Source organism: Hordeum vulgare, chromosome 3H (genome assembly GCF_904849725.1).
Source record: "Hordeum vulgare subsp. vulgare chromosome 3H, MorexV3_pseudomolecules_assembly, whole genome shotgun sequence".
Lineage (NCBI taxonomy): Eukaryota > Viridiplantae > Streptophyta > Magnoliopsida > Poales > Poaceae > Hordeum > Hordeum vulgare.
This window is the reverse complement of record NC_058520.1, coordinates 255,495,925-255,568,013: the sequence shown is the minus strand read 5'-3', so window position 1 is coordinate 255,568,013 and position 72,089 is coordinate 255,495,925.

Sequence of the window (72,089 nt, the reverse complement as noted above, 5' to 3'; positions counted from 1 at the left end):
ACCTACGAGTCCGTAGTTAGTAGCTAGATGGCTTCTTCTCTCTCTTGGATCTTCAATACAAAGTTCTCCATGATCTTCATGGAGAGCTATCCGATGTAATCTTCTTTGGCGGTGTGTTTGTCGAGATCCGATGAATTGTGGATTTGTAATCAGATTATCTATGATATATATTTGAGTCTTTGCTGATTTCTTATATGCATCATTTGATATCCTTGTAAGTCTCTCCGAGTCTTGGGTTTTGTTTGGCCAACTAGATCTATGATTCTTGCAATGGGAGAAGTGCTTGGTTTTGGGTTCTGCCATGTGGTGACCTTTCCCAATGACAGTAGGGGCAGCAAGGCACACATCAAGTTGTTGCCATCAAGGGTAAAAAGATGGGGGTTTTATCATTGGTTTGAGATTATCCCTCTACATCATGTCATCTTGCTTAAGGCGTTACTCCGTTCTTATGGACTTAATACACTAGATGCATGCTGGATAGCGGTCGACGCGTGGAGTAATAGTAGTAGATGCAGACAGTATCGGTCTACTTGTTTTGGACGTGATGCCTATAGAAATAATCATTGCATAGATATCGTCACGACTTTGCGCGGTTCTATCAATTGCTCTACAGTAATTTGTTCACCCACCGTCTACTTGCTTTCATGAGAGAAGCCACTAGTAAACACTACGGCCCCCGGGTCTATTCACATCCATCATTTACATCTTCGCTTTTACTTTGCTTTGTTACTTTGTTGCTTTGAGTTCTCACTTGGCAAACAATCTATAAGGGATTGACAACCCCTTCATAGCGTTGGGAGCAAGCTTTTGTGTTTGTGCAGGATCTTGTGATACTCCTCCACTGGATTGATACCTTGGTTCTCAAACTGAGGGAAATACTTACCACCGCTGTGCTACATCACCCTTTCCGCTTCGAGGGAACACCAACGCAAGTCTCCAAGGCCACGGGGGAAATCCTTTGCATACTTTCCTAGGAAGTCCCTTAAGGCGTAGCCGCAGCTGAAGGATTCCTGGTGTCGTCAACACGACAATTTCTGGCGCCGTTGCGAGGGAAGCACAACTGACATCAAAAGTATTTCTGGCGCCGTTGCCGGGGAGGAGGATCGTTGTCGGGGGGAGAAATCAATATCTATCCAAGTAGGTCTCACAAACTCTTCTCTTGCATGTACTTTTGTTGCTAGTTGTCTCTCGTTTTCCTCTCCCCCACTTCACATTTGCCGTTTTCATTCGCCTTTCGCCTTCGCCGTTTTCTTTTGCCTTTGCCAGTTTTCTTGCTTGCTTGTGTGCTTGTTTGTTTGTTGAAGTCATCATGGCTGAAAACACCAAAGTTTGCGACTTCTCGAGCACTGATAATAATGATTTTATTAGTACTCCGATAGCTCCCGCCACTAGTGCGTAATCGTATGAAATCAACACAGCTTTGTTGAATCTTGTTATGAAAGAGCAATTCTCTGGCCTTCCTAGAGAAGATGCTGCATCCCATCTCAATACCTTCATTGAGCTTTGCAATATCCAAAATAAAAGAGATGTGGATAATGACGTGATTAAGTTGAAACTTTTTCCTTTCTCGTTGCTAGATCGCGCAAAAACTTGGTTTTCTTCTTTGCCTAAAAATAGTATCGATTCTTGGGATAAGTGCAAAGATGCTTACATATCCAAGTATTTTCCGCCGGCTAAGATCATCTCCTTACGTAATGATATCATGAATTTCAAGCAACTTGATGATGAACACGTTGCACAATCTTGGGAGAGGATGAAGCTTATGATTAGAAATTGTCTCGCTCATGGCTTGAGTTTCTGGATCATTATACAAATCTTTTACGCTGGTTTGAATTTCGCTTCTCGCAATATCTTGGACTCCGCCTCAGGTAGAACGTTCATGGAAATCACGTTACGAGACGCTACAAAACTCCTAGACAATATCATGACCAACTACTCTCAGTGGCACACTAAAAGGTCGCATGTTAGCAAAAAGGTGCATGCTATAGAAGAGATTAACTCTCTTAGTGCTAATATGGACGAGTTGACGAATTTGGTTGCCAGTAGAAACGCTACCGTAGATCCTAATGACATGCCACTATCTTCTTTGATTGAGAGTAGCAACGCTAGTTTGGACGTGAATTTTGTTGGTAGGAACAATTTTGGCAACAATAATGCTTTTAGAGGAAACTATGTTCCTAGGCCTTTTCCTAGTAACTCCTCTAACAATTATGGCAATTCCTACGGCAACACTTATGGAAATCACAACAAATTACCCTCTGATTTAGAGAGTAATATCAAAGAGTTCATCAACTCTCAAAAGATTTTCAATGCGTCCATAGAGGAAAAACTACTCAAAATCGACGATTTGGCTAAGAGCGTTGATAGGATGTCTTGTGATATTGATGCTTTGAAAGTTAGATGTGCTCCTCCCAAGGTCAACTTGGATGAAACTTTGAAAGCTATGCGTATCTCCATGAATGAGAGCAAAGAAAGAACCACCCAAATTCACGCTAGACATGAATGGTTTAAAAGGGTGCGTTCTAGTGATGCAAATCACGAAGATCTTAAAGTGCTTGGTGTGTCTCCTCTTGAATCTTTGTTTTCGCGTGTCAATCCTACTTATGGAGGGGTTGGATATGAATCCACTTTGGTTGAAAAACGCCCCAATGATTCGGAGTCCACCTATCTTGATGATAAAGGTGTGGAGAGTGGAGTAGAAGAAGTCAACATTTTGGGTATTAATGAAACTCCCACTTTGGATTTCAAGGAATTCATTTATGATAATTGCTCCTTGTTTGAATGCATTTCTTTGATGCAATCCATTGCAAACTCTCCATATTCTTATAGCCAACGCAAAGCCTTTACCGTGCATATCGTAGATGCTATGATGAAATCTCTTGATGAGAAGCTCGAACTAGAAGTCTCTATACCTAGAAAACTTCATGATGAGTGGGAACCTACTATCAAAATCAAGATCAAAAACTATGAGTGCAATGCTTTGTGTGATTTGGGAGCTAGTGTTTCCGCGATTCCAAAGTCTTTATGTGATATTCATTGTACTTGACATAGATTGCAATCCTTCATGTCCCATTATTCTTGGTAGACCTTTCCTAAGGACTATTGGTGCTATCATCGATATGAAAGAAGGGAATATTGGATTTCAATTTACTTTAAAGAAGGGCATCGAGCACTTTCCTAGAAAGAAAATAAGATTGCCTTATGAATCTATGATGAGGGCTACCTATGGTTTGAGCACCAAAGATGACTATACGTGATTCCATCACTTTCGCCTAGCTAAGGGCGTTAAACAAAAGCGTTTGTTGGGAGGCAACCCAACGAATCTATCATTGTTATTTCTGTTTTGTGTTTTCCACACTTTCATAATTCTGTTATGATTTTGTTTTTTGTGTTTCTTTTTGCGTTTGTTCCAAGCAAAACCGTGATGATTAGTCTTGGGGATGATCGTTTGGTCATGTTGGAAAAGACAGATACTTTCTGCTGACGAAAAGAATTTTCATTTTTTAAGAGCTTTTGAGTTTATTATTTTTTCTGCTGATTTATACGCAAATTCTTCAGACTGTCGTAATGTTTCAGAATTTGTGAAGTACCACACGTATACGAAATATACAGATTGCTAGAGACTGGTCTGCTGTTAACAGATTCTTTTTTGGTTGTGTTGGTTGCTTATTTTGATGAAACTATGGATAGTGTCGGGGGGTATTAGCCATGGAAGACTGAAAGTACAGTAACCCAACATCAGCAGAAGTAGAATTTAAGTTTGCTACAGTACCTAAGGAAGTGGTGGCTTGCTTTCTTGTACTAATGTTATCACGAGTTTCTGTTTAAGTTTCATGTTGTGAAGTTTTCAAGTTTTGGGTGAAGTTCTTATGGACAAAGAGATAAAGAGTGGCAAGAGCTCAAGCTTGGGGATTCCCAAAGCACCCCATGGGATTCAAGGATGCTGTAAAATCCAAAGCTTGGGGATGCCCCAGGAAGGCGTCCCCTCTCTCGTCTTCAATCCATCGGTAACGTTACTTGGGGCTATATTTTTATTCACCACATGTTATGTGTTTTTGCTTGGAGCGTCTTGTATCGTAGGAGTCTTTTATTTTTCTTGTGTCACAATCATCATTGCTGCACACCTAGAGAGAGAGACATGCACACACCGTGATTTTGTCGAGCTTCACTTATATCTTTTGGTAGACAATTCAGCTCACATGTGCTTCACTTATATCTTTTGAGCTAGATACTTTTGCTCTGTGTGCTTCACTTATATCTTTTAGAGCACAGTGGTGCGTGGCTTGGTAGTTGATCTATGCTTTGAAAGTATTCTCAAAAGGGGTAGTTATCCATAGGGATACGAAGACTTCCACCTTCATGTGCATTGAATAGTTAGAGAAGTTTGATTCATCTCAATTAGTTTTGAGTTGTGGTTATGGTAATATTAAAGTCATGCTAGTAAGGTGTTGTGGGTCTAGAAATACTTCTCTTGAAGTTAGTGATTCCCGTAGCATGGACGTATGGTGAACCTCTATGTGATGAAATCTGAGCATGATTAGTCTATTGATTGTCATCCTTTGCGTGGCGGTCGGGATCGCGCGATCACTTATACCTACCAACCCTTCCCCTAGGAGTATGCGTTGAATGCTTTGCTTCGATTGCTAATAAAACTTTTGCAAGAAGTATATGAGTTCTTCATGACTAATGTTGAGTCCATGGTTTAGATGCACTTTCAACTTCCATCATCACTATCTTCTTAGTGTCGTGCAACTTTCGCCGGTGCACAAAACCCACGATTAGCCTCCCTCAAAACAGCCACCATACCTACCTACTATGGCTTTTTCAAAGTCATTCCGAGATATATTGTCATGCAACTACCACCATGACATGTGCCTCCACGTCTAATTGCCATTGCATGATCGTAAGATAGCTAGCATGATGTTTCCATTGATGTCTATTCCATGCTAGATCATTGCCACGGTACACTACCGAAGGCATTCCATATAGAGTCATCGTTACTCTAAGTTTTGAGTTGAAAGTGTGATGATCATCATTAATGGAGCATTGTCCCATGTGAGGAAATAAAAGAGGCCAAATAATCCCACCAAAATAAATAAATAAATAAAAAGAGGCCAAAGAGCCCACCAAAATAAAAAAAAATGAGAGAAAAAGAGAGAAGGGACAATGCTACCACCTTTTTCCACACTTGTGCATATTAAGCACCATGATCTTCATGATTGAGAGTCTCTTGTTTTGTCACCACCATATAGATAGTGGGAAATTTTCATTATATAACTTGGCTTGTATATTCCTATGATAGGCTTCCTCAAAATTGCCTTAGGTCTTCGTGAGCAAGCAAGTTGGATGCACACCCACTAGTTTTCTTTAAGAGCTTTCACATACTCATAGCTCTAGTGCATCATTTGTATGGCAATCCCTACTCATTCACATTGATATCTATTGATGAGCATCTCCACAGCTCATTGATATGCCTAGTTAATGTGACTATCTTCTCCTTTTTGTCTTGCAACCTCCACTACATTCCACACCATCTATAGTGCTATAACCATGGCTTACGCTCATGTATTGCGTGAGAGTTGAAAAGGTTTGAGAAAGTAAAGGTGTGAAACAATTACTTGGCCAATACCAGGGTTGTGCATGATTTAAATTCGTTGTGCAATGATGATAGAGCATAGCCAGGCTATATGCTTTTGTAGGGATAACTTTCTTTTGGCCTTGTTATTTTGAAAGTTCATGATTACTTTGCTAGTTTGCTTGAATTATTATTGTTTCCACGTCAATAGCAAACTATTGTTTTGAATCTAATGGATCTGAACATTCACGTCACATAAGAGGAATTACAAAGGAAACCTATGCTAGGTAGCATGAAAGCATCAAAAATTCATTCTTATCACTTCCCTACTCGAGGACGAGCAGGAGTTAAGCTTGGGGATGCTTGATACGTCTCAAACGTATCTATAATTTTTGATGGTTTCACGCTGTTATCTTGTCTTCTTTGTTTTTTTATGTACCTTTTATATCTTTTTTGGGATTAACTTATTAACTCAGTGCCAAGTGTCAGTTCCTGTTTTTTCCGTGTTTTTGACTCTTTTCAGATCTGATTTTGGAACGGAGTCCAAACGGAAGAAAAACCCCGAAATGATTTTTTCCCGAACGGAAGAAGATCAGGGGGTCTTTGGGCCAAGCCAGGTGGGCTCCACGGAGCCCACAAGCCCCCACTCCGCCACTAGGGGGAGGCGGCGGTGGGCAGGCTTGTGGCCTCCCTGGCCGCCCCCTGACCTAGATCATTGGCATATAAATTCCCAAATATTCCGCAAAAAATCAGGGGAGCCTCGAAAATACTTTTCCGCCACCGCAAGCTTCCGTTTCTGCAAGATCTCATCGGGAGACCCTTCCCGGCAACCTGTCGGAGGGGACTTTGGAGTTGGAGGGCATCTTCATCATCATCATCGCCCCTCCAATGACTCGTGAATAGTTCACTTCAGACCTACGGGTCCGTAATTAGTAGCTAGATGGCTTCTTCTCTCCCTTGGATCTTCAATACAAAGTTCTCCATGATCTTCATGGAGATCTATCCGATGTAATCTTCTTTGGCGGTATGTTTGTCGAGATCCGATGAATTGTGGATTTGTGGTCAGATTATCTATGATATATATTTGAGTGTTTGCTGATTTCTTATATGCATGATTTGATATCCTTGTAAGTCTCTCCGAGTCTTGGGTTTTGTTTGGCCAACTAGATCTATGATTCTTGCAATGGAAGAAGTGCTTGGTTTTGGGTTCTTCCATGTGGTGACCTTTCCCAGTGACAGTAGGGGAAGCAAGGCACACATCAAGTAGTTGCCATCAAGGGTAAAAATATGGGGTTTTTATCATTGGTTTGAGATTATCCCTCTACATCATGTCATCTTGCTTAAGGCATTACTCTGTTCTTATGGACTTAATACACTAGATGCATGCTGGATAGCGGTCGACGTGTGGAGTAATAGTAGTAGATGCAGACAGTATCAGTCTACTTGTTTTCGACGTGATGCCTATTTAAATAATCATTGCATATATATCGTCACGACTTTGTGCGGTTCTATCAATTACTCGACAGTAATTTGTTCACCCACCGTCTACTTGCTTTCATGAGAGAAGCCACTAGTAAACACTACGGCCCCGGGGTCTATTCACATCCATCGTTTACATCTCCGCTTTTACTTTGCTTTGTTACTTTGTTGCTTTGAGTTCTCACTTGGCAAACAATCTATAAGGGATTGACAACCCTTCATAGCGTTGGGAGCAAGCTTTTGTGTTTGTGCAGGATCTTGTCATACTCCTCCACTGGATTGATACCTTGGTTCTCAAACTGAGGGAAATACTTACCACTGTTGTGCTACATCACCCTTTCCGCTTCGAGGGAACACCAACGCAAGGCTCCAAGGCCACGGGGGAAATCCTTTGTATACTTGCCTAGGAAGTCCCTTAAGGCGTAGCCACAGCTGAAGGATTCTTGGTGTCGTCAACACGACAATTTCTGGCGCCGTTGCAAGGGAAGCACAGCTGACATCAACCGCCCTCCGGGTGCTCCTTCCTTCTTGACCTTGTGGGTCTTCATCTTTTCCAGGCGAAGTAGGTCCTTGACTTGGTGCAGTCCTCGGCGAATCTTCGTCGACTCCTTGATCAGAAGGTGAGTCAAAGTGTCGGAGGAGAGGTTGAAGTAGGTCTGAAACCTTAGTGGCGTCCCGTCCTCCTAAGATGGGTTCAGTGTCTAACTCCCGTCAATCCTGTCCTTGATAAAAGGTAGGTGACGAGTAGCTGGCTCGTTAGCCATCTCGGGAAGGATGTCGCGAAGACGCACGAGCGCCTCTCGTGCGGCTGTCTCCACTGCCAACATCAGATCCTCGATCTGTGGTCCTTCAAAGAACCAACTAGTCAGGGAGTCATTAGCCTTCACTATCACGTCCACGTGATATTCCTTGGTGTCGGTGTTGACCCAGTGCTCGTGGTAGAGGAAGATGGGCGTGCAGCATACTTGACACTTCTTGAGGCTATCTCCCAAAAGTAGGGGAAAGGCCGTCTCCAGAAGTATCTCAGGTATGGCGGCCATCTACAAGGTTGTAGGAGAGAGGGTTAGAAAGTTTTAGTGGGTGTAGAAAATCTCAAGTGTAAAGGCTAGGTGCCTAATCGTCTCGGCTATTGTCCATGCTACCTAAGGCTTCCTACAGTCAGGATGGCTCTGATACCAGCTCTATGGGGACCCCGACTTAGGAGTCGAGATCAGCGAATGAACGTGTTCAGTGATCCCAGAGATTAATGCTCACTGAGCACACAGATGCTGAATATTAAGAGTCTTACATCCAAGTACTGAATTATTACATCACATGACCAAATGGCCAAGTTCACAAGGTAGGGCCTATAAGGCAAAATCACACTGATACATCTAGTAGCAGAAATCTTAGGGCTAAGCGGGTGCCCGTGCCATCAGCCTACACCAACATGCATTCTGACTGGGAAGCGTCCTAGTTCGCAGGGCCGACTCCGAAGACGTACTCTTCTCCAAACTCCGGTGCTTCCATGTCTGGTCAATAATATAACCAGTGGCAAGACAATGACTACTTTGAATGTACTCTCAAACAGCCCATGATATGAACAATGCAGTTGGTAGAATAACAATTAATATGCATCTTTGGTGGATAACAACTTGACTATAAATAAACATGATCATGGATGTGCAACATAAGCTAGATGGTTATTAGAAGAACGGGTTACAGATATCAACATATCTGTCAAGGGATGAACACTCCGGGTTCACCCGGTATGCCAAGTCACCAAACTTGGTCATATCAACTCTTTCATATTAACACCATTTAACACACACACACACACATACTTGGTTTATGAAGAAACGACTGGACGTAGTTTAAGCAGAACCACCCAACTGTCCTTGATCGTGGACACAGCTATTTGAATTGTTTTACACTCTGCAGAGGTTGTACGCTGGACCCACGAGATCCGAAAAACTTCCGTGTCATCCACGACTCGCGGTATATAAAATACCCGAGGTAAGTACCCGATCAATGCCTTTCCCCTTACGATACTAGACAAAGAGGTCCACTCAATTGGTACCCAGCCCACATGATGTACGTCTTACGAGCACCAACTCTGGACAGTATCATCCGTGAGGGGACCAACGGTGTGCCTGGAACACGTAAAAGTGGCATAGTCGCCCTACCTGGCATGACCCCATCACGAGAGTGACCACACATCACTCCCGCCACTAGTAATGTGGCTCTATGCTAGCACCGACGAGAGTAATCAACAAAGCCCCGTCCCATAAAGGGGTAATGTGGTCGCACATGTAAGGTTGGGACGATCAACACATCATAAATCTATTCCCATTTCCTAAACCACTCACACCAAAATACCCGGTGCACAACTTGTCCAAAAGTGGCCACCTAACTCATCATCACACTTGGGCATTAGTGGCACCCGACGGGGTTTTCATAAACCTTTGATTTATACCATCATCATGCTCATGCTTCTACTATGCTTAGATCTACTTGTCAACATGAAATTAGCGTGATCTTCAGAGGTGGTAGGATCATACTCAAGATACAAGTGCTCCAGAGAAGCCATCGGTAACATCACTTCAATGATTTACCGATACTAATGATCACATGCAACGGAAATATTTGCTACACTAGCATGCAATATAACATATGCTCAAACATGGTCAAAGGGCTGCTTGCCTTGGTCAGCTAAGTATTCGGGGTCTTCAAGTCCAACTCCTTCGCCACACGGGTTTTCTATCACCGTAATAAATAAAAAGTAATAAGTAGCTCACTCCAAACAGATCACAAAGTCACCTTTAAAAATGATGTGTATTTGTGATAAATCCCTATTGTTATTTTGAAAATAATTATCTCTGGTTTAAGTGAAAGAATATTTTTAAAATCAATTTAACAGAAGCGAAACTATTCCAAATCAGCCTTTTTAATTATTATAAAACAGATAAGTTGATCTAAAAATTTGCCTAACAGTTCCATTAAATACTCCTCATTTTTAGAAAAATAACAGTGGAAGAATCATTAATTTTCACTAGTTAAATATTTTTATAAAAAACTTTTAAGACGGTGTTTTTAAAAATAAAAGAAAAAGGGCAACAACCCTGGCCTGACTCGGTCTGGGGCTGGGCCGGCCGAGTGGCGAGCCATCCAGCCAGCCCAGGCGCGCGCGCCATTAGGCTTGAACCTGACGCGCGGGCCCCTACGATCAGCGGCTGAAGGGGGAGGGAGAGGGACATGGGCTACCGACAGGTGGGGCACACCTGTCGGGGTCGTCTCCTACCTCTGGACAGAGAGGAGGAGGAGCACGCCCGCGTGGCTACCGACGTCCTTAGGCCCTAACAACGGCAGGAATGGGTCCGGCTCGTCGTCGCCTACCTGCTGGTGGTCGAGTAGACGACGGGGGGCTCTGGTTCACCGACGACGAGGTGGCCGCGGCGAAGAGGCTTCGATCAATAGTGGAAGTGGTGGCTACGGGCATGGATTTTCTCAGGGAAGAGGGGGGAAATGATCCTGGGCTCACGGGGAGTGCGTAGGTGGGCAGAGGGACGCGAGAACCTACGTGTAGCCGGAGATCGAGCAGAGCTCCGAGGCGGAGGGGCCTCGGTCGATCTCGAGCACCGGGGCTCTGCTTGCTCAATGGGGTGCCTAGGGAGGTGATTGGGGTCTAGGTGGAGTGGAGTGAGAGGTTCTGGAGCGAGTGGTGGCCTTAAATAGGCCCGCGACGGTGCATCGGGCGGGAAGCTCCGGTGGTTTCACCGTGGAGTGCATGGGGGCACAGAGAGAGGCTGGGCTCGAAACCGTGGTCTCAGGACGTGGTTTCGGACCTCCGTGCTTGCTGCGGGAGAGAGAGGAGCGAGGAGTGGCGTGCGTGCATGGACACGTTCGTCTGGCCGCTAATGGTGCGCGTGAGCACGCGTTGCAGCGGCTCTTAGCGCGGAAAAGGAGGGGCCCTGGGGGTTGCGTGATGCAGAGGGGTTGTCGGGGGAGAGCAGAGACATCGCAGGGAGGCTGGAACTAGCCGAGAGAGTCTCCCCCACCTCGGTTACTCTCTGTAGCACTCCCAGAGTGCTGCTTTGGCATGCCACAGCATGCTGGCGTGCTCTAGTGTGCCTTGGATGCCTCTGGCGTGTCCTGAGCCCTTGCTTGGAGATGCCTAGTCGTTTGAATCCCCTGGGAGCTTCGGCTGATCAAAGGAGGGGTGGAAACTAGCTGCTGTCAACCTTGGGCTAAACCTTAGATTGGGGTTTTTGGATTATCTACTTAGAACCAGAGAATATCCACTCGACTGGAGTTAGGCATTGATGCTAGCCATCTAATGTAGGAGTTTGAGAGAAAGGGAGAGGGTATAGCTGGGGTTAAGAGAGGTTTTGCCCAACTGTCAGAAGGTGATCGACAGTAGTTTGGGATGGTTGCACCCCCACCACTGGCTTTGCAACTTAACAGGACTAGGTTTGGTGCAAAAACATGAGGCTACACCAAATTTGGGCTCCATTGGACAAATTTCGCTATGAAAACTTGAAATCACTCCTAAAGGGTCGGATATGTTCCTTCCAAAGGGAGTGTTGTCAGATCAAGTCCCACAAATCTCATTTTTCGCATGGAGTCCTCATTTGAGGTATTAGGCACTCCTGCAAAGTTTCAGCTCCATTGGATAAACTTTGCTATGTAGAGTTGCTCTAACTTCATACTAGATAGAAGGGATTTTGGAATTTTTTGGTGACCTTAACCACCTTTGATCAAGGTGAAACTTTATATGGGCTCCAAATATGGCTTAGGGAGATCACTCAAATTTTCTAGGAATGTATTGAGAATATTTCCTTTGGAAATATTTCAAAAGGTCAAAACAGACAGAATAGGTTTCCAGGGTTTTACTCAAATATATATAATATAAATAGGGGTTGAAAATCTTATGTGTGGAAAATATATGTCCTGTGAGTATCTCCAAATTTTCTCAGATTTTTCTAAGGCACAAAAGTATTTTTCCATATAGGAATATCATTTGTGGCCTCAGAAATGGACATGCAAATAAAATAGTAAAATAATCCATAAATTGATTATTTTATGGTCTTGGTGAACCAAAATAGTTTTAGAACCAAATCACCAACTTTGGGTGAAAGCACTCCTTGCTAGCAAGAACTTGCAGTGCAACCCAAAGCACAGTTTTGAGATAATCAGAATAAGAGAAAGGGTTTTGATAATAGTTAAGTTATGAAAAATATGGTTTTTGATATCACACAACCAAGCATACAATGACAACCATGGCACTCACATCATTGATTTTGGAAAAGTTTTAATAAACTCAGATTTTTGAATTACACAAGAAGTGCAGTGAAAATAGGGTGTGACAAAAAGGCTCCGAGATTGGATCTCTCGGGAACAGAGGCTCCCGACGGCGTAAAAGTATTTTTTGTTGTCGTTTTGGTATTGGGGGAATATTTTGGAAGTTATAGGACGAAGATTAGGGTTAGGAGGCCTGCGGGGGGCCCACAAGCCAGGGGCGCGGCCCCCCTTGGGCGCGCCCTGCAGGCTTGTCGTCTCCCGGAAGGTCTCGTGCCCCCTACTCCAAGTCTGGTAGGTTTCTTCTGGTCCAAGAAAAATCATTCTGGAGAAAGTGAAGAAAGTGACACTTCCTTCTGCATGAGAAGTGAAGAAAACCAAGGCTGCTGAAAAGGAAGCAGCAAAGAAGAGAAGGGGATCAACAAGCTCAGAGTCCTCACAAGCCAAATGCTTAAGGACTTTGGAATGTTCCTCAACTGCACATATTGACGCCGCTCCTATCAGCATGGTACCCTTTTACAAGTTGGTGCCATTTGGTGTCAAACATGCCATCCGAGACGGGGTGAAGAAATGGAGTACACTCGATTTGCTGCTTCCACACAACAGGTTAATGAAGAAATTGAAGCGGAACCAAATCCTTCAATTCCTCAAGACCCGTCTCCTCCGCCTGAGCAAAGAACTGAGGTGGGTGATCAAGAAAAATATGTAGATGTGGACATTGGATGCCAAACATTTGTTATGAACGGTGAATATTGGGAAGAAGCTCCTCCCAACTCACCACTGGCAACTCCACTTCCACAAAATACTCAGTCCTCTGCAGTCACTGAAGAAATTCATACTAGGTCTAATGACAAACACACTCCGATGAAGTCTATACCGAAGAATGAACCAACTACATCAGCTGAAGAAACTATGAATCAAACTGTCACTAAGGATACCGTTGCACCCATATTGATGAATTTGCACAACATATTCCTCACACTAAAGAAAATGTGGCTGAAGAAACTGCTCCTCCTCAAGGTGAGGACACTGCTGATGAACCTCATGTTCAAAATCCTCAGTCTGAAGTGGTCATAGCTCAAATTCCTCAGAGTGAAGACCTCCAAAGACTTGTGGGCCAATTCATGCCAGATCTTCAACCCAAGACTCTTCAGCCTTATAGTGGCTCAAAAAGGCCAAAATTCCAGAAGGAGATATTCTCTGATGAACATCGTTATTTCACCGGCGCAAATCCGTATGATTCTCCAAGGATGACGTGCAAGAGATTCTTGACTGGTTCACATATGAACTACCATGGTGTTTTTCTCTTTGACAAGAACAAGCTTTTTCAACATCACCAAATTCCTCATGCAGACATGGAACTAATTCCCTACTTCGGGTATGTCGTCAACGTTCTGTTTGAAGCTGGCCTACTTCCATTCTGCATGGACATCTATGACTCTAATGAAGAACTCATTCTTGAATTCTATGCTACTTTGCATCTCACACGTGAAGCACAAGATGTCAACACTTGGGTTCTTCATTGGATGACTGAAGACACTCACTACACAGCTCCTCCCATGGTGTTACTTCGTGCGGTCCCAGTTCCATTTCCCTCAAAAGGAGGCATATGCATCTATGATGAAACTAAGGTGCCAAATCACCTAATGCAAGTGTTGATGAAGCCTTTGGCTCCTGAAAAGCCACCAAGGACCACATTCCTCGTCAAATAACTGCTCTATGTGCCCAGGACAGTATACCACATCTTGACCAAAACCTTCGGTCCCATCAAGGGCCATAACTCTGAAGAAGAAGAAGAAGAATACATTGCGGGAATCATGAAGAATTTGATATTCAACATCATTCATGGGATTCCAATAAATCTTCATGATTTCTTCATGAGGACTTTAGCCAATTATTCTATGTTAGCATTCGGGCTGAAGCCTTATGCGCATGGATTATAAATTCATCAGGGCAAGATCCTCAATTCCTTACAATGTTGATTTTCAGAATCACCTCACTATTTTCCCCCACTTGAAGTCTTCAAGAACTCCTTCGAGCTAATTGAAGGCAAGGGCAAATCAGTGATTGATGAGAGATCTTGTCCCCTTGATGGCCAATTTTGCAAGGTTGTATCTTACTCCACAAATGATGACACTACATCACAAGACTTGGCTGCAAAAGCCTGAGCTAAAACTCCTCCCAAGTCTGCCTCGTGCATGATGACTGGCCGTGAGCTTTTGCTTAGTCTTCATCAAAAGGTTGATTGCAATAACAAGTGGGTAAACCGTCAATTTGGAGCCATTTGCGAAATATAAATGCAACGCAAAATGCAGTGGAGAAAAACCACTATTATCTTCATGAAATCTTCGAACACACATGGGCCATTCTATCTCACCTCAAGACTCCTGAGGAACTCACTGAAATGGAGTTTCAGCAAAACTTTGACTGGTCCTAGCCACCCAATAAGAAATTCAAGAAAATTTCAGTTCCTCACTTGGTGGCTAGTTCATATTCTTCATCGCGCACAACTGATGAAGCTGAAGATATTGATGACACTGTTGCCGGTCCAATCACGACAAACGAGCCCGACAACGTTGGTGCTCCTCCTCCACCAACAAGTTGATATTCCTCAGGGGCCTTAGTCATTAATTTCATTCTTTTCGTCACTTAATGACAAAGGGGGAGAAATCTGAGTTAGTCTTCAAGCGGGTCTGTCTTATGGGTTTATGAATTACGTTTTTTTAAGTTACAACTCTCGTTCTTCTGAAGTGTTTTGGTTGTATGAGTTGTAAACTTATGCCCGATGGTTGTCTGAAACTTTCTAACCATTTTATTCGCATGCTTATTCCTCACGTTGATTAATGCATGCATACTGGAATTCATCACAGACCACTTACGATCATACATTTCAAATTCCTCATGATATATGTTAAATGCATGCATGGATTACAAGATATAGGGGGAGATATACATGGTATAAATCTACAATGTGCATTTGCAGTCCAAAGAAATTTTCTCAATTATGCACATCTTCAGGGGGAGTTCCTCTATATCTTGCATTCAAATTCCTCAAATTGTGTACTTACACTTCATATCATTATCCCCTTTGAAAACTTACCATATTTTTCATCAGTCACCAAAAAGGGGGAGATTCTAAGTGCATCTAGTGGCCCTTAGTGATTTGGGTATATTGAAGATAAGAGACTAATGTGTTTATGAGTGTACACAGGCTCTATAAGTCGTTGAGGAGTTTAACGTATTCGAAGAATATCGACCCCTAAAAATGATTGTCTTCCACTGAAGACTATTGTAATTCCTCGAATACTTTGAAAGTGAGGAAATTGGTGTGTCCCAGAAGAAATTATACGAGGACTTTGAAGCGCGAAGACTTTGGTTTTCATAGTTTCATTTCCTACCTTTGAGTTATAGGACCACCGTGCTCTCAAAGGGGGTCGAGGTAAAACTAAGAAAAAGATTCGAAATGATGCTCATCTCAAAGCCTACACATACCCAGTCCTTCGAGTGAAGCCGTTGGAAATCTTTTACAGTCTAGTCACATTCTTGAGTGAGACAGATGAAGATCTTCTCGGTTGCGAGGAATTTGCTCTTACTCGGGATTTAGGTTTTCTCGAGTGTGTATTACCTACAAGTTAGGAATATGAGTGACATGAGTACTTTCACACTTGAAAGATTCCAACCGTTGATGCGCTCCACGCCGGCTGTCCCTAACCTTATCCACATAACAATCATATTTTTGGGTCATTTATGTCAAATCATCTCGGGATTGCCCCTGGGCTATAAATAGCCGCCCCCATAATCCCTAGTTGGTTTGTTGATGCACGAGAGAAACTGACACTCGTCATTTGAGAGCAACCCATTCCTCGAAGACTTTGAGAGAAAAGCATCGGTGAGGAAAAAACAAAACCCAAAACCCCAAAGTGATTGAGCATCACTAAAGAGACTGTTCCTGTGTGGAACCGACGCTTATTACCTTTGAGGATTGTGCATCCTCCAGACGGTTAGGCGTCATGGTCTAGAGCATCCAACAATAAATTGTGGATCGCTGTGTGATCGAGTTTTTGAGGGTTTGGAAGACTACCTTGAAGAGTTACCACGAGTGTTAGGCGAGGAGTGTGTGTCATTAGCTCAAGGACAATACAGAAAGGACTGTGTGTCCTTTGGTTTAAATAACAAGCCGCTCGAAACCACACATACGACTGTCACAACAGTTGGAACTAGGTCATCAAATCAGTGTCTTCACTGAGTACCTCGTTCTATTTCCTCAACCCTTTCATTTACTCATTTATGTGTTGATGAAATTGATCGCTTCTGTTTCAAGAATTTGACGAAAGACATACACAATTTCCTCACCCCAAATTCTTCGCCCCACTTGTTCTTCACCTGCATATCCTAAAGACGCTACTTGTGCAAACTGTCTATTTCATTTCACCATGAAGACTATGCCATTGATGTTTTGCACGCAAGCGTGAGTATTTCATACGCTGCTCGTTGTTTGCGACTGGGGAATTTCCTCATAAGGAATTTCCTAAGTGATTGATACGTCCAAAACGTATCTATAAATTCTGCTTGTTCCAAGATCTTTTGGGTGACATTGTTATATGTTTTGCTACACTTTTATATCATTTTACACATATTTGGACTAACCTACTAACTTAGTGCACCCAGTGCCAGTTTTTCTGTGCAGATGTCTATTTTGCACGGGCTTTTACCCAATTTTCCGAAGCCCGGAAAATTCCAAGAAAAATATATAAATAAAACAGCATAACGGAACCTTCCATATCACCGAAGATGGTCGAGGGGGTGGCCAGGGGCCTCCCAGGCGACCTGTGGGTGCAGCCCACCCCTAGGCCGCGCCAAGAGGCCGCCGGGGTGGGTCCCACACCCTCCGGTGCCCTACTTTCGCCTATATTTACTCCTCCGAAAGAAAATCCTTCCATCATATCCAGAATCACGAATTTCTCCATCGTTCCGCCACCTCAGCGCTTTCGAGATCGGGAGCGTCAGGAGACCTCTTCCCGGCACCCTGACGGAGGGAGGATTGACCTTCAGGAGCTTATCCACCGCCATGGACGCTTCCCGGACGTGTCGTGACTAGTCCTCCTTGGACCATGAGTCCATGACCACTAGCTATGGGATGTCTTCTCTCCAATCTTGTGCTTCAATGGTTAGTCCTTGTGAGCTGCCCTACATGATCAAGGCATCTATGTAATTCTCTTGCTATTGCTATGCTCGGTTTGTTGGGATCCGATGGATGATGAGATTATGTTCAGAATGTTATGAGTTATATATTTGATTATCCTTTTATATTATGGTCCTTAGGGATTCATGCATGTTCTCCATTGCTATTTATTGCTTTGGTTGAGTAGTAGATTGTAACTCCAAGAGGGAGCGTTATGCATGATTGTGGGTTCACGCCCCTCAATGTCTTGCTTGAGTCACAGAAACATGAGCCTAGGGGATGTGTTGTTGCCACCAGGGAGAAAACAACTATGCTTGTGACCATGGTTGCAAGGATTGTTTACCTTACGCATAGTTCGTTAATGCAGTTGTTTGTTGCTTTGAGTTTACACTTTGGGTGGGGCTCGCAATTTAATACCGGCAAGATGTTCTGGATAGATATCTCAAGGTGGATGATTAGTAAGTAGATGCGGATGAATAAACGGTCTACTTGTCTTGGCGTACTGCACATTACTATTGAGCCTCTAACTTTCAAGTAGCATAATTAGCACCACGGTGTGTTTATAATTCTGTCAATTGCCCAACTGTTATTTGTTTACCCAAGCATAGTTGTTTATTGTCTTTTGGGAGAGAGACGTCACTAGTGAACATCATGTGACTCCGGTCCATATCACCACCATTGTTCACACCTCCTTCATTTACTACTTTCATTTACTTTTCCGTTGCAATCACTATTACTATTCCCGCTTGTGCTTTGATCCTTTGCAAACTACAAGGCCAGAGAGATTGACAATCTCTCTGTACTCGTTGGGAGCAAAGTTATTTGTTGTGTGTGCAGGTCCACGTCTTCTGCTAGCGCCAGGGTGGGAGGCACCTACTTGTTGATCCTAGGAGTCCTCCTGGTTCGATAAACCTTACAGTTTCCGTGTGAGGGAAAACTTGCTGCTGACTACATCTCAACCTTCCACTTGGGGTAACCAACGAGGTGCGAGAAGTATACACATCATCCCATCATCAAGCAAAGTTTTCTCGCGCTGTTGCCGGGGACTCCAGTCTTCAAGATAGGGGAGTTGCTCGCTATCTTTTACCTTTGCTTTTTAGTCTTGTTAGTTCGCTTTCTAGTTTTTGCTTTAGAGTCTTATACCAAAAACCACAAAAAAATTGGTTGGTTTGTTCTTGCTTGTTGTCGCTGCTATGGGTTCCACGGAAAACACCAAGTCGTGTGACTTCACTAGTCACAACAACAATGACTTTATCTGCACTCCTATTGCTGCTCCCACCATTGAGGCCACGTCCTATGAGATTAAACCTGCTTTACTGAACCTAGTTATGAAAGATCAACTCTCCGGTGCTGGAGATGATGTTGCTGTGCACTTGAACAATTTTGTTGAGCTCTGTGATATGCAAAAGCATAAAGAAGTAGATGGTTATATTGTTAAACTTAAGCTTTTTACTTTCTCCTTGAGAGGAGAAGCTAAAGTGTGGCTTCAATCTTTGCCTAGGAATAACATAGATTCTTGGGATAAGTGCAAAGATGCTTTTATTGGGAAGTATTACCCGCCTACTAAGATAATCCAGTTAAGTAGTAAGATTACGAATTTTAGGCAATTGGATAATGAACATGTTGCTCAAGCTTGGGAACGTATGAAATCTCTTGTTAAGAATTGCCCTACACATGCTTTGACTACATGGATGGTTATCCAAACTTTCTATGCGGGATTTAACTTTACCTCGCGGAATCTGTTAGACTCGGCCGCGGGAGGAACCTTTATGTCAACCACATTTGGTGCTGCCACATAGCTATTGGACGAGATGATGACAAATTATTCTCAATGGCACACCGAGAGAGCTCCAATGGGTAGGAAGGTAAACTCTGTTGAGGAGATCTCTCTCAATGATAAGGTTGACATGATCATGACTTTACTCACTAAGCAAGCTCCTATAGATCCTCATGATGTTCCTTTAAATTATTTGGTTGCTCAAGAAAGAGAACAAGTTGATGTTAATTTTATTTCTAGGAACAACTTTAATAATAATGCTTATGGGAGTAATTTTGGTAGCAATCCTAGACCATTCCCATCCAACAACTATGGGAACAACAACAATTATCCTATTACCAAAAACTCCACTTCTAAATTAGAGAGCATGCTTAAAGATTTATCACTTCTCAAAAAGCCTCCAACAATAATGTAGAAGAGAAACTAGAAAAAATAGATAGTCTCCCTTTGAAAGTGGACAACATAGCTCATGATGTAGAGATGCTTAAAATTAGAACTTCCCCACTTGAGGAAAGGAACACCACAACCAGGAATGCTATCCAAGTCGAAATTAGTGAGAACATAAGAATGCTAGACAAACTTAAGGATAGATGGGCTGGAGAAAAGGAAGAGGAAGAGATAATTAAGAGCCTTCCTACACACACTACCATTGCTACTACAAGTTGTTGACGATCTCAAAACTTTTAGCACCCATCCCACCCCTAGTCCCAATGGACCTATTACTGGTGATGCTAATACCTCAACTACACGACAAGAAGGTCCTCTGAATTTAGAGACTACTAAAAGAATGAGCTTAGATGACATTACTACCACTTTAACTAATGGTAGTAATCTTGATTTTGACAATTGTAGTCTTTCCGAACTTATCACCTTTTTGCAAAGAATGCCTAAAGACCCCCACACTAGTACACTTAATATTGCCTTCACCGAGCATATTACCAATGCTCTTATCAAAGCTAGGGAGGAGAAGCACAATCTAGAGACTTCTATTCCTAGAAAACTAGAAGATGGTTGGGATCCTATGGTCAAGATTAAATTGAATAATATCTCTTGCTTTGCACTATGTGATGTTGGATCTAGTGCTTCCATTGTGTCCAAACTAATGTATGATGCGCTTGATTTGAAATCTTATGATCCATGTCCTTTTGGTGTTCGTATTGTTGATTCTTCCGTAAAGAAACCTTTTGGGAGAATTAATGATGTGCTTATTTGTCGGGGGGATAACCTCGGGGTAGGCTCATCAAGCGTGCTCCTTCATTTCCTGCCCAAAGGATATGAACAAATACAGTTTCCCAAGGCCCAAGACTTCTGGCCGGCTAGGCTACGCCTGCCGGCTAGAGGACGAGACGGCCAACTCTCTGGCCGGCCAGGCAACCCATGCCGGCTAGAGTCGACACGGCCACCTCTTCATGACCGGCCTGGTCAAGCCAGCCGGCTAGGAACGAGGCGGCCGTGCCCAAGCAGGCTAGCCAAGCAGGCTAGCCGGCCGGGGATCACAAGTCACATCAGATTGTAGGTCAAGATGAGACCTTACGATTAAAGGTAGCTACGCGTCAGCAAAGGTACTCGATCGGAGTGTCCGGCAGGTACGAGCGGCGGCGGCCACGCCGCTGACCTACCCCGACTCTGATCCATCACATAGCATAGTGTCGGACCGTCACACTCCCACTCCATTACTGCACTCAGCGTGGGGAACAGTGGAGGCGGTCGTACTACCTGCCCATGAGAATCTCGCTGGACGACGCTCGACGTACAGCGCGTGCTCGGCGTCAACCTTACGTGAGAGCTTCATTGGCCAGCCGGTGGGTCCCACAACCAATCGAGACCATGCAGCCGGCGGGCCCCTCAAGCGACAAGACAAGACTCTCATGGGCCCCTAGTCAGCCGGCAAGGCTGCCAGCCGGGTCCCACTCTTGTACCCTTTATCCATATTGTAGGCCGGCGGGTTCGTCTATAAAACCCCCTGGTCACCCTCCATGCAGGAGGACGGTCGAACAACACTTCACATCCACCAACCACATAGAGAGAGGCAGAGATGAGCCGGCTGCTCCCCTCTTCCTCCTCCCAACACAGCTCCAGGAGCAACCTTGTAATCCATTCATACGCATCAAACACTCCGGCAGGACCAGGGGTCTTATCTCTACGGAGAGCCCTGAACCTGGGTACATCGTGCGTTCCATGCTTGTACCAACCTCGTTCCCAGCACCCTCCTTTGTCCCTTCGGTTCTCACTGACTTTAGCCTACCTATGGCATATGTTGTGAGTATTCACCGACATTTGGCAGCCACCGAGGGGCCGATCGCGGCATCGGCTGGCTTTACGAGCTGGGCAGGGCCCCGCACCTATGCCACCGGATGCATCGCGTCCGGATCGGTCTGCATGCACGTGGAGCCCTCCTTCGATGAGGCAACACCAATGATGATCGACGTCCCCATCCGCCATGCGGATTCGGACAAAGATTCTGAGGACGAGGCGCTTCCTAGCGTCGTCGTCGCTGCTATGGAGAACCTCAGCATTCTCTTTTGCGACTTACGTCTCAACGATGGTCCTCGCTACTTTGGCGAGGACTTCGATGTTGAGGCGCTCTGCACCAGCTTCAGCGGGCTCTCTATCGCTGAGACGCATGCACATGACGTCTACCCCAGCAATGTACTCGTCTTCGACGGCCCTCCACCATCGGTGGGGTTCTTCACCCCGTACCATGTCGCCGACATCTCCAACGTCGTGGAGGTGATGGTTATCGGCGCTGGCATCAGCGCGGCTCATGGCAAGGCGTCAGCGGACGCTGGTGAGCCCGATGTTGCCACCACTGACACTCTTCAGGACGCCATTGCCGGCTGAAGACACCCATTGCTGCCTCTGCGAACCCTAGCGACGCCCGAGCCTCACTGGAGGAGGCTCGCAAGCATATCTTGGAGGAGGGCATTGCCGTTGCTTCGGAAAAACATCGGATGGAGGCCATGCAGCGCGAGTATAACTCCGCATATTGCCTCACTCCGATTTCCGAGGCCCCTAGCCGGCTTGGATCGGTCCACAGCCGCGGCTGGTTCATTGCTGAGATACTAGGCGGCGATCAGCCCACCTACGAGATCCATGCGGCCAACAAGCGGGCAGCGCAGGCGGCCATGGAAATATGACGAGCCTGGATGGCGAGGAGCGCGCCTTCCAGGAGAAGCGGGTCAAGGATCTCCTTGACGCCGCCAACAAACAGCAGACCCGGCTTAACCCCGGTCAGGCCCAGTCAGAGTCTCCGGGACCCAACTCCGGACCACGCCGCAACCCTAGCAGAGGGCATCACGCAGAAGGATCTTCCTCGCATCGCACCTCCGGCCGGATGGGCGAGGGAAGCCAAGACCGATGCTCCCAGCGCCAAAGAGAGCACACTTCGAGCAAGCGTCGCGGAGGCGACGAGAGCGATTCAGCATGTGAGGTTCCTCACCCAGGTAGGACCGATGTCTCCGGTTCGCGAGGCGCCTCCCCTCTCGCTACTCGGATTGGCGCTCGCACTCCCCAGGATGATTGGGACGCCCGCAGGCGTCTCAACGTCCTGGCCGAGTCAGCCCTCCTGGAGGAGGACGGCCCCATCGGTCCAGCTTGCTTCGGCCCTCGGATCCGAGGGGCGACATTCCCCCGAGGCTTCACCTTACCTCGGGACACGCCCAAATACAACGGCACTGCCAAGCCAGAGGACTAGCTGATCGACTACACCACAGCCGTCGGCATTGCCAGCGGCAACAAGCGCGTAGCGGTCCGCTACGTGCCACTCATGTTGGCCGGCTTGGCTCGGACTTTGCTTAATAGCCTTCCAGCCCGCAGCATCAACTCCAGGGTGGACCTCGAGGAGGCGTTCGTCCGCAACTTCACTAGTACCTACAAGCGCCCTGGCCGGCCTCACGAGTTGGCCATGTGCGTCCAGAAGCCCGACGTACCCCTTCGCGACTATGTCACCCGGTGGACGGAGCTCCACAACTCCTGCGAGGGGGTGCATGAGGTACAAGCCATCCAATACTTCATCGACGGTTGCTGAGACAGCACCCTCCTCAAGCACAAGCTTATGTGCTCCGAGCCCACCTCTCTGGCGGTGCTCATGGCCAAGGCGTACAAATACGCCACGGCCGACTCGGCGATGCGCGCCAAGGTGACCGCCTCGGACAAGGCTGTCCCCACGCCGGTACTCCCAAGCCGGCTGGAGATGGCCGTGGCGGCCAGAACAACAACAAGCGCAAGGCGGATCAGATGGATTCACGCTCCAACAGCAAGTTGGTAGCCAGCGTGGAGGGCGAGACGTCGGCTCCTCAAGCCGGCCCTCCATGGAAGCATTCCAACAGGAACAACGCCAACTGGCTGCCCAAGTAGTCCTTCGAGCAACTGCTCAACGGCCTGTGCAAGATACATTCTGGGGCATAGCCGTCCAACCACACCCTTCGACAGTGCAGCTTCGCACGCCGGCTGTTGCAAGGGGGTGGCCTGCCGGCTCCCCTAGGTGTGCAGGCGGTGCCTCATGCACCGGTTCCTAGTCCTGCTCTGGCTCCAACGCCGCCGCCTCGCGACGACTGCCGCCTCCACGACGACTATCCCCATCAAGACGGAGCATTCCTCGTCTTCACCAGTGAAGGCGGCCTGTGCTAGAGACGGCGCGAGGTGAATGCCACGGTTCGCCCGGTGCCCCAGTACATGCATTGGTCTGAAAAACCAATCACATGGAGCCGAGTGGACCATCCTGCGGTGATGCCCAACCTGGGCTCATACGCGCTCATCCTCGACCCCACCTTCGCCTCCAAGAGGCTCACCTTCCGGTTCTCCCGGCTGCTGGTCGATGGCGGCAACAGCATCAACATCCTCTACCTCGACACTCTCCTCAAGGTCGGGCTCAAGGAGACGGACGTCCTGCCGACCAGCACTGTCTTCCACGGCATCGTGCCTGGGCAGTCCTGCTCGCCCATCGGCAAAATCCAGCTGGAAGTCCTCTTCGGCGACAAGGCTCACTTTTGCCGAGAGTCCATATGGTTCGAGGTGGTGGACCTCAGCAGCCCGTATCACGCGCTGCTGGGCAGACTGGCTCTGGCCTAGTTCATGGCTATACCGCATTACACCTACCTGAAGATGAAGATGCCGGGTCCAAAGGGCATCATCACTGTTGCTGGCGACTACAAGAAGTCACTCGAGTGTGCCCAAGATAGCAGCCGCCTCGCCGACGCCCTGGTGATCGTTGAGGAGAAGCGGCAGATCGACCGGCTCATCGCCCAGGCTATCGAGCAGCCGGCTATTCCTTCTCCTCCGTCCCAGTCGGCCGGCGAGGGCTCTTTCAAGCCGGCCAAAGAGACCAAGAAGGTCCCACTCGACCCTGCCAACCCCAAGCAGTGCGTCACCATCGGGGCTGGCCTCAGCCCCAAATAGGAAGGCGAGCTCGTCGACTTCCTCCATGAGAATTGGGACATCTTCGCATGGTCCCCCAAGGACATGTCGGGTGTTCCGAGGAAGTATGCCGAGCACAAACTTCACGTGCGACCGGATGCAAAGCCGGTGAAACAACCCTTGTGTCGCTTCGCCGAGGGGAAGCGGCGCACAATCGGAGAAGAGATCACTCGGCTCCTTGCAGCCGGCTTCATCATGGAGGTTTTCCACCCGGACTCGTTAGCTAATCCAGTCCTGGTGCTAAAGAAGAACAACACCTGGCGATTGTGTATCAACTACACTAGCCTGAATAAGGCCTGTCCAAGAGACCCTTTCGCGTTGCCTAGGATAGATCAAGTGATCGACTCCAATGCAGGCTGCGAATTGCTGTCGATTTTGGATGCTTATTCAGGCTACAATCCAATCAAGCTGGATCCAGCTGATCGCCTGAAGACCTCCTTCATCACGCCCTTCGGGGCCTACTGCTATACCACCATGACGTTCGGTCTGAAGAACGCTGGTGCGACGTTCCAACGCTGCATGCAGCAGTGCCTACTGCCCCAGATCGGCAGAAACATCCACGACTATGTGGATGACATCGTCATCAAGACGAAGCAGCACTTCAGTCTCCTCGACGATCTGCGGGAGACGTTCGCCAACCTGCGCGAGTACAAGATCCGGCTCAACCCGGAGAAGTGCGTCTTTGGGGTTCCAGGCGGCAAACTCTTGGGGTTCTTCGTGTCCGCTCGTGGCATCGAGGCGAACCCCGAGAAGATCGGCACCATCGAGCGGATGGTGCGGCCAGCTCGAATCCTAGACGTCCAGAAGTTCGTCGGCTGCCTGGCGTCCCTTAGCCGGTTCGTCAGCCGGTTTGGCGAGAAGTCCCTTCCACTCTACCAACTCATGAAGAAGACGACGAAATTCGAGTGGAACAACCAGGCGGACGAAGCCTTCCACGACCTCAAGCGGGTCATCTCGAGCCTCCCAATCTTGGCAGCGCCAGCTGAAAGGGAACCCATACTCATATACATTGTCGTGACCACTCGCGTGATTAGTATAGTGTTGGTAGTTCAACGCAAGGAGCAGGGCAAGGTACTGTTTGTGAAGCGCCCTGTCTACTACCTCAGTGAGGTCTTGTCCGCCTCCAAGCAGAACTACCCCCATTACCAAAAAATGTGTTATGGCGTGTGCCTTGCTGCAAAGAAGTTGAAGCTATACTTCCAAGAGCATGCCATCACTGTGGTGAGCACTGCTCCACTTTCAGAGATCATGGGAAACCGTGATGCAACGGGCAGGATTGCCAAGTGGTCCATCGCCATGGCGGACCACGATATTCGTTACGAGCCTCGCACCGCCATCAAATCTCAGGTGGTGGCCGACTTCTTAGTCGACTGGGCCGAGACCCAGTTTGAGCCGCCACCTCCAGACTCTACGCATCGGTGGATGCACTTCAACGGCTCGACGTTGCGGACGAGTCTGGGAGCCGGCATCGTCTTGACGTCTCCGAAAGGAGACCAGCTCAAGTATGCTCTCCACATCCACTTCGCCGCCTCCAACAACGTCGCCGAGTACGAAGCACTGGCTCACGGCCTCCGGCTCACCAAGGAGATTGGCATCCGGCGGCTCTTATGCTTCGGCAACTCAGACTTGGTGGTACAGCTAGTTTCTGGTGAATGGGACGCAAGGGACACCAACATGGCAAGCTAACGCTTCCTCATCCAGCAACTCAGCGCCCCCTTCGAGGGATGTGAATTCCACCACGTTCCCATAGCAGACAATGAGGCGGCTGATACTCTGGCCAAAATCGGCTCCATGAGGCAGGCTATCCCAGCCGGCGTCTCCCTTGAGAAACTCCATAAACCGTCTATCAAGTCATCTCCTGAGTCAGCATTGATCTTCGTGCCGGCTGATTCTACGGTGCAAGCGTCGTCGGCTCCACCAGCTACGCCGGCTACAGCTCCTGTGCCGGCTACGTTGGCCACGACGACTCCAATAGCGGCACCGGCTACAATAACAACTCCGGCACCGCCCTGCCTCGAATCATGTCATATCGACACCCAGTGGGTGGACGTCATGGAGGTAGACGGCGAGCCAGCTGCCACAGCAGCACCAGAGACACCTCGTCTCGAGTCCACGACCGCTGCTTCACCATGCACGGGGGCTGCAGAAGCCCCAAACAGTTAGGTCGAGGCGGAGCCAGCCCTTGTGTCGGCTCCGTCATGGGCTCAACCTATCCTGGCCTTCCTCCTTCGCGGAGAGCTTCCTCAAGACGAGGCGGAGGCGAGGCAGATCTAGCGCAGGTCTGCAGCCTACGACATCATCAATCGCGAGTTGGTGCGGCGCAGCGTGACTGGCATGTTCTAGCGTTGCGTCGAATTAGAAAAGAGACAGGAGATCCTCAGAGACATTCACCAAGGAGAGTGTGGGCATCATGCCGCATATAGAACCCTGGTGGCCAAGGCGTTCCGCCATGGATTCTACTGGCCCACGGCCCCCGAGGAGGTCGTGGATCTGGTCGATAAATGCGAAGGCTGCCAGTTCTTCAGCGCAAAGAGCCACATGCCGCCTTCGGCCCTCAAAACCATGCCCCTCTCATGGCCGTTTGCCGTCTGGGGACTGGACATGGTAGGGCCCCTCAAGACGGCCCGTGGCGACATGACCCATATCTTGGTAGCCGTCGACAAATTCACCAAGTGGATCGAGGCCAGACCTATCAAGAAGCTTGATGGCCCCACGGCTGTCAAGTTCATCACGGACATCTCTGTTCGATATGGCCTCCCCCACAACATCATCACCGACAACGGCACCAACTTAGCCAAAGGCGCTTTGGCGCTTTACTGCTCCAAAGTAGGTATCCGGCTTGACTTGGCCTCAGTGGCACATCCCCAGTCGAATGGCCAAGCGGAGAGGGCCAACGGCCTGATCCTAGCCGGCATCAAGCCAAGACTGGTGGCACCACTTGTCAGGTCGGCCGGCTGCTGGATCGAAGAACTACCGGTTGTACTATGGAGCCCAACCGGTCGACCGGCTTCACTCCGTTCTTCCTCGTGTACGGGTTCGGGTAATTATCCATACAGATATCGAGTTCGACTCGCCTCGGGTCACTCTATACACGGAAACAGAGGCAAAGGAGGCAAAAGAAGATGGTGTGGATCTCCTCAAAGAAGCAAGGGACTTGGCCTTGAGCCAGACGGCCATCTATCAACAGAAGTTGAGATACTACCACAGCAAAAAGATCAAGCCTCTCTCTTTCAGAGAGGGAGACTTGGCCTCAGAAGAATCCAGCGCACTGCCGGCCAGCACAAGCTCTCATCCCCATGGGAGGGACCTTTCATCATCAGTAGGGTGTTGCACAACAAAGCTTAATACTTGATTGATGCCGAAAAGCCAAGGAAGCGCAAGAGGGACGACTCCGGCCAGGAGACGGAACGTCCATGGAACGTGGCGTTGCTTCACAGGTTCTACTGCTAGAAGGCAAGTACCAAACACGGAAAGAGCATACGCAAATGTATATTTCTCCCTCTTCAGGGATCCTCGATGAATACAATGAAAAGAGCGTTCTTCATGCTTCTTTTTTAAAAATTCATATCTAGAGTGCTCGCTCTGCGACGCCCCTTGTTGGCTCTAATAAGCTCGGGGGCTCGCTAGCCGCCCGGACGCCTTCCTTATGTTGTAGAAGAACACATAGTGTACGCCGGACCGATCCCTGGTCACCTCGTATCAGCTTGCAGACCGGCTCCGGCCGTCCGGCTAGCAAGGCGACGCCAGGTAAGGCCGGGTACATGCAAAGTTCGACTACAAAAAGGTCACCGGCTCGGGTTAGCTTGATCAATTTTACGATCTCATTCGGGGTGGCCTCTGCTGGTTTATGTCTGAATATTTAAGTCTTGATGGCTTCAATAAATCTAAGACTTGTGTTTTAAAGCTAGAAACCTCGACCCAGTCACAGACCGGCTCCCGGCTGTCGGGCTGGCGGTGTGGAAACTTGGGAATACACGGATTGGAGAAAAAGAAGTCAACCAGGAATCAAAACATAAACATATAAAATAGCACGCATGGCAATATGAATATAATGCAGAATACATACATTCAAAATGCATTGGCCCACGGTCGAGGTTCATTACACCCCCAGTGGGTGGAATTGTTGGACTGACAAGAAAATTGCAGACAATAAACAGGACACCGGCTACGGGGCTGCGGCCTCATCGGTCGCCCCGGCTGCTGCTCCTGAAGTGGTGGCTTCACCATCCCCGGCTGCTCTTGAGGCGGTTGCACCGTCTCCTTCACGAGGGCTCCCGGCTCCATCCGCACCGGAGTCGGCGTACGCCGCACCGCTGGAGGCGGCAACAGAATCCACACCATGGGCCGTCTCGCCGGAGCTGCAATCAGGGTCATAGGGTTGAAGGCCGTGTAGATCTTCAGGGATCACACCGCCATCTTCACCCCGCTCCAAAACGAGCTCGTCCCAAGCGGCGTACTCAGCGATGCCGCTAGCCCTCACGCGCAGCGCCTCCTCCACAGCCTACAGCTCCGCCTCCGAGCCGTCGCGCTGAGCGACGAGCTTGCCCAAGTCTAGGTTTCGATACCAGGACTTGGCCAAGCGCAGGGCCATGTAGGCTCCAGCGCGCGCGGCCGAGGCGCGCCATGCATCAAGGCGATCCTCACCAACTGCAAGCCAGCGGGCGAGTCGGCTCATCGATGCCGGCTCCACGCCAGCCGGCCACAGGGTCGCCACCATCGACGAGCCCGCCACCTGGAGCCAAGCCACAGACTCGCCCTGGGCATAGAGGCCGGCCCTGAGACCCACTCCGATCTGCTCCACACTCCAGCCGGAGGTAGCATCTACCTCCTGCCCAGCCGCGCGACGGTCCTCACGGCTCACCTCGACGGTCCTGTCGGCCTCGCCCTGGGTCTCAGGAAAGAGGCCTGCGACAGGAAAGGGGGCACAGAAACAAGTAAGAAGAGGAGACGGCCAAGAAAGCTCAAGACAAACCCAAAAAGAAAGAGACTCGCGATGGAAGGCGCCATCGGTCTCATGGGCACTCTCCAGGACCTCGCACTCCCGCACCTTGCTCGCTTGAGTAAGGCGGGCAACTTCCTCGTGGAGAGCCGCCCCAGATTCCAGGGCCTTGACCAGCTGCGCCTGCTTCTGGACAAGGTCCTCGTCCTTCTCCCTCAAGGCGGTGTCCTTGAGCCTCATCTCCTCAAGATGAGCCAACGCGAGGCGTTCCACGTCGGCGGAGTGGGAGGCGTCCTTCTCCTGCAGCTTACCATGCAGCTGCTCCAACTCGACCCGGCTGGCCGCCTCGAGCTCCTTCTTCTCCGTCTGGAGAAGAGCCAGTTGCTCCTGGAGTCGGTCACCAGCGCCTCGCAGAGCGTCCCGCTCCATGGCGGCTTTGCCCAACCGGACTTCGAGCCCGGCAATTTGGTCATCAGCCGCCTGGTGCTGAGTTCGCAGCTCATTGTAAGCTTGCGCCTGGGCATCATAAAGCTCCTGCAAAAAGCAAAGAAGAAGCAGGAGTAAGATTCGACCTGGTTAAGTCATAACCAACCTGATTCTCGAGGGCTACACCCAGTGAATGCGCTAGCGCGCCCCCACTAAAGAAGCAAAATAGGAAAAGAGGCTCAAAGAGATTCGGCCCGGCGATGATCGGCCGACCCGATTCTCGGGGGCTACACCCAGTGGGTGCGCAGTCGTGCCCCCACTGACGCAAGAAGAAGAAAGAGAAAAAAATTCAAAACCAACATGAGGCACTTCCCTGGTGCGGGCCTCCAGGCGCTCCAAGTCGCCGCCCACCACGCGGGCTGACTGCTCCACCTTAGACCGGCTACTGGAAAACAGCGACACCAGCTCCGGGACACCGGTGAGAGCAGTGTCGGAGGCAGTCGCGTGCGCGCCGAATTGGCCGCCCGCCACGACATCATGGGTCGTCTCCCGACTCGGCCACCAGCTCCCGGCGCAGCTGGACCATGGTGGGGGGCGACGATGGCGCCGGCTCCAGGTGCCGGCTGGGCGGCCGACTCAGCCGATTTCTCGGCTGGCGCGGCTTCCTCGACGGGAGGTGGATGGGCCGCCTCCGGCGCATCCATGGTCACCCCTCGCGCATCAGGGGCCGCGTCGGGCGCATCCAGGATCAGTTCCTGCGCGTTAGGTGCTGCCTCGGCCCTGGGGGAGTCAGGGATCGTCTCCAGGTCCACCGGTGCGGAAGCGTTCGGCTCAGAGGGATGGGCTCCCTCAGCCCTCGAGGCGTTCCTCGGGGCCGCCTCGCTAGCTGGCTCCTCGGCACGAGCGTGCACGGAGGGGTCATGTCTAGCCTTCATATGCTTCAACACCGACCTTTCGGCCTGGCTAGGGCGAGGCTGGCCCTCGGTCGTCTCCCCCGCGGTCGTGTCCCACCGGTGCTTGGACTGCTCCTCAAACTCCCTCTGGGCAGCATCAGCTGCTGCCCAGCCGGCCCGCTCGGCTGCAAAGGCGGTGTCTTCCTCCACATCCTCCACCTCCCTGTTGAGCGACATTTTTAAGGAACAAAGCTTCCTACAAGACAAACGAGCAAAAGGGGGAGGAAATCTTACCCTGCGACCATCGGCACCTGCCTTCTGCCGGCGCCACGGCGCTTCTTGGCGCCGCCTGCCCGTGCTCCGGCTGGAGGACCCGGCGTCGGCCGCTTAGGAGCCGGCCTGGAAGCTATGGCACCCTTGCCCTTCTTCCCGGCCACCTCGTCAGCGACGGTTTCCCCGGCCCTTTGACACCGACCACACGTCGGCGGTGGGCTGGTAACCTCCTCCACCCCGTCGGAGTCCTCCTCGAAGGCTGCATCACAGAGGAATGAGGGAGTCTCGTCGTCATACATCCAGTCTGCGACGGAGGGCCGTGGGTACTCACTAGACGGCTCTGTCCCTTCCGAATCCAGGGTGTTCTCCGAGCCTGCGGAGGAGTCCGAGCGGGACTCGGTCACGCCCTCGTCCTCGATCTCCGAGGCGTCGGACACGTCTACGTCGGGAGCGGGTGGACGGAGGGATCCCTACAGCTTCTCGAACATCTACGAAAAAGGATTCGACAGCCGGCTCAGAGAGACGGCCAGTCGCAAGACGAACAGCAAAGAACAAAGAAACCACTTACCATTGGAGGCAGACGGGACCTATTGAAGGGGGTCATCCCCCACGACCAGTTCCCGCTGTCGTCCATGTGGGCGGTGGAGATCAGGTTCACCCTTCGCGCTACCGTGCTGGGGGTGAACCTCTTGGTCGACATCCTGCAGGGGTCATGTCGGCCGCTCATCTGGCAGACCAAATGCGGCCGCCTATGCAGCGGCAGGATCCAGTGGGTCACCATGGTGGTGAGCAGGTCGCGGCCGAGGAGCCCGCTCTTCTCCAGGATCTCGAGGTGGGCGCAAATCTGCGCCACATCGGGAATCGGCTTGGGGGTCCTCACCGCCCAGTTCAACTTCGTCGGCGGATCGATGTTGAACGGGGGCATGTTGAGGGCGTCCTGGGCGGGGTCGGCGTTCTTCACATAGAAGAAGCCCCTCTGCCACTGTTGATGGACTCCTGCAGCGGCAGCTGGGGGAAGCCGGACTTCGAGCGGTGATGCACCAGTGCGGCTCCGCATGGCGTCATCGGGCGCGGACCGGTGAGCTTCTCCACCTCGGACTTCTCCATCGCGATGGATTGCTGCTTGAAGAAGAACAAGCTGCGCCAGAGATCGACGCAGGGCTCGATCCCCACAAAGCCCTCGCACGGCACCACGAAGGCCGACAGCTGCAGTATGGCGTTCGGCACCAGGTGATGCGGCTGCAGGCCGAAGAAGCGGAGCCATTCGGAGAAGAAGGCGCTCGCCAGGAGCCCGAAGCCCCGGTAGAAGTGCTCGTTGAAGACCACGACCTCTCCCACAGCAGGTGTGGGAGCGGTCTCGGTGTCTGGGATTCACAACAGCACCTGGGAGGCTGGGGTCAGCAGCCGGTGATGGCGGAGCGCCTCGATGTGGCCTTCACAGATCTCGCTGCCCAGCCAGGCTCCTTGCAATGAGGACTTTTGTGACGAGGACTTTTTTGAGGTGGAGCCGTCGGCCATGGCTGCGGGCGGCTAAAGCTCGAAAGGGTTGGTGGCTCTGCGGCGACGAAGGCGATGAATATGAAGAGGGTGGGCTCTTTCTCTCTAGGCTCAGGGAGGAAGAGAGCGTCGATGCAGGACAAGAAGGGGGGCGAATGGCCTCCTCGGAACCCCCGCATCCCATTTAAAACCCCACGAAGCGTCGTGGGGAGGCGATCCGGTGCGCGCGGGACCCCCACTAACCCCGTGTATTACGGAGGGTAGCGCTTCCCTAAGCCCAACCGTCGCGGAGTAAATCCACAGAGGATCTCTCGCGCGGAGGCCGAGGGGGCGTCGTGGCGAGACCCAAGGCCCAGGCCCGGTCCCGTCACTAGTAATCACCATCATTACGTCAGGCGGGGCCTGGCACGTGGCGCCTTCCGAGCGACCTACGACAAAGCCGAGGCGTCGCTCCGAAGCCAGCTGGTTTCGAAGCTGGCATCCCCTGTCGCGGGGGGCGGCAGAAATACCAAGACAAATCATCAAGCCGGTGAGGCCGCCCGTCCGCAGACGGCAGGCCTCTCCGGCTTCGGGGACAACTGTCGGGGGGATAACCCCTGGGTAGGCTCATCAAGCATGCTCCTTCATTTCCTGCCCAAAGGATATGAACAAATACTGTTTCCCAAGGCCCAAGTCTTCTGGCTGGCCAGGCTGTGCCTGCCGGCTAGAGGACGAGGCGGCCAACTCTCTGGCCGGCTAGGCAACCCCTGCCGGCGAGAGTCGAGATGGCTACCTCTTCCTGACCGGCCTGGTCAAGCCAGCCGGCTAGGAACGAGGCGGTCGTGCCCAAGCCGGCTAGCCAAGCAGGCTAGCCGGCCGGGGATCACAAGTCACATCAGATCGTAGGTCAGGATGAGACCTTACGATTAAAGGTAGCTACGCGTCAGCAAATGTACTGAATCGGAGTGTTTGGCAGGTACAAGCGTCGGCTGCCACACCGCTGACCTACCCCGGCTCTGATCCATCACCTAACATAGTGTCAGACCATCACACTCCCACTCCATTACTGCACTCGGCGTGGGGAACGGTGGAGGCGGTCGTACAACCTGCCCATGACGAATCTCGCTGGACGACGCTCGACGTACAGTGCGTGCTCGGCGTCAACCTTACGCGAGAGCTTCATTGGCCAGCCGGCGGGTCCCACAGCCATTTGAGACCTTGCAGCCGGCGGGCCCCTCAAGTGACAAGAGAAGACTCTCGTGGGCCCCTGGTCAGCCGGCGAGGCTGCCAGCCGGGTCCCACTCTTGTACCCTTTATCCATATTGTAGGCCCGCGGGTTCGTCAATAAAACCCCCCGGTCACCCTCCATGTAGGAGGACGGTCGAACAACACTTCTTATCCACCAACCACATAGAGAGAGGCAGAGACGAGCCGGCTGCTCCCCTCTTCCTCCTCCCAACACAGCTCCAGGAGCAACCTTGTAATCCATTCATACGCATCAAACACTCCGTCAGGACTTGGGGTCTTATCTCTATGGAGAGCCCTGAACCTGGGTACATCGTGCGTTCCATGCTTGTACCAACCTCGTTCCCAGCGCCCTCCTTTGTCCCTTCGGTTCTCATCAACTTTAGCCTACCTATGGCATATGTTGTGAGTATTCACCGACATTATTATTGTCATTGATAATTATGTGCACGTTGATTTTCTTATTATGGACATTGAATGTGATCCTTCATGTCCAATTATTTTGGGACGTCCTTTTCTCCGCACCGTTGGTGCTATCATTGAGATGAAAGAGGGACCATTAGATTCCAATTTACCTTTAATAAGGGAATGGAACACTTCCCTTGAAAGAAGATTAAGTTACCTTATGAGTCTGTCATTCGGGCAAGTTACTCTTATAGAGTTGATAATACTTGTTCTTTTTGCATCATGCCTAGCTCAAAGGCATCAAAGAAAGCGCTTGTTGGGAGGCAACCCAATTTGTTTTTACTTTTAGTTTTAGTGGTCTTAATGTGTGTTACTATTGTATCATTGTCATTGTATCGTTATTTTTTAAGCTTTGTGCCAAGTTTCACCCTTCGATTGCAAGAAAGTTCAAAAATTGTGACATGTTGTCCAGAAACAGATTTTGTCTGCCTAACGGAAAAATTCGCCAAATATCACCAGATCATCTTTTGGATCCGAATGCTTTTTACAGCATTCTCTATATAATTGCCTTTCTGGCATCTGTTCTGAGTTTTTTATTTGAGTTGCAGAAGTGCCCCGAATAAATTAGTTACTACATGTTGTTTTGTTTTTCACACATTCTGTCATGTTTTGCGTTTTCATCATTTTGCAAATCTTAAGCTTGCTTTTCCTTTGCAAAAACCTTTTGGCAATCATGAGAAATAGTAGATTTTCATGAAAATCATTATTTCCAGTAGGTAATGGATTATTTTATCATGGGTACTAACCACTCTAATCAGCTTATGATGAGTTTCCTATGAAGGAAGTTTTCAAGTATGCGATGGGAGATGATGAAAGAAGATACATGTGTGTCAAGCGCTCAGGCTTGGGGATGCCCCCATGCACCCCAATAAATATTCAAGGATACTCAAGCGTCTAAGCTTGGGGATGCCCCCGTGCATCCCCTTCTCTATCAACAATCATCAGTTCGTCCATCTCCATGCTATATTTTTATCACTTCATATGTTATGTGTTATGCTTGGAGCGTCCCGCTCTTTACTTTTTAGTTTTTTTAGTTTTTCTTTTTGTTCATAACAATTCGGAACCTAGCCCACCTTCTTTGGGAGAGATACACGCTCCATTCCACTCTAGAAAACAACATCGGTTTGCATGCTTATCTTTTTTGTGTGTTCGTTCTTTATCTTTACTTAGTTGTTGTCGTGCTTAGCTCTTAGGTTTCATGCTATATATTTTTAAGAGCTATTATTTAGGTTGCTTTTCGAACTCTATTGAGTTATCATTCTTATCTTGTTTAGAGAGTTGGCTTGTTGAACTGAGTTGTGTGTCTTGCATGAGTAGATAATTGAGGTTGCTATTTAGGTATAGTAGTAACTTGCAATAGTTTTGAGGTATTGATTTGAGTAATGTTTGGACTATTGGTGCCAAGAGCTTGAGCCTATTTGTTATAGGTGTCGTATTTTGGGAAATCTGTGCGTTTTTTAACAACTAAAAATTAGTTGAGAACTCTAGCTAATAAATTGATCGCTAACCTCTGGAGGGGTTGGAATATATAAAGTACCCTCACGTTACCATGAGTCGAGGATGCGCAAGGATAACCAAACCCCCAAACACTCCTCCTCAGGGTAGTTGTCTCTTTGTGAATATCCTAACTAGATAGAGAGTTACCGATAATAAGTGTATGAGTTCTTCAGACTAATGTGAGTATTCGATTGTTGGCATTTCCACCATCCATATTTTGCTAGCCTCTTCGGTACCGTGTATTTCCCTTTCTCATATTGAGAGTTGGTGCAAACTCCGCCGGTGCATCCAAACCCATGACCTGATACGCATTGTCATACATAAGCCTCATTATATATTTCCTCAAAACAGTTGCCATACCTACCTATTAAGGCATTTCCATAGCCTTTCCGAGATACATTGACATCCAACATCCACCATATCATGACTTGATCTTCATGTCATACATGCTTTTGCTTGATCATAGAGTCGCATGATAGTTGGGACTTTGTTGGGGATATTACCTATGGGTAACCTGCCCTTAATGGGCCGGGTCACTAAAGGGGAGACTCACCATTAGCTGCGTGTCCCATGGCCCAGGAGCTGAAGGGCGGTTCAAAAGATCGTGCGGATGATGGGATATCAAGGAAGCTCCTCATCGTGGGGACACGGCCAGTTAGAAATAAGGAAAGCTACAAAGAGTAGAATGGCAGGACTTTGTAAACCCTAGGGCCTCGACCTATATATAAAGGTGAGTCCCAGGGAGAGGTCAGGCGAGTAAGAGAGAATCGAGAGCTAGGTCGGGCGAGTTAAGCCCTCCTTGTAATCGAAACCACCATTAATCCACACAAAGCAGGACGTAGGCTTTTACCTCCTCACGAGGGGCCGAACGTGGGTAAATCTGAGTCTCGCTTTCGCTCACCCCCTTCGAGTCGCCAGCAAGGTGCGATGGCTCCATCTCTAAGTCCTTTCACGAGGACAACTGTCGTGACAAAACCACGACAGTTGGCGCCCACCATGGGGCTAGCGCACGGTGGATTTGAGTTCTCGAAGGGAGCCCTACCGGGGTTAGAAAGCTACGTGGTCTGCATCATGACTAAGAGCCACCGTGGGAAGTACCACATTGACAACTCGATGTGGGAGCCGGAGGCCGATTCCGTCGAATCTGGCTACCGAGTCCCCTTCGACAAGATCAACGTCTTCATCGGCATGATCGGGACACCTGTGCCTGAGCCGGACATCTCCACCGACATTGTCGAGCCGGCCAGGTACGTCCTCCCCATTACACGGCGGGACAAGAGTCACCATGTCTTCGTCGGTTTTACGCAGGGAGACGACGCGCAAGACGAAGTGGCGGGTCAGGGGATCACCCCTGTCAATTCTGATGGCGAGACATCCATGGGCAAGACGGAATCGATCCACCTTCTTAAGGAAGGACAGCTCGGGGGGCTGTCGTTGGCAACGCATCATGAGGTCTTTGAGAGGTCTCACTGGCAAATCGCCATCTACATGGCGGGGTCAGTGCAGCCTCAGCATAATCCAACTGGCAATGCCGAGACCGGGGGAACATCCAAACCCCCAGCGCAAACCATGACAGAGCTGGCGGCGGAGATCGCCAGCCTCATGGCAACCACGATCACGTGTGAAAATCAGGAGTCTGTCAACGCCGAGGTAACTAAGCTGCGGGAGGCAATGGCCAAGGCCCAGCAGGACACGGAAGCAGAAGCCGCTAGGATTGAGACGCAGCGAGCCGCGGTCGCAGAAGAGACGGAGCGACTGAACACTGAGGGTTGGCGGCTCGAGAGACAGCAGCGCGCGTCTGACGCCGTTAACCAAAGGAGGCACAATGGGCACATCCCGTCCGACTTACACCCAACTCGCCTTTTCGACACTCCGTGCACCCCCAGGGCGGGTCCAGATCGGCCTTTACAAACCATCCCGAGGGGAGGAGTGGTTCCACCGCCCAATCCACCGCCGCCTCAGCCAATGGATGCCCATGCGACTTGGTTCCAGATGCCACTGGGTCACTTTTCGAATCCCGTGGACAATGTGCTGGCAGCAACCCGCCACCTGGAGTCCCTTCCGATCTACGGAAACACCCCGGCCGAGATAGAAGCCAGAAACGCCATCGAGATGCTAAAGACGGTCGTGGTTTAGCACGCACAGTATTCTCATAGCCTTGATCGGCTACACTCCATGCCTCAGGCAAGTCACACCAGAAGTCGCCATGAGGACTTCGCCGCAGTAATCAGTGGGCCGCGGTGACTCCCTCAACACGACCCGCTCGGGATGCCCGACACGCGGGCCTAGGATATTGTGGATGCAGCGCGAGTCGCGCGGCACATAGAGCCAACGGCCGCGGTGGGTCAGGCCTACTTGGCCTACATGCCGTCACCTCCCGCGCCCCTGGATAATGGGGGCAAGCACATTGGGGTATGATGTCTCGCCCCAGCTTTGCGCAACGAGCGCATGCCGAAGGACTTCAAAGGGCCCAGGAAGGTTCCCAACTACTCGACGGATCTCGAACCCCGGTCATGGATCGAGATCTACGAACTCGCGATGGATATGCTTCACGTAAGCGAGGCGGTCTGCACTAAATACTTCACTATGATGCTTGAAGGGACGGCACGCACGTAGCTGAAAAACCTGCCGCCCAACTCCATCAACACTTGGGCGGAGCTGAAGGAGCGCTTCATCAAAAACTTCAGGGGGACCTGTAAGCGCCCAATGACTATCGTCGACCTACAGCACTGCATCCAGCGGCCGGATGAGTCGGCCCACCATTGGACCTGGCGAGTCACGGAAGTTATCTATTCATCGGAATGCATTTCGGCGGCTCAGGCGATGTTGATCCTAGAGAAGAACTGACATTACGAGCCTCTGGTACTGAAGCTAGGGAGACTTAAGCGAAAGGTACAGGACATGGGTGAGCTAATGGACGCCCTTACCAGGTATGCTGAGTCGGACGACACCAAGGATCCTGGAGAGGGCGACGATAAAATTAGTGCCGCCAGGAAGGGCGAGTTACACAAGGGTCATTCCCAGTTTCAAAACCGGGGCAATAACCACCATGGCGGGCATGGCAAGAAGCGGCAACAGGAGGGTCCTACGGAATTTGTTGCTAATACTAATACCGGCAACGCAAACCCACATCAGAAGAAGCAGGGATTTAGTGGGAAGAAACCACGTAATTACCATGAAATGCTTAAAGGCTCGTGCCCGCAGCACGCCACGGCCGAAGGACCGGCGACTCACTCGTGGGAAGATTGCTACGTGATGCAAGAATTTCGGGCCGAGGTGCTCAAGAGAAGTCAAGGAGGCGAGCAGGGCCAGCGGCAGGATCAACCCGGCGCTTCCGGGTCACACCGGGTCACGTTCGGGGGTTTTCCTACCAAGGACCATAGGGCGGGTCACAGCACAATGCTGGCCAATACCAAGTTCATAACCAGCAGTACCACCCACCGGGAATGTTCCAACAACACCCCCACCCCCCCCACCCCCGCAAGGAGACCCTCAGCGGCACGAGGATCGGGGCGGGTTCCAAAATAACCCCAAACAATTGAACAATGGGCAGTACCACGTGTTCACCACCAACACCTCTAAGCGGGATCATAAGGTGAAGCATAGAACTTCCGTAGCTGAGTCGGCGCTCCTCTAATACCTTCACTGGTCTGAGCAATTCATAACATCGAGCAGGGAAGACCATCCACCCCGAGTAGACAACCCTGGCAACTTAGCCTTGGTCGTGGCTCCCCAGGTCGGGGGTACACCCTCTACAAGGTCCTCATGGACAGAGGAAGCATCATCAACAGTCTAGATTTCGACACTTCCCGGCGGATGAACCTCTTGGAGAAAGACCTGATGCCATCATCCACGGTTTTCCACGGCATTGTTCCCGGCAAGTCTGCATACCCGATTGGGCGGATTAAGCTTAACGTGGCTTTCGGCACGGAGTCGAACTATAGGAGCGAGTCCCTCATGTTCGAAGTGGTCAAAATTAAGAGCCCCTATCATGCGCTATTTGGACGACCGGCATACGCCAAATTCATGGCCCGCCCATGCTATGTTTACCTCAAGCTCAAGATGCCTGGACCTAAGGGCCCTATTACCGTCCATGGTGAAAGGAAGATAGCCCAAGAGTGTGAAGAAGGAGATGCGGCTTATGCCGAGTCGGCTTGCACGGCTGAGGAACTCAAGTTTCACCAATCCAATATCGACCCGACGGACATGACGCCGCTCAAAAGGCTAACCATCGATTCTGAGCCTCCGCTCAAGTTTAAACCAACGGACGACACCAAGGTTATCGACTTTACGCTAGGCGACTCCACCAAGCAGTTCACTATTGGGGCGGGTCTTGATCCCAAATAGGAAAGCGCGGTCATCGAGTTCATCCGCGAGAATCGGGACATCTTTGCATGGAAACATTCTGAAATGTCGGGTGTACCGAGAGAATTCGCTGAGCACCATCTTAATACTGACCCTACAGTTAAGTCAGTTCAGCAATACCTTCGCAGTTTTAACGAAGAACGTCGTAAGGCGATCGGAAAGGAAGTAGCTCGGCTCCTTGCCGCTGGGTTCATCATCGAGGTTTTCCATCCTGAATGGATGGCTAACCCAGTCCTGGTGCTCAAGAAGAATGGCACATTCCGCATGTGCATTGATTACATCGACCTTAACAGAGCTTGTCCGAAGGATCCTTTCGCCCTTCCCCGCATTGATCAAATTATTGATTCGACGGCGGGTTGCGAACGTCTGTGTTTCTTGGACGCTTATTCAGGATACCATCAGATAAAGATGGCGGTGGCGGATCAGGAGAAGACATCCTTCATAACCCCATTCGGACCTTTCTGTTACGTGTCCATGCCATTTGGGCTCAAGAGTGTGGGGGCGACTTACCAGCACTGCATCCAAAACTGCTTACACAGCCAGATAGGCCGTAACGTCCATGCTTATGTGGTCAACACCGTGGTCAGGTCCCACCGCAAGGAGTCGCTCTTGGAGGATCTCAAAGAAACCTTCGACAACCTGCGCGTTTACCCCCAAGTGAGGACAGACCAGATCTTACATATTGGACCATCACCAAGTGTGTTTTTGGTGTCCCTGCGGGGAAGTTATTGAGTTTCTTGGTATCAGAACGTGGCATTGAGGCCAACCCGGACAAGATTGAGGCAATCACCTCGCTTGGGAAACCAGCCAACGTTAACCAGGTGCAGCGTATGGCGGGTCGAATCGCGGACTTGAGCCACTTCATAAGTCACCTTGGGGAGAAGGCCATCCCTCCCTACCAGCTGCTCAAGAAAACCGATCGTTTCATATGGACGGACGAAGCCAATGAGGCCTTCGAAGCCTTGAAGCAACAATTAGCTAACCCGACAGTGTTGGCGGCTCCGGCAGACAAGGAACCTATGCTCCTATACATTGCAGCCAATTCCAAAGCGGTCAGTGTGGCAGTAGATGTCGAGCGAAAGGAAGAAGGAAAGGAGTACCCGGTCCAGCGACCGGTGTATTTCATCAGTGAGGTCCTCACCCTCTCCAAGCAACGCTACCCACATTGGCAAAAGTTGGTTTTGGGGGTCTTCATGGCGAGTCGAAAGCTGAAGCATTACTTCCAGGAACACCCAATCACAGTCGTCAGCTCCGCCCCCCTTGGGGACATCATACAGAATCGAGAGGCTATTGGACGGATTGCTAAGTGGGCCATCGAGCTTGGATCCCATCTGGTGTGATATACGCCTCAGACAGCCATCATTACTCAAGCACTCGTGGACTTCATCAATGATTGGACCGAGTTACAAATCCGTGAGGACAGACCAGATCTTACATATTGGACCATCTATTTCGATGGGTCCAGACAGCTGGAAGGCTCGGGGGCTGGTGTGGTGATAACTTCCCCTCAAGGTGACAAGTTTTGCTATGTCATTCAGCTCATGTTCCCATGTACCAATAATGCAGCAGAATACGAGGCTTTGCTCCATGGTTTGCGACTCGCCAAAGAGATGAATCTCACACGAGTGAGATGTTTGGGCGATTCAGATCTGGTGGCGTAGCAGGTTTCTGGCACCTGGGATTCACGAGACCCTCTGATGGCGGCTTACAGACGAGCTGTGTCAGATGTGGCCGTCACTTCAATGGCTATCAAGTGGATCACATCGACCGACGGCTTAATGAAGCAGCGGACTCTCTTTCCCGCGCAGCGTAAGCCGGTTCCTCCCAATGTCTTTTTGGATATATTACATAACCCTTCAGTGAAATTGCCTTCGAAGGAAGATTTAGCGGTACCGGACACCGAGTCTCAGCTCGTGGCGGCTCTTCATGCTACTCCAGACTGGGCGATTCCTTACATGGCGTACCTCACCATAGGCAAGTTACCAGCCGACGAATTGCTAGCTCGCCAAATCGTCCGTTGGTGTAAATCCATGGTCATACACAATGGCGAGTTACACAAACGAAGCACCTCGAGGGTATTTCAAAGATGCGTCTCTTCTGAAGAAGGATGTACGATCCTCAATGAGATTCACGCGGGCGACTGTGGTCATCATGCTGGGTCCCGGTCCTTGGTTTGTAAAGCCTTCAGACATGGGTTTTATTGGCTAACGGCTCACGCAGACGCAGAGGAGATCGTTCGCCGATGTGATGACTGCCAAAAGTTTGGACGCCAGATGCATGTGCCGGCTCAGGAATTGCGGATTATACCAATCACTTGGCCGTTTGCAGTCTGGGGGCTTGATATGGTCGGTCCCTTCAAGATGTCTTCCACCAAAAAGACTCACCTATTGGTGGCGGTTGACAAATTTACCAAGTGGGTGGAGGCAGAACCTGTTAGCAGTTGTGACGCTGATACGGCCGTCAAATTCTTGAAGAAACTGATTTTCAGATTCGGTTACCCTCATAGTATCATTACTTACAATGGTACTGACCTATCCAAAGGTGCAATGCAAGAGTTCTGTTCACGAGAGCATATCCGGCTTGATGTTTCCGCGGTTGCGCATCCCCAGTCTAATGGACAAGCAGAGAGGGCGAATCAAGAAATATTGTGGGGGATTAAGCCTCGCCTCATGGTACCTTTGTAACGTACACCAGGATGTTGGGTCGAGGAGTTTCCATCAGTACTGTGGAGTATCAGGACGACTCCAAACCGCTCTATGGGTTTTACTCCTTTCTTTCTGGTCTACGGGGCAGAAGCGGTGTTACCAAGTGACATCGAACATGATTCCCCACGAGTCACCGCCTACGTGGAGCACGACAACGAGTTGGCGCGACAAGACTCGCTAGACGCCTTGGAGGAAGAACGTGACTTGGCCATGTCACGGTTGGCGATTTACCAACAGGACTTGCGACGTTACCATAGTCGCCGGGTCAAGAGCTGAGCTTTCCAAGAAGGCGACTTAGTGCACCGTTTGATTCAAGATCATACTGGTATGCACAAGCTATCACCTCCATGGGACGGACCGTTTGTCGTCAGCAAGAACCTTCGGAACGGCTCATACTATTTGGTGGATCTTCGCCCAGATCGGCCAACTACAAAGGTTGAGACAACTCGCTCCTGGAACATAGCCCATCTGCGGCCTTATTACACTTAGAGCCATGAGCTCCCACTTTTTTCTTTATCAGTTTTTAGCAAATTGTAATCCATGAATTATGAAATCAATAAAGCCGGCACCCACGAACTTCGGGGTCCTTTACCGTTTCAACTTTTGAAAGCATGAGTCTTTATTGTTCTATAAGTCGCCCAAACATGAACTCTATTAAAGTCAAAGAGCGTAAGTCACCATGCTGCACTTACTTCAAAACTGGGCTTTGATAAAAGCCAAAGAGGACCAACATTGCAACGTCGCACGGTCCAAACATAGGCGCCTTATATGGTTTTGAGAATTAAGCCGGCTTACTTGGGGGCTACTAGTCCCCAAGTCGTTTTGCAGTAAGCCTGTATACGCTTCTGGAATCCTATCCTTGGTTTCTACCTAAATCATAGGTCACTTGGGGGCTTCCACTCATTCATTTCAGCCTGAATACCCTCTTGGCTAGCGAAAAATTACCGCAGTATAAATGGCTATACTGGACTGTGTTGAACAAGTCGCCACATGGACCTATGTACTCAAGGGGAGTCAATCTGTTATTTGGACCCTGAACTCGCCTTGGTTAAAACAAAAAAGGTACCGGCTAGAGTCACACATGGGAAATAGAGAAACCATTGGTTCATTGAACCTGCTTCACAGAAGCTTGACTTGCGCCTGATCAGTCGGTCTAAAACAACAAGGCTCTTTCACAAAATCTTCCTAAGGGTAACACTAGAGTTTTGCAAACTCATCTTATCCTAACGCCACTCACTGAGTCGATAAAAATTTTCCTCTTGATGACAAGATCACAAGGTTTCTTAACACATCTTTGAGCCGGCTTTGATTATAACTCGCCCCGGCTCATATTTTCCGCCAAAAACTGGGGGCTGATTTATTTCTCGCCATACCTCGGGGGCTAATTTATTTCTCGCCATGATCCAGGGGGTTGGTTTATTACTGGCCATGCGCTCACTGACTCGGCTGCTGTCTTTCCTAACATACCAGGAAAAAAATTGTTTGTCACATTGAGACATTCCTTGGTTTATCAAAAATTGCACGCGAGTCGTGCATAAATTCAAGGACTACTAGTGGTTTCATCAAAAAACAATACGACATACTTGGTGTTTCACACACACTAACAAGGCTATTACATGGCTCGCATGGACAGAATGGGTGTCATCCCCCATTGAAGAAAGGATCCATGGGCGAATCAGGTCGTCGCCGAGTCACCTTGCTTTGAGCTCTCCCCGCCTTCGATTCGTAAGTCGCCCTGCTTCCAGTTACACTTGGACAAGGCAAGGAACTCGTCTTCATCATCAAGGAAGAGAGATAGGTCCATGTCAAGATCAAAACGATTCTTGGGCCGGCTAGGAACCAGGCTAGCAGTTTCATATGAAGGAGGCGTCACCTTCTTTTTGTTCTCGTCATAGGCGGCTTGGTATTTGTTCAGATCTAAACTGGCTGCCAGTTGAATCGCCGCATAGCGAGATTCTACGAAGGTTCGGTGATAGTCCACCTCAGTGAATTTTGACCCGTCATCTTTCAGCTCGGGGTACTCGGCGGCTATTTCTGCGGTTTTGAGCTCAGGGGCGTACGCTAAGCACCGACTCACGGTGTTCAACGCTCCCTTTCGGGCGGCTGATCTTTTTAATTCCTCTATCTGAGGAGGCAGTGTAGATAGGAAGCCGAGCATCTGCATGATGGTCATCACTGGTCCCTTGTTGCCCATCAATGCCTTGATTGTCAGCACGCCCCCGGTGTATAGCTGCTCCACGAAGGTATATATGGCTTTTAACTTAAGCAGGCAGTCGTCCGAAAGATTGGCGGCTCGTGCACCTGCAAAGGGTACATCAGTATTTGATAGTTTTTTATACCAGTTTAGTTAATCAAACAGTCAAAGGATAACACTTACCAAACATGGCGACTGTCATATTGGACACATGCTTTTTTAAGCCGGTTAGCTCTTGTTGGGCGGCTTCCAATTTCTCCTCAGCCTGCTCAGCACGCTTAAGAATGGCGGCTTGATCGGCCTTGGCTTTCTTCTCAAAAAAAATCTGGCCATCCTTCATCTTCTCCAGCTCAGCCTGCAGTAAGTGGAATTTCGTCTCCAACTCGGAGTGGGCATCCTGTGTTCAGCCAATTTTTTCTTTAAGTCGGCCACCGTCGACTCAGTCTGTATCACAGACTCCTGCACATCAAATTTGGGGAGACAAGTTTCATCATCACTACAAGCAATCCTCCTGATACTTGGGGGCTAATGTATGATTTTTATCAAAATCATACTGTATACAAGACCCGGCTCATCTTCCAAAAGATGACCCGGCCCTTGGGGGCTACAGGTTGAAGCTTTTTTCTCTAATACAAGACCCGACTCATCTTCAAAAAGATGACCCGACCCTTGGGGGCTACAGGTTGAAGCTTTTTCTCTAAAACAAGACCCGACTCATCTTCCAAAAGATGATCCGGCCCTTGGGGCTACAGGTTGAAGCTTTTTCTAAAATACAAGACCCGGCTCATCTTTCAAAAGATGACCCGGCCCTTGGGAGCTACAAGTTGAAGTTTTCTATATAAAATACAAGACCCGGCTCATCTTTCAAAAGATGACCCGGCCCTTGGGGGCTACAGGCTGGAGATTTTTTATTCAAAGACCCGATTCATCTTTTAAAAGATGAGCCGGCCCTTGGAAGGCTAATGGGTGCAAGAAAATACATCAACATACGTACCTCATTTTTAGTCCTCATAAGACGGATCAAGCTCTTGTTCAGTTCGTAGTCCCTCTCCAGATGACTTGTGAAGCCGGAACAAAGTTGGTTGAATTCCAGCTTCTCATATTGGGGGAGCTTGAGGGTGTCTATGTCTTCATCAGGAGAATGGCGAGTTGCCTTGGAGGTATGCTTGGAAAGCACTGCAGTATGAGGAGTGGAGTAGCCAATGCCAGTAACCAAGACGTCTGGATCATCAGTCGCCTTGAGAGGGCTTGGCGGGTTACTCATACCAGCGGTCTCCTTCAAAATGACGGGTGAGTCATCCCGGGCTTCGGGAATATCGTCCGCAGGAATATCATGAGCCGCCGTTTGCTCTTCGTCAGTCTCAGGAACAGAGGTGCTCGTGCCTAAGGCGTCAGATGTTCGCAGAGCAGAAGGTGGGTCGTCGGTTTTTCTTCTCTTTGCATGTGCCCTGCGACAAAAGCACCAAGATTAAAAGCACATATCATTGTTTAGAAAAAAATGGATTAACAAAGAAGACTTACCCTTGCACACGAATCATCGGCGGGAGAGTAGATATTGCCGAGTCGCCAGATGTAGGAGGATAAGTCTGACAGAACAAAGGCTTGAAGTTTACAAAGTGACGAGTCATATTTTACACGACAAAGGGTATGAGAAAACAATAATATACCTCGCTGGCGCGTTTCCGACCGGTTGTCTTTTCAGGCAGTCTGGTGATTAAGTCGCGAGAGCGACTACGCGTCTTGCGCGGGGGGGGGGGGGGTAAATCTTGCTTTCTTCAAAAGGAAATGAGGGTCCATATAAGCATGTGGGTGAGACATGGGCACTTTTCTGCAGATCCGCCTGGCTGGTCTAGGGGAAGGAGAAGGTGAGTCGGAAGAAATGGAAATTACCTCAACTGCATCATTTTTGCTCTCATGGTCCTCGCCCTATACATAAGGATGCATGGTATAAACGTAAGTCGAAACACATAGATGATGGGTAAGGGGGAAATCTTACCTCTGAGTTGGCCTCGTCTGCTTGTGAGTCGCCAACAAAAGATGAATCTTTGGTGGCAGCTTTCTTTTTACTCACCGTCTTCTTATTTTTGGGCGGCGGCTTGGTGGACTTCGGGGCGGCCGCTTTGGGGCCCCTTCGCCAAAATACATCGGTTTTATGATGGATAGAGGCGAATCTTAAGCAAAAACATTGTTAAGCATAAAAAGACAAAGGGCGGCTTGGATTCTTACTGGAGGCACCGGGTTGGCGCGGCAGAAGGCTTTAAGACCAATCTTGGCGCATTCTTCCAAGGTCTCGCCGGTTAGTTTCTTGATGACTCCGACAATTTTGCTCTCTGAGAGTCTGTGGCGGCTGACGCACTGTGGATGGTCTACGTACCATCGTAGTCATACATCAGCCCGTCACGGCGACTCAAGGGAAGGATGTTCCATTCTATCCAGCAGTGGAATAGGTCGATTCCGATAAACCCATTGTTGTTCAGAGATTTCAACTCGGAGAAGATTGGGATAAACTCCGACTCTTCCTCTTCTGTGAGCATATCGGGAAATTTGAAGTCCATGGGCAGGCGGTCTGCTCTGAAGCCCGGGAGAGGGTTCTCGCCCGGTGGAGAAGTATCTCGGCACTAGAACCATGACTCGGCCCAGCCTTTGGGATGGCTGGGCAGAAGAACTGTCGGAAATCCACGTTCGCGACGCCTTTGGATGTTGACTCCTCTGAGCTCATGGTTGGGATCGTTGGGAAACTCGGTCTGGCGGTTTAGATGGAAAAAGTTCCAGAATAAGGGGATCATGGGTTCTCTATATAAATATACTTTGCAAAAGACCTGGAACTGGCATAGGTTGCTGATGGAGTTGGGTCCCAGATCTTGAGGATGGACGTTGAGGAAATGCACGACGTCCCGGAAAAACTTTGATCCGGGCGGTTTAAAACCGCGCTCAAGGTAATCGGTAAAGATTACTACTTCTCCTGGAGCAGGGTTGGGAGACCCGCGGTTCTTCAACCGATGGTCTCCTTGGTGTCAAGGAGACCCACCTTAACAAACTTATCAAGCGTGGCATCATCGATTTTGGTTGGTAACCAGTCACACCTCGTAATGCCCATGACTACAAAAGAGAGGGGAACGAGGCGACTCAATAAAAGACTAGGAAATATTCTAACCCACCGGTATGGATCTACGGTGTTCGTAAAAAGATTTGGTAACCCGCCAAATGGTTGATGTACGTCGTAGCCTGTTAGTTGGGCGAACTATGAGCATATCTTCAAAGGTATTCTAACTCGCCCTTCAGACTGGAAGAGGAGGTGTCATAGATATAGTAATAAAACTAAGTCGCTATGAAGGCTGGAGCTAAATGGCGACTTTCAGAGGTGTTTTCTTCCTTAGGAATATTCTCAGCGGATGAACAAACATGTTTCTAAAGATAGGCAGTAAATTGTGGATCTACGAATGGGTCAAAATAGAAGGATATTGCGTGGAATATTGATAGTGAACTATGCACATAACACAGCGACAGCGTTGGGTCTGCAGTATGTGGGTTTAAGTTGGCGAAAGGACATGATTAAACGGCCGAAGCCTGCTATTGCCTAAGGTCAATCACGAGAGCATGAAACGGATCTAAAACAGATAAGGGTGTACATCGCATTGTGGAAGCTAGTTTGCAAGACGCTACAGTCATGGCGTTCTCGGCCTAACCCTAAATGGAGGGAAGGTGTGTACCTGAGAATGGGAGATTGGTGTCGGGGACGAATGCTCGGAGCTTTGTGTTCCTTGACGCCCGGAAGGTCGCGGTCGATGAAGAAGCTCCAAGAGCGGGAGACGACGCCGGGGCGCTGGTGCTCGGACACGAAGTGCACGAGGAAGATGAGGATGAGATGGAGGTTGGTGACGGGGTTTCCTCCCCCCCCCCCATTTCCCTTGTTATTTAAAGGGCAGGAACAGAAATCGAGGTTGTCGAGGCGGAAATCGAGGCGACAAGTCAGAGATTGCGATGATGGCGCCTAGATTTTCGGGATAAGCAATTATGAACAAAAGATCCGTTGACGGTTACGGTGTTAGGAGCCCTGAAACTAAGGGGACGAGGTGACGCCATTCAATACTACATGGCGACTCAGATCAAGTATAATGGATGGCGACTTAACATTCGCCGAAGGTTAGACATGAGGAGAGTCACCCCAAATTGATGGGAGTTTATTGACATGAATGAATTCAGAACAATCTGGGGCCTAATGTTGGGGATATTACCTATGGGTAACCCGCCCTTAATGGGCCGGGTCACCAAAGGGGCGACTCACCATTAGTTGCGCGTCCCATGGCCGAGGAGCTAAAGGGCGGTTCAAAAGATCGTGCGAATGATGGGATATCAAGGAAGCTCCTGATCGTGGGGGACACGGCGACTTAGAGATAAGGAAAGCTACAAAGAGTAGAATGGCAGGACTTTGTAAACCCTAGGGCCTCGACCTGTATATAAAGGCGTGTCCCAGGGAGATGTCGGGCGAGTAAGAGAGAATCGAGAGCTAGGTCGGGCGAGTTACGCCCTCCTTGTAATCGAAACAACCATTAATCCACACAAAGCAGGACGTAGGCTTTTACCTCCTCGCAAGGGGCCGAACCTGGATAAATCTGAGTCTCGCTTTCGCTCACCCCCTTCGAGTCACCACCAAGGTGCGATGGCTCCATCTCTAAGTCCTTTCACGAGGACATCTGCCGTGACAAAACCACGACAGCCTTGCCCTTATTATTGCTACATGACGCGCTAGTATCATTGCATATCCTGCTACACTGGCAGAGGCATACATTTGCATACATCATGATAGTTTTCACTTGTCTTTATGTTGAGTACTTCTTATAAAGTGTGATGATTTTTATTTTTAACTTGTAAAACATAGAGTATTGCCCTTAAGAGAGGAAAAGATCCCAAAGAGGACAAAACAAAAGATCCCAAAGAGGACAAATGCGAGATAAAAAGAAAGAGCCAAAGAGGCGACAAAAAATAAAAAAGAGAGAGAAAAAGAAAGAAAAAAGAATGGGTGACACTACTATTCCTTTTGAAAGATCCACACTTGTACTCCATTGTTATATTTGTACTACATAAATATTATCATTCATGCATAACTATGTCGGGACCCTTTCACTATAGAACTTGGTTTGCATATTCCAATGATGAGCCTCCTCAAATGAGCTCTAGATCTTCATGAGCAAACAAGTTGGATGCACCCCCACTAGTTCCATTAGAGAGCTTACCTTAGCTCATATGTGCATCCGTTACATGGCAATCCCTACTCCTCACATCATATATATCATTTGGCTTTCTCTTGCCTATGGTTGTCCTCATTGATGTGAGCCTTTCACACCTTTTTGTCTTCCTTCTCCATCATTATTCTCTTTGCCATACTAATTGCCAACATCTTGCTTACGCTCATCCATTGCATGAGTGCTCAAAGTCGAAAGGGAGAGGATCATTTTGACCTGTGCCTGACTAGTGGTCTGGGGATGAGTCAAAATAAGATTCCAAAGGAGACCAAGTGTGAAATTTTAGTAGATTGAGTTCTCAATGAAAAAATATTTTATGATCTCAACCCATCTCCCACTTCTTGCACGCAAACACCATTTGTAGACATTCGAGTCATGGACAGCGAGAGTCCTTGCACCTTTATGTTCTTACTTTGCTAATTTCAATACTAGATATAGACTCTTGCTTGTTATTATCTTGACTTGAATTGCATATATTACTTGCTTTACTTTTAAGTTCTTATACGTGTGTTAGCATGTCACCACAGAAATTATTTCTGTTATCATTTATCTACTCGAGGACGAGTAGAAATTAAGCTTGGGGGTGTTGATACGTCCACAACGTATCTATAATTTCTTCTTGTTCCATGATCTTTTGGGTGACATTGTTTTATGTTTTGCTACACTTTTATATCATTTTACACATATTTGGACTAACCTACTAACTAAGTGCACCCAGTGCCAGTTTCTGTCTGCTAATGTCTATTTTGCACGAGCTTTTACCCAATTTTCCGAAGCCCGGAAAATTGCAAGAAAAATATATAAAAATCAACGTAACGGAAGCTTCCAGATCACCGAACATGGGCGAGAAGGGGGCCAGGGGCCTCCCAGGCGACCTGTGGGCGCGGCCCACCCCTAGACTGCGCCAAGAGGCCACCTGGTGGGTCCCATGCCCTCTGATGCCCTCCTTTTGCCTATATTTACTCCTTCAAGAGAAAACCCTTCCATCATATCCAGAATCGTTAATTTCTCCATCGCTCCGCCGCCACAGCGCTTCCAAGATCGGGAGTGTCAAGAGACCTCTTCCCGGCACCTTGCCGGAGGGAGGTTTGACCTCCGGGAGCTTCTCCACCGACATGGACGCTTCTCGGACGTGTCGTGAGTAGTTCTCCTTGGACCATGAGTCCATGACCAGTAGCTATGTGATGTCTTCTCTCTAATCTTGTGCTTCAATGGTTAGTCCTTCTGAGCTGCCCTACATGATCAAGGCACTATGTAATTCTCTTGTTATTGCTATACTCGCTTTGTTAGGATCCGATGGATTATGAGATTATGTTCAGATTGTTATGAGTTATATATTTGATTATCCTTTTATATTATGGTCCTTAGTGATTCATGTATGTTCTTCGTTGCTATTTATTACTTTGGCCGAGTAGTAGATTGTAACTCCAAGAGGGAGCGTTATGCATGATTGTGGGTTCATGCCCCTCGATGTCTAGCTTGAGTGACAGAAACATGAGACTACGGGATGTGTTGTTGCCACCAGGGAGAAAACAACCGTGCTTGTGACAACGGTTGCAAGGATTGTTTACCTTATGCATAGTTCATTAATGCAGTTGTCCGTTGCTTTGAGTTTACACTTTGGGTGGGGCTCGCAACTTAATACCGTCGAGATGTTCTGGATAGATATCTCAAGGTGGATGATTAGTAAGTAGATGCTGATGAATAAACGGTCTACTTGTCTTGGTGTACTGCCCATTACTATTGAGCCTCTTACTTTCAAGTAGCATAATTAGCGTTGCGGTGCGTTTATAACTCTGTCAATTGCTCAACTCTAATTTGTTTACCTAAGCATAGTTGCTTATCGTCTTTTGGGAGAGAGACATCACTAGTGAACATCATGTGACTCTGGTCCATATCTCCACCATTGTTTACACCTCCTTCATTTATTGCTTTCGTTTACTTTTCCGTTGCAATCACTATTACTATTCCCGCTTGTGTTTTGATCCTTTGGAAACTACAAGTCCGGAGAGATTGACAACCTCTCTGTACTCGTTGGGACCAAAGTTATTTGTTTTGTGTGCAGGTCCATGTCTTCTGCTAGCGCCACGGTGGGAGACACCTACGTGTTGATCGTAGGAGTCCTCCTGGTTCGATAAACCTTATAGTTTCCGTGTGAGGGAAAACTTGCTGCTGACTATGTCTCTACCTTCCACTTGGGGTAACCAACGAGGTGCGAGAAGTATATACAGCATCTCGTCATTAGTGATGAATTCATAAAAAACACCTATTAAGCCCCCCCCCTCTAGTCAATCTAACGCACTTTCAAGTGGCTACCAAAAAATGAGCACCAACTTAATTAGTTCATCAACAGTATAATATTGTTCATTCTTTTTTGACTGGATCATCAAATCCATCACATAAACATTCTTATTCTTGACACTTCAATGTCCATTTAATTCAATTTCAATTTACAAACAATCAGTGAATGGCTTTGACTCCATATAGCTATCATAGGTAGTGGCATTTATAAAAAATCTTTAGATTTCTTAAATAAACAGAGGGAAAAATACCTCAGGGTGGAGCACTGTAGTTGTGCCACAGTGCAGCCCTGGAGGAGAGGACTGGAGGTGGAGGACGCCAGCAGGGAGCAGCAGCAGGGGGTTCGGGGAGGCCGGAGGCTGGATCCCCGAGCGGCGGAGAGGGCGTGGAGCGTGGGCGCTCGCCCGAGTCGATCAGGGCTTCGGGCAGCGGGACGATCCCCTCGGCCTTGCGGGGGCGAGGAGGCAAGCGTGCGGCAGGGGGGGAAGGAGCACGGGCCATCGCTAGCAGACGGCAAAGAATGTACTGATGGCAAATTCTCTGTTTCCAGTCCGTGTTTAAAAACTTGTCCGATTAACAAGTTGACTTGTCGATTAATCTCTACTCTTAGGGTCACTGAGTAGCCGATAAAGTGATAAATCATCTGATTAATTGATTACATGGTTGATTAACTTATTGATTAGCCTATTAATCCCCTACTCGTGAGTCAACCGAGTAGCTACCAGTTAATGATTTCCTCAACATTGTTTCGAGTGTGAGATCCACCTTTTTCCGGTTCATTGCTTTTTTTATTCCATCCCCTTTTCCATAGTTTTTTTGTGAACTGACTTATGTATGTGTTTTTCTCTTCGTGTCTGAAAAAACTTCTTTACCTCGTCTCACTTGATGTGGACTGTAGGTTAATCAACCAAAAATTTGTGGATGTGAGTACGCCAAATGTTCTTCCGAGGGTTAAAGTATGGAACAAGGGTCTCAGCAAGGAGACATTAAGAAGTACAAGATTAGGAAGGGGGTTTATGTGAAGCTGTGAGTAAGTTTTTCTTTCTTTGTATTGGACATTCTTTTGTTTTTTGAAGCATACATTTGCTCATAATTAGAGTTGTAGTTTCCCATTATCAGGTTTTGTAGTTGCCCTGATTTGACTAGTAGGATATTTCTATTAAAATTGTACTTGCCCATCTTTACGGCTATTGTTGCCCTAATTTAGGGAGCGAGCTGCTCAACTACTAAATAAAAGTTTTAGTGAAAATTAGCATGGTAATCATGCTTGTTTTACCAACATTTTTCATTTTTCAACCTTACACATGCCAATGATCATAATTCGGCATTGCCCAACATCGAGTGTGTGTAGTTGTTGTAATATAACCAACAATGTTGGTTTGTACTTTGTACGTTCTTCAGTTGAAAGAGCTTTTTTTCCAGCACTTACGCATGAAAAAAGTTGCATGTTTTTTGTTGATGATCATAACTCTAGTTGCCCATCAATAGGGCTTATGTTTCCCTAAGTTAGGGAGGCACTTGCTCAACTACTAATTTTTAGTATCATTTTTGTTTTTTGTTAGTTTTCCCTAACTGTTTTCATGTGTATTCTTAAAAACAGCTGAAAGGTGGGTTCTCGAGGTGCGCAGAAGATAATATTTTTGGGGGCATGGACCACATTGAGAAATTTGTCGCCTTGAGGCCCCCTTAAAACTACAACATCAATGTATTTTTCTGTCTCTTTTTCATTATATGAAACCACACTTTCCCCTCTTTTTTCATACTTGTGTTCTATAGTTTCATTCATTTTTTGTTTCCTTTGCATTTGTTATTTCTATTTTGTTTTCCAGAAGAAATAAAGCTATCACTGCTGGTGCACGATATGTGCTCTCAAATATCAAACCAAATGGGGAAGTTCATTCAAGGTTTGGGCAAGTTGGATGAGGAGGAGGTTCAAGTGGCGGCGACAAGTGGATCAAGGGTTGGAGGCAGACCTCAATCAGTGGACAAGGAAAGGCAGAAAAGAGCAGCGGCAAGTGCCAAACAAAAGAAGGTTTTAAGGCAGAAGAAAGCAAGGGGCAGTGTAAGTGCATCAAGTGCCCCTTGGTGATTTTGGTGGATTGGAGACTTATAGGTTAAGAGATTGATATGTTTGTGAGTGTACACAGGCTCTATAAGTCGTTGAGAAGTTTGAGTTATTCGAAGAATATCGACCCCTAAAAATGTATGTCTTCGGGTGAAGACTTTGGTCATTCCTTGAAGACTTCGATAGCGAAGAAATTGTTATTCCTCATGAAGACATTGAAGATGAGGAATTCGGTGTGTCCCGAATAAAATGCTCTGAAGACTTTGAATCTTGAAGATTTACTATTTTTGTTTCATTTTCATCATTCTTGAGTCATAGGAACACCGTACTGTTAAAGGGGGTCTAGGTAATACTAAGGAAAGATTTCCTTATCATGCTCAACTCAAACCTACACATACCAAATCCTTCAAGTGAGGAACATGAGAGACATGAGGACTTTCAGAGTTGAAAGTTTCGACCGTTGCCGCGTCGCGCGCCACCTGTCCCCAATCTTATCCACACAACGGTCATATCATTGGGGGCAATAATGTCATATCATGTCGGGATGCTCCTAGGCTATAAATAGACGCCCCACAACCACTAGCTGGTTAGCTACTCCGAGAGAAACTAACACTTGTCATTTAGAGCAACCTAGTTCCTTGAGGACTTTGAGCAAAAATCATCAAGTGAGGAAAAACCCCAAACACCCAAACCAAATTCCAAAACCCAAAGGGATTGAGCATCACTCCAGAGATTGTTCGTGTGTGGAACCGGTGCTTGTTACCTTTGAGGACTGTGCATCCTCAAGACGGTTAGGCATCATGGTCTAGAGCATCCAGCAGTCAATTGTGGATTGTCGGGCAACCGAGTTTGTGAGGGTTTGGAAGTCTGTCCTAAAGAATTACCACGAGTGTTGGGCGACGATTGTGTGTACTTAGCTCAAGCAGACTACGGTAGGGACTGTGTGTCGTTTGGTTTATATACCAAGCAGCTCCAAACCAGACGTACAACTGTCACAACAGTTGGAACTGGGTCATCAAACCATTGTCTTCATCGAGCTACGGGTTTTATTTCTTCAACTCTTTCATTTCCTCAATTGCACGTTGATGACTTTGATCTGTACTGTTTGAAGAATTTGACTCAAGACTTATTCTGAATTCCTCACCTCAAATTCTTCACCTGAATTATTCATCCCCTTTTTATCCTGCTCACTTGACCTGTGCAAACCGATTACTTCAACTCACTTTGAGGACTTAGCTTTAGTCGTTTTTGCATATCTGTTTAAGTACTATTTCCGCTGCACTCAGTTCATGACTGATACGTCTCCAACGTATCTATAATTTTTGATGGTTCCATGCTATTATCTTGTCAACTTTGGATGTCTTGTATGCATGAATATGTTATTTTATATCTTTTTTGGGACTAACCAATTAACTCAGTGCCAAGTGCCAGTTTCTGTTTTTTCCGTGTTTTTGACCTTTTTTAGAGAAGAATATTAAACGGAGTCCAAACGGAATAAAACCTGTGGAATGATTTTTTCCATAACAAAGATACGCACGGGACTTGAGAACCAAGGCAAAGGACCTCGGGGGAGGTCACAAGCCCCCTAGCCGCGGCCTGGGGGACACGCCTAGCAGGCTTGTGGGCCCCTCGTGGCTCCTTTGTCCTACTTCTTCCGCTTATAAATTCTCTAAAAATCCAAAACCACCAGAGAGAGCCACGAAAATACTTTTCCACCGCCGCAAGCTTCTGTCTTCGCAAGATCCCATCTGGGGACCATTCTGGTGCCCTGCCGGAGGGGGGATTCAGACACGGAGGGCTTCTTCATCAACACCATTGCCTCTCCGATGATGCGTGAGTAGTTCACTACAGACCTTCGGGTCCATAGCTAGTAGCTAGATGGCTTCTTCTCTCTCTTGGATCTTCAATACAAAGTTCTCCATGATCTTCATGGAGATCTATCTGATGTAACTTTCTTTTGCGGTGTGTTTGTCGAGATCCGATGAATTGTGAATTCATGATCAGATTACCTATGAATATTATTTGAGTCTCCTCTGATCTCTTATATGCATGATTTCGTATCCTTGTAATTCTCTTCGAGTTGTGGGCCTCGTTTGGCCAACTTGATCTATAATTCTTGCAATGGGAGAAGTGCTTGGTTTTGGGTTCATACCGTGCGGTGTCCTCACCTAGTGACAGAAGGGGTAGCGAGGCACGCATCGTGTTGTTGCCATCAAGGGTAGAAAGATGGGGTTTATATCATATTGCATGAATTTATCCCTCTACATCATGTCATCTTGCTTAAAGCGTTGCTCTGTTTGTTATGAACTCAATACACTAGATGCATGCTGGATAGCGGTCGATGTGTGGAGTAATAGTAGTAGATGCAGAAAGTATCGGTCTACTTGTGTCGGACGTGATGCCTATATGTATGATCATTGCCTTAGATATCATCGTGACTTTGCGTGATTCTATCAATTGCTCGACAGTAATTCGTTCACCCACCGTAATAATTGCTATCATAAGAGAAGCCTCTAGTGAACACTATGGCCCCCGGGTCTACTTCACATCATGTTTTCAAATCTACACTTTTACTTTGTTGCACTTTCCGCCTTCAGATCTCACCTTGCAAATAATCGTGAAGGAATTGACAACCCCTTTATAGCGTTGGGTGCAAGTTTGTTTGTTTTTGCGCACGTACATTGGTGCCTCATCTTGATACTCCTACTGGATTGATACCTTGGTTCTCAAACTAAGGTAAATACTTACTGCTACTATGCTGCATCACCCTTTCCTCTTCAAGGTAAAAACCAATGCAAGCTCAAGAGGTAGCAAGAAGAATTTCTGGCGCCGTTGCTGGGGAGTATCAAGTCAAGAATAGTCTCCCGTTAACATGCCAATTTCTGGCGCCGTTGTCGGGGAGTATTCAAAGTGAAGCATATCCAAGTAACTATCGCAAACTCATCTCTTGCATTTACATTATTTGCCTTTGCCTCTCGTTTTCCTCTCCCCCACTTTTGAAAAACAAAAATTACAAAAATATTTGCCTTTTTCGTTTGCCTTTCCTTTGCTTGTGTGCTATGTGCCTTCAATATTCTTGCATCCTCGCTTGCTGAAAATCTATTGATATGGATCCTCACCCACTTGCTAATCTCTTTAAGAGATCCAATTATGTTGAACCAATTGCTAGTGAGTTTTGTACACTAGATTTTCTTTATGAAGTTTTGCTTGAGATGCGTGAATCTGAAAATCGTGATGAAGAAATTTATGAAGTGATTCATGAGGGCTCCTTGAACGAAAAGCATGATTGCAATGATTTCACTATGAACTCTATTAATGTCAATCATGCTAAAAATATGCAAACCCCTAAGCTTGGGTATGTTAGTTTTGCTATGTCCACTACTTGTTGCAATGATCATGATTGGGGTGATTATTTTTCTTATGATCTTGAAAAAAAAATTAACCCTCATGATGAATATGATATTCGCAATAATATTGAAAGTGGGTTTGGGGAAGTCATGACTTTAGTTGATGATAATCCCACTATTTTTGAAGAGCGTCAACTTTGCATGCATGTGGATCGTAAAAAGAATATCCTATGTGATAGTTATATTGTTGATTTTGAATATGATCCCACATGTACTTATTATGAGAGAGGAAAATATGGTTGTACAAATTTTCATATCACTAAATCACCTCTCGTTATGTTGAGACTGCTATTGTCTCTTTCTTCTTCCTTGCATATGGTAACTATTGGTTGTCTTGCAATTTGTTTTCCTATAAAATTCCTATGCATAGGAAGTATGTTAGACTTAGATGTGATTTTCACATGCTTTATGATGCTCTCGTTGTGCTTCAATTGTTGTCTTTTATGTGAGCATCATTGAATTATCAATGCCTGGCTAAAAGGCTTTAAAGAAAAGCGCTTGTTGGGAGGCAACCCAATGAATAAATTTATTTTTGCTTTTCACTTTCTGTTTTTTTGTGTACATGCCATCAAAATTCTGTTATGATTGTGTATTTTATGTTTCTTTTTGTGTTTGTGCCAAGTAAAACCTTTATGATTAGTTTTGGTGATGTTTGTTTGATCATGCTGAAAAAGACAGAAACTTTGTGCTCACGAAATTATTTTTAATTCCTATCCAGAAAGAGCTTTGGAGTTGATTCTTTTTGCTACAGGTTGATATAAAAATTTCCCTAATTTTAATAATTGTTAAAAAAAATTGGGATACCAGAAGTATACGAAGTATACAGATTGCTACAGACTGGTCTGTTTTTGACAGATTCTGTTTTTGTTGTGTTGATTGCTTATTTTGATGAAACTATGGATAGTATCGGGGGTACTAGCCATAGAAAAGTGAGAATACAGTAATATAACATCAATCTAAATAGAAATCAAGTTAACTACAGTACCTAAAGAGTTGGTAGTTTGTTTTCGATGCTAATGATATCACGAGTTTCTGTTTAATTTTTGTGTTGTGAAGTTTTCAAGTTTTGGGTGATGTTCTCATGGACAATGGGATAAAGAGTGGAAAGAGCTTAAGCTTGGGGATGCCCAAGGCATCCCAAGCCAAATTCAGGGACACCAAAAATCCTAAGCTTGTGGATGCCCCGGGAAAGCATCACCTATTTCGTCTTCAATCCATCAGTAACGTTACTTGGAGCTATATTTTTATTCACCACATGATATGTGTTTTGCTTGGAGCGTCGTGTATTATAGGAGTCTTTTCTTTTTGTTTTGTCGCAATCATCCTTGATGCACACCTTTTTGAGAGGGACATGCACTCATCATGAATTTGCTAGAATACTCATTGAGCTTCGCTTATATCTTTTGAGTTAGGCAATTTTGCTCTAGTGCTTCACTTAAATCTTTTTAGAGCACGTCGGTGTCATACTTCGAAGAAAGAAAAACTCTCGATCTTCACTTATATCCTTTTGAGAGTGCTCTCTCTAAGTAACTTGGTAATTGGCGTGTGATATGAAAGTAGTCCTAAAGATGATAGGCATCCAAAGAGGTTATAATAAAAACTTCCATATTCAAGTGCATTTATTAGTAAGAGAAGTTTGATTCCTAACAATTAAGTTTTGAGATATGGAATTGGTAATATTAGAGTTATGTTAGTAGGGTGTTGTGAATCTAGAAATACTTGTGTTTAAGTTAGTGATTCCCGTAGCATGCATGTATGGTGAACCGCTATGTTAGGAAGTCGGAGCATAATTGATTTATTGATTGTCATCCTTTGTGTGGCGGTCGGGATCGCGCGATGGTTAACACCTACCAACCCTTCCCCTAGGAGTATGCGTTTAGCACTTTGTTTCGATTACTAATAGAACTTTTGCAATAAGTATATGAGTTCTTCATGACTAATGTGAGTCCATGGTATAGATGCACTTTCACCTTCCACCATTGCTAGCCTCTCTAGTGTCGCGCAACTTTCGCCTGTGCACAAACCCACCATATACTTTCCTCAAAACAGCCACAATACCTACCTATTATGGCATTTTCATAGCCATTCCGAGATACATTGCCATGCAACTCCCACCGTTCCGTCTCATGACTTGTGCCATCACTTTCATATTTCCATTGCATGATCGTAAGATAGCTAGCGAGATGTTTCAACGTCATACGCTAAGCTAGATCGTTGCACATCCCGGTATAGTGCCGGAGGCATTTCCTATAGAATCATCATTGTTCTAAGTATTGAGTTGTGAGTAAATAAAAGTGTGATGATCATCATTATTACAGCATTGTCCCATGTGAGGAATAAAAAAAGAGGCCAAAGATGCCCACCAAAAAATGAAAAGAGGCCAAAGATCCCAAACAAAAAAAGAGAGAAAAAGAGAGAAGGGACAATGCTACTATCTTTTTCCACACTTGTGATTCAAAGTAGCACCATGGTCTTCATGATAGAGAGTCTCTTGTTTTGACACTTCCATATACTAGTGGGAATTTTCATTATATAACTTGGCTTGTATATTCCAATGATGGGCTTCCTCAAAATTGCCCTAGGTCTTAGTGAGCAAGCAAGTTGGGTGCACACCGACTAGTTCTCCTTTTGAGCTTCCACACACTTATAGCTCTATGTGCATCCGTTGCATGGTAATACCTACTCATTCACATTGATATCTATTGATGGGCATCTCCATAGCCCATTAATATGCCAAGTCAATGTGACCATTTCCTCCTTTTTGCCTCACAACCTCCACCACACTCTATTCCACCTATAGTACTATATCCATGGCTCAGGCTCATATATTGCGTGAGAGTTGAAAAGGTTTGAGAAAGTAAGAGTGAGAAAATAATTACTTGGCCAACACCGGGGTTGTGCATGATTTAAATTCATTGTGTGGGGATGATGGAGCATAGCTAGACTATATGATTTTGTAGGGATAACTTTCTTTGGCCTTGGTACTTCAAAAGTTCATGATCACTTTGCTAGTATGCTTGAAGTATTATTGTTTTCATGTCAATAGTAAACTATTGTTTTGAATCATACGGATCTGAACATTCATGCCACAAGAAAGAAGTTACAAAGGACAAATATGTTAGGTAGCATTCCACATCAAAAACAATTGATGGTTCCATGCTATTATCTTGTCAACTTTGGATGTTTTGTATGCATGAATATGCTATTTTATATCTTTTTTGGGACTAACCTATTAACTCAGTGCCAAGTGCCAGTTTCTGTTTTTCTGTGTTTTTGACCTTTTTCAAAGAAGAATATTAAACGGAGTCCAAACGGAATAAAACCTACGGAACGGTTTTTTTCCATAACAGAAGATACGCACGAGACTTGAGAACCAAGGCAAAGGACCTCGGGGGAGGTCACAAGCCCCCTAGCCGCAGCCTGGGGGCACGCCTAGCAGGCTTGTGGGCCCCCCGTTACTCCTTTGCCCTACTTCTTCCGCCTATAAGTTCTCTAAAAATCCAAAACCACCAGAGAGAGCCACGAAAATACTTTTCCGCCACCGCAAGCTTCTATCTCTGCAAGATCCCATCTGGGGACCGTTCTGGTGCCCTACCGGAGGGGGATTCGGACACGGAGGGCTTCTTCATCATCACCATTGCCTCTCCGATGATGCGTGAGTAGTTCACTACAAACCTTCGGGTCCATAGCTAGTAGCTAGATGGCTTCTTCTCTCTCTTGGATCTTCAATACAAAGTTATCCATGATCTTCACAGAGATCTATCCGATGTAACTTTCTTTTGCAGTGTGTTTGTCGAGATCCGATGAATTGTGGATTCATGATCAGATTATCTATGAATATTATTTGAGTCTCCTCTGATCTCTTATATGCACGATTTCATATCCTTGTAATTCTCTTCGAGTTGTGGGTTTTGTTTGGCCAACTTGATCTAGAATTCTTGCAATGGGAGAAGTGCTTGGTTTTGGGTTCATACCGTGCGGTGTCCTCACCTACTGATAGAAGGGGTAGCCAGGCACACATCGTGTTGTTGCCATCAAGGGTAAAAAGATGGGGTTTATATCATATTGCATGAATTTATCCCTCTACATCATGTCATCTTGCTTAAAGCATTACTCTGTTTGTTATGAACTCAATACACTAGATGCATGCTGGATAGCGGTCGATGTGTGGAGTAATAGTAGTAGATGCAGAAAGTATCGGTCTACTTGTGTCGGACGTGATGCCTATATGTATGATCATTGCCTTAGATATCATCGTGACTTTGCGTGATTCTATCAATTGCTTGACAGTAATTCGTTCACCCACCGTAATACTTGCTATCATAAGAGAAACCTCTAGTGAACACTATGGCCCCCGGGTCTACTTCACATCATATTTTCAGATCTACACTTTTACTTTGTTGCACTCTCCGCCTTCAGATCTCACCTTACAAATAATCGTGAAGGCATTGACAACCCCTTTATAGCGTTGGTGCAAGTTTGTTTGTTTTTGCGTAGGTACATTGGTGCCTCATCTTGATACTCCTACTGGATTGATACCTTGGTTCTCAAACTGAGGGAAATACTTACTGCTACCGTGCTGCATCATTACCTCTCTAACTGCACCCACTACTCACGATAGAATAACCACGATTTCTACTATCTACACCGCTTCGTACGTGGGTAACACGTGTCAAACGGAGAGGAAAGGCCAGGGGCATTTTGGTCCAAAAGTTTCGCTTTGGACCATTTGCACCTGAGCTATAAATAGCCTCCTACCCCCTTCAGTAAAAATTCTTGCTCTCGCTTTCATCTTCCCCCGCTCGAGCTCTACCCTTGCGCAGCTGCTGAAAATCTTCATCGCCGATGAGGAACAGCTTCACTGCCACGACCTCGCCGTCGCCAGACTCGCGCTGATTGTGGATCATCTCCCTTCGTCGTCGTCGTAGTTGTCTTCGGTCGCCAAGTTAGGGCGTTGGAGATCTGAACCGACGAGCTTCCGTTTTCACTTACTCAGTTCGTTGAGTTCATCGTGTTCCTCACATAGGGTAATTAAATTCTAATTTTACTACCCGTGTTGATCCATATATTTTCATTAGATCTGCAAAAACTGTTATTCCTTGAAAAATCCTTCAAATGAACACATCCATGCCTAGAACACTTGATGAATTTTTCTAAGTTACTAAATTCTTCACGAGATTCCTCAATTGTGTAAATTTTTGAATCTGCACAACTCTGGAACCCAAGATCAGAATGCTTAGCGAAATTCATTAACATTGTATTGGTCAAATTCCTCACTTTGAGTCATTTTTCAAATTCCTCAAATCTGAGAATGCATATGGCCTCTCCAAATTCTTTGCACCTAGACTCTGTTGACAGGTACAAAATGTCAACTCATGAATCACTACGTTCTCATCGACTTAACTCATTTGCAGCGTTTCTTGAAGAAAATCTACCTGTGTCATCACATTCCTTCAGAATTCAAATTCCTTAGAAAAGTCCTCATCTAAAGAAAATGGAGGATGACAAGAAACATAAGGGTGGCAAGAAGCCAGAGCAAAACACTGCCTTTGAGAAGCCCAATGACATCTATGCTGATTATTGCACACCTGATGAAAAGATTCATGGGAAGTAAACCACTGTAGATGGGCTCAGGAGTGGAAGAAATACAAGTATGTCACTCCCAAGTATGCCAAGAAGTTTTCCGGTAAGCCTCTGAAAGGATCGATATGGTTGACTAGAGGGGGGTGAATAGGCAACTATCAATTTTTAGCTTGTCTTAACAAATTAGCGTTAGCATCAAAAGGTTCTCTATGTGAACAACTAGGTGAACAACCTATATGATGCTAACCACAAGGATAACAAGTGCAAGCAAAGAATACACCACAACAATAACAAGTACAAAGTAAAGGTAAGGATAACCGCTAGCGAAACCGGTGGAGACGAGGATGTGTTACCGAAGTTCCTTCCCTTTGATAGGAAGTACGCCTCTGTTGGAGTGGTGTGGAGGCACAATGATCTCCAAGAAGCCACTAGGGCCACCGTATTCTCCTCACGCCCTCACACAATGCGAGATGTCGTGATTCCACTATTGGTGCCCTTGAAGGCGGCAACCGGACCTTTACAAGCAAGGTTGGAACTATCTCCACACAAAGCTTGGAGGATCCCAACAAGACCACAAAGCTTCACCACAATGGAATGTGGCTCCAAGGTGACCTCAACCGTCTAGGGTGCTCAAAAAACAAATAGTAACAAGATAAGCAAGGGATTAGAGGGGGGAATCAAATATCTCTTGGTGGAAGTGTAGATCAAGACCCTCTCAAGCAATCCCTAGAAAATCAACAAGTTTGATTGGATAGGGAGAGAGATCGGGAAAGAATAAGCTTATGGAGCAACAATGGAGCTTAGAGAGGTTAAAAGTGGGCTTATAGAGGAAGAAGACACCTATATATAGTGGGGGGTAAAATCCAACCGTTACCCACCCACCACAACAATATCAAGCAATACTACCGCTCTAGAAGCGGTACTACCGCTGCTAGGAGCGGTACTACCGCTCTTCATCTCACCAACCATGGTAGTATGAAAATACTACCGTGCCTACTACTGTGGGGGAAAAGTATGTGCAGAAAGTCTGACGAAGCGGTAGTAAAAAAAATACTACCGCCCCGAGCGCGGTAGTACCGCTCATGGTGCGGTAGTAAAAAATTACTAACGCTGTGCCAGCGGTACTACCGCTGGCCCTTTTGTATAAGAATCAAAGATAAGGATGGAGCTCCATTATAGCAAGGGAAATGTGGTGCACTAAATGTGTACGTGATTATTCCACCCAAACCTTTCTGACGTGGACCCCGACTTAATAGTACGGATTTCCTATGACTCAAATCCACCAAAGAGAAACGTAGAAAGCAACCGTCTTTGAGATATTACGAGGAGCATCGAATCATCTTGTGCCTAGACATGAATTATCTGAAATGCTCAACGCACATGATTAGACTGCACATGCATTGTCATCAATCACTAAAACCACTTGGAGACAAATATGCCTTAACAATGTCCCCCTTTTTGGTGGATTGATGACAATACAGGATTTGCACAAAAAGTATATAGAGAAAGCATATGCAAAACCTAAAATCTACAAACTAGAGACAAGCTCCCCTGGATGTGTGCATACGAACACACAACCAAAGAAAAAGCACTCCCCCTAGATTTTATAGACTAAGTGATCCTTGCAACATAATAGAATAAAAATTATGCATGGAAGCAAGGCATAGCATGTGAGCATGAAGATAAAGGCACAAGATAATAAGACTCACAAGCTACTAATAAACTAGATAATAATGAGACAAAAGATAGTGAAGATATAGCATATGCCTCACACCATATGATAAATTATGACGTCTCATAGTTTCACCCATGAAGCAAAGACAACCAGCAAAGCAACTAAAGTTCAACAAATAAAAAACCACAAAAACAAGAAAATAAGCAAATCCTACACTCTCTCCCCTTTGGCATCGGGACACCAAAAAGGCAGAGAGGACACCTACGACATAGGTGGTAGCTCGAACTGGAGATAACACAACCATCGGTCTTCGTTCTCCTCCTAAACATACTCCTCATCTGTCTCGTCTTCGGTCTCCTCCTCTGAGTCCTTGCCAGACGCAGCCCACTGCAAATTGTTCTTCTGCATCCACTCAGCCTTCGGGGTGATCTCTCGCTCAGACCCACTGGAGATGTGCACGTCAAGTTTCCTCATGATCAACTTGTCACGCTGATGGCTCTACTTCTGAGCAACATGGGTCATGTACTGTCCCTTGGCCTGCATGCAGAACAAGGTCTTCATCCTCTCTGTGAGCTTCTTGGCCCATGATGGCTCGGCAGAGGAAGGCATACATGACTCTGGAACTGCCTTATCCTTAGCAACAGCCACATCTCATCAGAATCCCTAGTGGCAGCAGGCGTAGTTGTGGTGTTGACCCATTTGTCCTTCTGGCGCAGTTGGATGGGCTCATGTCGAATCTAATTAGGAACATGTAGCTCAATAGCTGGAAATGACTTCACCCACGTCATCTTGATTAGGTAAAATAGATAAGGACGGTAGATTGGGACCTTACGGTTGAAGACTACGGAGTAAAGCTCGCTCCACATAACATGAGAGACATCCAGTGATCCAGAGGAGCGAGTCCGCCCTTTCTGACACATGATAAGCATATCTACCAGGTATGAGTGGACCTGGTCCTTGTTGCCAACTCGAGGAAACAGTGTGTTGCAAAAAATATGGTGCATGACATCCAGAAAAGGGTTCATAACGTAGGAGACCTCACCATATGGGGTTTCCTTCACAATATAGTATGGCATCAACTTATCTTTTGCTAGAACAGTAGGGTTAGCATGTGGGCGCAAGCCAACTAGGTGGTCAAACCCCTCATCCTGGACATTCAGAAGATCCATGAGGTCCTTCCACTTAGGAGACAGTAATTCCCCATTTGTCAGCCAGGTCATGGTGCGGTCGTCATCAATGTAAAAGTGAATAGTAGTGAAGAAATGGGCCACTACCTCATAATCAAAAGCTTGCTAAAAAGTGATGAGCTCCTCAATCTGAAGTTGTTCCACCATGGACAGAGCATCATCAAAGTATGCAAGGTCTTTCTTCAGATGGTTGATATCAATCCACTGCACAGGAACATACATATTCTTCTTCGATTTGATGACGTCTTCATAAATAAGAAACCGGTCCTTCATCCAGAACATGTCACCTCCAGGGAACTAAACCCTATTGCTAGTGTAGGGGTTGACCTTTCCGCGAAGCTGAAACTCTGCAAGTGTCATGGCATCCCAGTCAACACTGTTCTTGGGCTTCTGAGCAGTCTTCTTAAAATTGTGCTTTGGAGCTTTAGAACCCTCGGGGATATCTGATGAGCGAGGACGCTTGGAACTAGCATCTCGAGGTGGATTAGAGCGCCTGGAGCCACCACTTATGACACGCAAAAAGAAAACACAACACAAGGGACACAAGAAGTCAAGGCAAAGATCAATATGCAACAGAAAATCCCAAAGAAGAGAGGATACAATGTGTGTGTTAAAGGAATGGCGGTAGTACCGCCGCTGGAGCGATAGTAAAATTTTACTAGTAAAATTTTACTACCTCTCTAACGGCGGTAGTACCGCTCCATAGTGTTAGTGCCGCTCCAGGAGGAGCAGTAGTAACACATGGGAGACAGTAGTGCCAGATCTGACAATGGAACTGTCAGATCTGGTACTACCGGGGACCCCAACACACAAATTACCCTACACATGAAAGAACTACCAACCAGGAACTCCCCACTCCTTCTAGCAAAAGGATATGGTGCCATGAAGGAAAGAATACATACATGCCCCTAACCCTAGATTCAAAAAAACTAAGCGAAAACGAAGGGAACGAGGGGCAGTACCGAGGTCCATGGCACGAGGGAGAGGATCCCACCAAACGAAATCAGAGAAGGGTAGCCCGAGAGGGAGATCCGATGAGTCCCTTGGGCACCACCATGAGAGAGGCGAGAGAGAAAAAGAAGAAGAACACGGGATGAATGGGTACCCTTGTAGATCGCACAGCAGGAAGCATTAAGAAACGCGGTTGATTTAGTGGAACATCCTCACGTCCCTCGATCCGCCCCGTGAACCGTCCCATGAACCGTCCCGCGATCCATCCCACGATCCGCTCCGATCTACTGTCGAACGAACGGTACCTCCGCGTTCAGCACACGTATAGCTCGATGATGATCTCGGCCTTCTTGATCTAGCAAGCAAGACGGAGAAGTAGATGAGTTCTCTGGCAGCGTGACGGCGCTCCGGTGGTGGTGAAGGATTGATGACCCACAAGTATAGGGGATCAATCATAGTCCTTTCGATAAGTAAGAGTGTCGAACCCAATGAGGAGCAGAAGGATCTGACAAGTGGTTTTCAGCAAGGAAATATCTGCAAGCACTGAAATTGTCGGTAACAAGTGATTGTGTGGTGAGATGATTCGTGGCAAGCAACAAGTAACAAAAGTAGCAACGGTGCATCAAAGTGGCCCAATCCCTTTTGTCTCAAGGGACAAGCCTGGACAAAGTCTTATAGGAGGAAAAACGCTCCCGAGGACACACGGGAATTTATGCCATGCTAGTTTTCATCATGTTCATATGACTCGCGTTCGTTACTTTGATAGTTTGATATGTGGGTGGACCGGCGCTTGGGTACTTCCCTTACTTGGACAAGCATCCAACTTATGATTAACCCCTCTCGCAAGCATCCGCAACTACGAAATAAGAATTAAGACAAAGTCCAACCATAGCATTAAACTAGTGGATCCAAATCAGCCCCTTACGAAGCAACGCATAAACTAGGATTTAAGCTTCTGTCACTCTAGCAACCCATCATCTACTTACTACTGCCCAATGCCTTCCTCTAGGCCCAAATAGTGGTGAAGTGTTATGTAGTCGACGTTTACATAACACCACTAGAGGAAAAACAACATACAACACATAAAAAATACCGAACGAATACCAAATTCACAGGACTACTATTAGCATGACTTATCCCATGTCTTGAGGAACAAAAGTAACTACTCATAAAGCATAATCATATTCATGACCAGAGAGGTAATGAGTAGCATCAAGGATCTGAACATAAACTCTTTCACCAAGTAATCCAACTAGCATCAACTACAAAGAGTAATCAACACTACTAGCAACCTTACAAGTACCAATCGGAGTCGCGAGACGGAGATTGGTTACAAGTGATGAACTAGGGTTTGGAGATGAGATGGTGCTGATGAAGATGTTGATGGTGACGAGTCCCCTCCGATGAGAGGACTGTTGGTGATGACGATGGCAACGATTTCCACCTCCGGGAGGGAAGTTTCCCCGGTAGGATCGTCCTGCCGGAGCTCTAGATTGGTTCTGCTGAAGTTCCACCTCGTAGCGGCGGCGAAACCACGAAAGAGCTCCTCCTTGATTTTTTTTTCCTGGACGAAACCCTCCGTATAGCAAAAGAGGGGGGCAAGTGGGCGAGCAGGGTGCCCACAAGCCCCCATGGCGCGGCCTGGGGGTGCAGGCTTGTGGCCACCCCTTGGCGCCCCTTTGGCACTTCTTCGGCCCAGTATTTTTGATAAATTAGGAAAAAAATCCTCGTTGATTTTTACGACGTTTGGAGTTGCGCGGAATAGGTATCTCAACTTTGCTCCACTTTCAGGCCAGAATTTCAGTTGCCGGCATTCTCCCTCTTCATGTAAACCTTGCAAAATAAGAGAGAAAAGACATAAGAATTGTACCGTGAAGTGAAATAACAACCCAAGAAGCGATAAATATCAACATGAAAACATGATGCAAAATGGACGTATCAACTCCCCCAACCTTAGACCTCGCTTGTCCTCAAGCGAAAGCCTAGCTCAATAAATATGTCCACATGTTTAGTGAGAGAGGTGTCGACAAAACAAGATACGAACATGCAGGCATCATGATCATGATCAGAACAGAAATACCAACATACAATCTTTCATGCCAAAGTGATAATTCCTTCACAAAGTAAAGCATGGATCAAAAACCTTACCGAGAAGTAACAACCGATAGCCTTTAGTCATTGAAGCAATTGCAATTTATCACAACATCAGAAAGAGTCAAATAAGAGCTTGTAAAGCAAATCCACATACTCAATCATTCTTTCGTTCTCTACAATTGCTACAACTCACGTGGTACTCATGAGATCAAAGTTTCAGCTGGACACACAGAAAGATAGGGGCTTATAGTTTTTCCTCCCAACTGCTTACCTCAAGGGTAATGTCAACAATAATAGTTCATGAATACTTACCTCCAAGTTGACATATGAATATAGATCTTTCGCAAGCACATGACGTTAGCCAAGATAAAAGCAAGATAAGGAATTGGTGAAGATCACCATGACTCTTTCAAGGGCAAAAAGTAAAGGTACAAGATAGGCCCTTCGCAGAGGGAAGCAGAGGTTTTCATGCGCTTTTGAGGTTTGGATGCGTGTCCTCTTAGTGCGGAGGAACGTCACTTTATATTGCGTGCTATGATAAAGAACTTTATTATGCAGTCTGTCGCTTTTATGTCTTCCTCATCACAGGTTCGTACAAAGCTTATTTTCCACACATTAATAGATCATACATATTAGAGAGCAATTTTTATTGCTTGCACCAATGACAACTTACTTGAGGGATCTTATTCAATCCAAAGGTAGGTATGGTGGACTCACATGGCAAAACTGGGTTGATGGTTTATGGATGCACAAGTAGTATCTCTACTTGGCACGGGAGGTTTTGGCTAATATGAGGTGGAAGCAATCGTCACATGCTAAGGGATGTAATCATATAACATTATATGTGAACATTGCTTGGAGCCAAGCAAACACAATTCATTATGTTGTCTTCCTTGTCCAACATCTACTTCTAGGCATGTAATAGTTTAGTGAGTGTTCACAATCATAGATGGTGTCAGAGATGATATATTTATATGTGAACCTCTCCTTCTTTATCACTTCCTTGTAACATCCCAAATTTTGGAATGTTAATAAAATTATTAGATTGATTGTTTGTTTGCTTGAGTGACTGAAACTTGAGTGAAATTTGAAACTTTTCAAAAACTTTTGAATGAGAGGGAATAAAATGACTTTCCCCTTCTCCGGTGAATTCAAATTCAATCATTTAAAAGCAAAGAGAGAAGATGACATGACTTCTTCAACTATAAATAATTTGAACGGAGATATTTGCATTTGAATTCTTTCAAAATTTTCTTTTGCATTTCTAATTGTTTTCTTCGTGCAAGAAGTGCCGGAAAATAATTCTTGCAAACAAAAAAAGAGAGGGGGAACATGACCCTCAAACACATGGGCATTTTGAAGGTTATTTGAACCCTAAAACTTAGAGGGTCATTTGAAATTTTTTTGCAAAAGAAAATAAATCTTTTAGGCAATTTTGTGAAAATAATTTTTTCTGAAGTTTTTATTTTTGCCGTCGAAAAATGCCCATCATTTATATTTTATTTTTTCTGATAATTTTAGTATATAGAAACTCTTTATTCCGAATTGATTTGAATTCCCTTTTATCGTTTTAGTTTCCTAGTTTCAAAAATAGGAAAGGAATCACTTTTATTTGGAAACTCCTGCTGGCCCATTAAGACCTTTCCTTTTCTTTGGCCCAACAAGATCTTCTTCCTCCTCTGCCTCTCCCTCACGTCACAGGAGCTTTCCTTCCATGGACAGAGAAATCCCCACCTCCGGGATTCGCGAAGCTCTTTCCCTCCCAGCACCTCCCGTCACCTCTATAAGAACCCACATGGCCTCCTCGTTCCATTCCCGTTGAAACCGCCGCCTCTCCCCACCTCCTCCTCCCCCTGCACCTCGCCGGAGTCGGCCACCAGAGAACTCACCGGAGCCCCACCCCATCGCCCCTGCTCTCCCTCCCCTCCCTGTCGCGCCTCCCCACCACTTCGGCCCCTCCTCCGTCGCCCCACCCCACCCCACCCCTCGCCCTGCAGCCTCGCCCGGAGCTGCTGCTCCTCCACCTCGCCCCGACCAGGAGCTCTTCGCCAGGAAACTCCACCCTGTCGCCCCCCCCCCCCCTGCAGGCCCCCCCTCCCTACCGAACCTTCCCTGGAGCCTCGCCGGCCCCTCCCCCGCGGGAGATAGACCCCACCCCGCCAGAGTGCCCTCTTCCCCCGCCGGCGCAGCTCCCCATCGCCGGAGCAGCAACTGCTGCATTCATCCACGGTAAGACTCCTCCTCCTCCTGTTTTTTTTAGTTTGCCTATTAGATCAGGATCTACGGTGTAGATTACATAGGGGCATACCTAGGGGCATACCTTTTCGGTTTTCTTAAAGAACCGGTCCATCAGTAAGTGAACCGAAGCATTTTCTTATAATTCGGCCATCCGTTGTTTAG